The sequence below is a fragment of the Vulpes vulpes genome, chromosome 3, assembly GCF_048418805.1.
Source record: "Vulpes vulpes isolate BD-2025 chromosome 3, VulVul3, whole genome shotgun sequence".
Taxonomy (NCBI): domain Eukaryota; kingdom Metazoa; phylum Chordata; class Mammalia; order Carnivora; family Canidae; genus Vulpes; species Vulpes vulpes.
This window is the reverse complement of record NC_132782.1, coordinates 112,648,195-112,701,071: the sequence shown is the minus strand read 5'-3', so window position 1 is coordinate 112,701,071 and position 52,877 is coordinate 112,648,195. Positions and strand designations below refer to the sequence as shown.

The 52,877-nt window shown below is 48.5% G+C and overlaps 2 protein-coding genes across 6 annotated transcripts; one reads left to right on the top strand and one right to left on the bottom strand.

Moving 5' to 3' along the window:
- Nucleotides 1-12,850: 12,850 nt before the first annotated feature.
- ZNF597 (zinc finger protein 597) lies at nucleotides 12,851-18,623 on the bottom strand. 2 transcript variants are annotated; one of them, XM_026002989.2, is made up of 4 exons: nucleotides 18,391-18,623; nucleotides 18,207-18,293; nucleotides 16,428-16,554; nucleotides 12,851-14,542 (listed from the first exon to the last, which is right to left on the bottom strand). In XM_026002989.2, the coding sequence occupies exons 2-4, from the start codon at nucleotides 18,237-18,239 to the stop codon at nucleotides 13,437-13,439; spliced, it is 1,266 nt and encodes a 421-aa protein (XP_025858774.1). In that variant the 5' UTR covers nucleotides 18,240-18,293; nucleotides 18,391-18,623; the 3' UTR covers nucleotides 12,851-13,436. The 2 variants fall into 2 exon arrangements, with proteins under 2 accessions (XP_025858774.1, XP_025858775.1); XM_026002990.2 differs by having other exon boundaries at nucleotides 18,534-18,621.
- A 9,297-nt stretch (nucleotides 18,624-27,920) lies between these two features.
- NAA60 (N-alpha-acetyltransferase 60, NatF catalytic subunit) lies at nucleotides 27,921-52,522 on the top strand. 4 transcript variants are annotated; one of them, XM_072751447.1, is made up of 7 exons: nucleotides 27,921-28,114; nucleotides 43,391-43,506; nucleotides 45,776-45,905; nucleotides 47,220-47,316; nucleotides 48,771-49,005; nucleotides 49,994-50,343; nucleotides 51,111-52,522. In XM_072751447.1, the coding sequence occupies exons 2-6, from the start codon at nucleotides 43,397-43,399 to the stop codon at nucleotides 50,148-50,150; spliced, it is 729 nt and encodes a 242-aa protein (XP_072607548.1). In that variant the 5' UTR covers nucleotides 27,921-28,114; nucleotides 43,391-43,396; the 3' UTR covers nucleotides 50,151-50,343; nucleotides 51,111-52,522. The 4 variants fall into 4 exon arrangements, with proteins under 4 accessions (XP_072607548.1, XP_072607549.1, XP_072607550.1 ...); XM_072751448.1 differs by having other exon boundaries at nucleotides 43,288-43,506; XM_072751449.1 differs by lacking the exons at nucleotides 49,994-50,343; nucleotides 51,111-52,522 and adding an exon at nucleotides 49,826-49,972 and having other exon boundaries at nucleotides 43,288-43,506; nucleotides 48,771-49,025.
- Nucleotides 52,523-52,877: the final 355 nt, after the last annotated feature.

Sequence of the window (52,877 nt, the reverse complement as noted above, 5' to 3'; positions counted from 1 at the left end):
AAAATTTTTTTTAAAAGAAAAAAAAAGAAGAAGAAGAAATGACAAATACCCACCATTTGCTTCAACGTGGATGGAACTGGAGGGTATTATGCTGAGTGAAATAAGTCAATCAGAGAAGGACAAACATTATATGGTCTCATTCATTTGGGGAATATAAATAATAGTGAGAGGGAATAGAAGGGAAGGGAGAAGAAATGAGTAGGAAATATCAGAAAGGGAGACGGAACATAAAGACTCCTAACTCTGGGAAATGAACTAGGGGTGGTGGAAGGGGAGGGGGTGGGGGGTGGGGGTGAATGGGTGATGGGCGCTGAGGGGTGCACTTGATGGGATGAGCACTGGGTGTTATTCTGTATGTTGGCAAATTGAACACCAATAAAAAATAAATGTATTATTTAAAAAAAATCAAAGCCTGTTTCCACCACTGGAAATGGGAGAACCTGCCCTGCTTTCCTCACATGATCAGTGAAGTGAACTTGTGTATATGAAAGCATTTTGTCTCCTGGACAGCATCATATGAAAGGCAGGTAAATTATGCCTTAAGTTAAACACAGCTGCTTGCATTCTCCCCTTAGCCCTTCAGATCCTGGAATGAGCAAAGAGGTTGCAGGAATTCAAGGGAGGAGAGGTCCAATTTCCTGGATTTGGCATTTTTTTTTACACCACAGTCAGAAAAGATAATGTTCTGAGAGGGAGAAGAATTTCTCCAACAGGCTGCTTGTGAATAAAATCAGGTATCCTAGAGAGAGGGGCCCCGAAGCAGAGGGGTCTCCTTTCCAGCATGGCCCATCATGCTGCTCTTTACTTTTTCTATTGTAAAATAGACATAAAATTTACAATTTTAACCATTTATGATGGTACAGTTTAGTGGCAGTGAGCAGTCACACTGTTGTGCAGCCCCCACCACTGGCCTCTCCAGAACCACTTCTTTCCAAACTAACACTCTCCCCATTAAACACTCCTCATTCCCTTCCCACTGCACCCTCCGTTCCACCCTCTGTTTCTCTAGGGACCTAATATATGTGAAACCACACAGTAGTTGTCCTTTGTGACTAACTTCCTTCATTCAGCATGACATCTTCCAGGTTCCTCCATGCTGTAGCGGGCATCAGAATGCCCTTCCTTTTTATGACTGAATGATATTCCACTAGATGGAGGGACCACATTTCGTGTATCCATTCTTCCATGGGATTGGACATTGGGATTGTTTCCGTCTCTCTCTTGGCTATTGTGAATAGTGTGTTCCTTACTTTTTGCAAATACACAATTTTCACAAACCCAATGAAAAATTTGCCACAGGGCCACAGAGCCTTGTGAGAGCAGCACCCTGCATTCGTGTTCCATGAGTACCTGCAAGCAGGAACAGGGCTGAGGGCTAGGGATGGGCTGGCTTGAGAAGGTGGAGCAGAGGGTTAAGGGCAAGGACAGAGACCGGGGTGGCAGAGGGAGGGTGTCCCTTATAGGAGCAGCTTTTTAACCTGAAAACAAAGGTTAGGGGATCCCTGGGTCGCGCAGCGGCTTAGCGCCTGCCTTTGGCTCAGGGCGCGATCCTGGAGACCCGGGATCGAATCCCACATCAGGCTCCCGGTGCATGGAGCCTGCTTCTCCCTCTGCCTGTGTCTCTGCCTCTCTCTCTCTCTGTGACTATCATAAATAAATAAAAATTTTTAAAAAAAGCCCTTAAAAAAAAAAAGATCTACTCTCTTAGCAAGTTTAAAAAAAAAAAACAAAGGTTAAAAATTAGGGACTACTTGGGCCCCACACTGAGGTGTGAGGATATGTCTGGGGGAATAGGGGACAGGCCACCTATCCTTAGGGACTTGGCTTTGTCAGGAGAGGACAGGAGCTGTGTGCTTTCACCAGCCTGGGGGGATGGGGAGACCTGAGCTGATGGATCCTGAGACTGACAGTCTTGGAAAATGGCAAAGCCCAGGAGGTAACACTGCAGAGAAGTAGGTTCATGAGTAGCATGGGCGTTCAGGCCAAAGACAGTGTCCAGAGAAGGAGTCTAAGGCACTCGCTTTACTTTTTGGAAAACTTTAAGAAATGATGGGAGACAGTTCAGGGTAGCCACATGTTTCAGACTGTTGGGCTGCTGTAACTCAGTCCCAGACCCAGTGGCTTACAAACAGCGGGCATTCTCTCTCACAGTTCTGGAGGGTGCAAGTCTGAGATCCAGGCGCCAGCACCACCAGGTCATGCTCCTGTGAGAGCCCTCTTCCTGGTTCAGTGGGCCATCCTGTGACTTCACATGGTGGCAGGAGTGAGGAAGCTCTCTGGGGTCTCTTTTTTTTTGGGGGGGGTGTCTCTTTTATAAGAACAATAATACTGTTCATGAGGATCCACCCTCATGACCTAAGAACCTCCCAAAGGCCCCACTTCCTAATACCATTGTCTTGAGGGGTTCAGGTTTCAACATTACGAATTTTGGGGAAGCCTCAAACCTTCAGACCACAGCACCAAGTATGCATGAACTTTGGCTTTGGACGGAGCTAGTTCCAATCCTGACTCTAGATCCCCTTTCAAATATGTTTCTTCAGCTTTGTAAGGTTTCAATGAGAGGATCCAAGCTGGGTGCCTCAAGGCTGTCCTAGTTGTCTTAGGTTCTAAGATGTTGCTAGACGCTGAGCTATGCAGGCCTTTACCCCTTGAGGACTGGTGGCTTCTGTGAATACCCTGGAGAGGGGATGGGCAGGTACGGGGGACCAGGGATGAGGAGGATCATGCTCTAGCCTCTAGAAAGCCTCACACAAAGGCTTTGTAAATACCTGTCCATCTGAACTCTTCTGAATGCAGGGAAGGAGCCTGCTGGGATGTTTTCAGGGTGAAGATAAAGGAAAGCATTTGAGGACGCAGCTACCTCTGGAGAGCATACCCCTGTATGTGCACTTCTGGGGCATATATGGCACCAAGCAGAGGCTTCCCTGGGAAGGAGGTACTATTCCAGAAGAGGACAGGAAGAGTCCTGTCTGATCCAGGATTTGAAGGAATCAGAGGTCATAGATGACACCAGAATCAGAGGCCTGCCTCAGGATGAAATCAGAGCTAAGGAGGATGTTCTCTCTGATAGAGAAGTTTGCTCCTAGAGAGTAAGGGGCTTCCTGAGGCAGGCGGAGGGGATGGGGTGCCTACTTATATCCCAGAGGACTACCTACCCTTGCAGGGGCTGAGACCAAGTGGGAAGTGCCACTCCCAAGGACAACTCACACCTGATCTCTTTTCGTCTTGATTTTCTACTCAGGGCCAAGCTTTTCCTCCATGCTTCAGAGAAAACTGTTCCAGGCTGTTCTTTGAAATTATGTGACCTATTTTCCATTTGTAACAGGTAGATTCTGTGGAAGGAAACAGTGCCTAAACCAGGACACCCATCTTTTCTATTGTTTATTTACCTTACTGGGAACTGCATTCTTTTTTTTTTTTTAATTTTTTTTTAAGTTTTTATTTATTTATGATAGTCACAGAGAGACAGAGAGAGAGGCAGAGACACAGGCAGAGGGAGAAGCAGGCTCCATGCACCGGGAGCCCGACGTGGGATTCGATCCCGGGTCTCCAGGATGGTGCCCTGGGCCAAAGGCAAGCGCCAAACCACTGCACCACCCAGGGATCCCTTTTTTTTTTTTTTTTTTAATTTTTTTTTTAATTTTTTGGGGAACTGCATTCTTACATTAACATCCAGCTTATTTGATTTTTACTTTATAGTAGTGAACAAATTCTAATACATAGATTAGTTGCAAATGTTGAGTTTTTAACAGTCATCTTACAAGGGACTCTACTCTGCACAGAGACGACAAAAGCAACTTTATTATCAGGTCTGCACACAAATAAGCTGGTAGCAGTAATTATTTTCATGTCTTTGATATGTTACTTTGTATATTGCATTTCAATGTATCCCCGTTGTAACATATATTATCTCAACTTGTTTTACTTCAAAGTTAATTTTTTAAATTGAGATTCAAGTCAATACTCTACAATTCATCCTTTTAAAGTATATAGGTCAGTGGTTTTTATTATAGTCACAAGGTTATGACAAGATACATATCTTTTTGAGAAATAAGTTACTACTTCACAAGGAGCTAACTGATCACACAGCTAGCGTGCTGCTGCGCTACAGCTGACCAGGAGACAGCTTGGACCAGGGAAAAGGCGATGAGCCAGGAGCCTGAGGACCTGCTTCCATTTCTAGGTGCAGCTGGCCACTTACTAAGCTTTCAGTAAAATCAGGGACTTAGACAAAATGATCCCTAGTTTTCTTTTCAGAAACTCTGAGCTGCCCATCTATACCTAGAAACTTTGATTCTGTCACAGTAAACGTCACCTTCAGAACTCCATAGTGAGGATTCGTGCTGGACACCATGGAGATAGGGCCCCCAGGGGAAGAGGAAGCAGAGGGGTAGCATCTGTTCAGGGTACACCCCCCCCCCACCGGTGCCCCCAAGGAGAGGAGCTTATCATCCATCGCATGTTTACTTTCTAGGTCTCTTCTGGCCCTTCCCATCCAGCATCCTGGCTTCCTAGGCTCTCTCTGCAAATCCTCCATTAGGGTTACCACCTCTTATCAGCCTCTGGGCGCTCATGCTGAACCCAGTGTGGATCTCTCAGACAAGCACTCCAGCAGCTACAGGATCTGCTCGTTGAGGGGCATTTCTGGCCTTAGCCACTGATGGCACAATCCCTAAGAGTTCCCCTGGCCCAGCTACCTTCTCATAGCAGAGGGTCTGATGCACTGACAGCCATGTTTCAGGACCAGAATCATGAGTTTGCAGGTAGGATTCCCACCCCCATATGGCATCTTTTATCAGGCTTTCTAGTCCTAGGGGATGAGGAGGTCCATGGTACCCAAGTTTGCAGCCATCTTATGGCTCATACAAACTAGGACTGGACCAGGTCTCTGTAGGGTGTGGTCAGGCATCTGCATTCTCGTTTCTGGCTGTTTTTTTTCCCTGGAAAGAGAGTATGGATGAGCAGGAAAGGCTTGTTATGGGTGGGGCCCACTGACACATCAGAAGCCTAGGTAAGGTTCTCCATCAGAGGCAGCAGGCCCCGGCCCTGCGTCCTTTTCATAGGTCTCCAACCAGTGAACTTCCGTCCATATTCAGCTCTCAGAACAAAATGGGCTCCCTGAGCTTCCTGGAGAGGGGGAAATACCTCTCCTATCCTATAACACACCTCTCCCCCTCAGCACTGCGCACCACTGCAGTGTCTCTCGTGATTAACCCCCTCCCTACAAAATTTAGAAAAACCGTAGATTCATGAGAAGGCAGGACATGCTGTCTCCACAGACCTGCTGCTAGCCAGTCGCCTAACCCAGAAACTTCGAAGTTCTCGGACTCCCAGCGACCTCCCCTGCAAAGTCGTTCCTTTTCCCTTCTGCATCTGGCTTGAAGCCACCCCTCTAATTCATTCCCAGACCCCCACCTACTCCAGGCCCTCCTTTCACTCGCTCCACTGCAACCCTCTGACCCAGCCTGCACCACAAAGCAGGGCACCATGCCCGACCTTCCCGCCGCAGCACCGCGCCAGGGCGCCCCACACCCGCAGCGGCGCGCGGGGTTGGGGGATGCAGGAGGCGGCGCGGGGTTGGGGGATGCAGGAGGCGGCCCGGGGAGCCGGGAGCAGTGTCTCTTCCGCTGGCGACTGGGACTTGCTCGGAGGAAGGGGTGGTCCCCAGCTCCCCAGGGAGCGCGTGCACAGGGCCCTCCCGCGGAGCGAAGCCACCCAGAGCAGACCCATTGAGCCCTGGCAACCCCGGGAGAGGCGGGCGATGAGGGGCGGGGCTCCGGCAGGAAGTACCTTGTCCGTTCCCCTCTGATCCGGCCGCCCGGCACCCGGCCCTAGAAAGCCCCGCCTCCCATTGCCTGTCGCAGCTGTTACTGTAAAGAGGAGTCGGGCCCCCGTGGAGCCCTCTGGGAAAGGTAGTTCTGGCTAGCCCCGCCTCCAGGGTGGGTCGGGATCTGGTGGGATCCTGAGCCTCAAGCTGAAGGGCTGTCCAGGAGGCTCATTCATTAAGCTTCTTTGTTTCTGTTACATGCCAGACACCATCAGGTGCTGGGGGTACTTTGGTGAATCCAGGCCATGTGCATGCTTAGAAAGCCCCGTGTCAGAGGGGGAAACGTATAAATCAGAAAATTGCACAAATGTAAAACTGCAACCTTAACTGCTAAAGAAAGAAACTTAAACCGGAATCACGTGGTGGCAAATGACTGGGGAAGGCTCTGCTTGAGAGGAAGGTCAGTCTCCCAGGTTTCTCCTGTCAGGACAACCATTTGATGCCTGTAATGATTCCTCAGAGATGTGCCTCACAGCATCTCCCTTAACCCTCACATACTTGAAGGTAGACTTTGTGATTATTCTCTGGGTTTTCGAGGAGACTGAGACTCAACCATTTTCTGAAGGTAGCACAACTCACAGATATTGGGCTTTAACAGTACACCTACAACAATGAACCTGAGACTTCCACCCTGTCTCCTCCTTCAGAACACATCCTACAATCCAGCCCTGTTTTCTACATATGGGAAATGTGGATGATAACAATGGTGAACTCATCCAGGAAAAGTGCTCAGCACAGGAGGGCCAGGACACAAAACAATCCCTTGGTTAGTGTTGGCCATCACCATTACTACTCTAATCGACTGTCTGACTTACCTGTTACTTTTGACCCGAGCCCCCATCCTCTCTTCTTTCTGCAGTATCCTAAGTATCCTTTAAAGTCATCTCTTTTCTCCCACTCTGTACATGTAATTTTTGTGGGGCTGACCCCAGACACAGCTCCAGGAGAGTGCATGAGAATCAGGTCCGGCCAGTCTACTTCATCCTCCCAGCCACAGTGGTTATCTCAGAGATGGGCTCATGAACCACATCACTCAAATGAAACTTAACTTCTAGGAGGAATGTGGAACTGCTGGCTAAGTTCCCTTTCATTCCAGAATATTCAGAGTGACAACAGTTCCCTTTGTAATTTCCTGGGCAGCCTAGCCTGCAAGTGTAGGGCCATTCTGCCTACTTTGGGTGCTTACCCATCCCCCATGTAGGGGATCTTCTAGGGCGGGAACAGCACAGGCAATAATGTCAGGCTAGCTACTCTCCACCAGTGATGAGCTATTTTAATCACTAACGCTTTACTCACGGAAGGTTCAAGGCAGTAGAATGTAGAACAGATTCTTTAATGTCTCCTCTGTTGTATTAGCTCAGCATATTTCTATTTGAAATACAAACCACATTTGCCTCACTTAAAATGTGGCTTGTAGCAATTGTGCCTCTTTGCTAAATTAGTCCTTCCAAGCGATAGAAAATCATAACATTTTTATCCTGAGAACTTAGTCAAGGTTTTTGCTAAATTCCTTACAGCTTCTCTGGGCCACTGTTAAAGTCCTGTCTACTTGTAACAGACAGCACAAATTCTTATTCCGTTCCTCCTGTCAGTCTTGTATCTGTATCCAACAGTACAAAAGTGACAGAGCCATAGATATTTCATTCTTTTTTTTTTTATTTCATTCTTTAAATGCACAATTTTAAGCACTTGCCATGTGTCTGTCCCTGCCCCCAGAGACATTAAACCACTAGTCATATAATTACTATTCAGTTTTGTAATGATAGGTAGGGATGGAGGGGATGTCTCAGGTAAAAAGAAAAGTATGTTCACAATTCCTTTTTTTTTTTTTTTAAGATTTACTTAAGAGAGTGACTGACAGTGCAAGAGCAGGGAGAGGGAGAAGCTGACTCCCTGCTGAGCATGAAGCCTGACCTGGGCATTACGTGGGGCTCAATTCCAGGATGCTGGGATCAGGACCTGAGCAGAATGCAGACATTTAACCAACTGAGCCACCCAGGCGTCCCTATGTTCACAATTCTTGAGGAAGTAAAGAGCTTGGTACATTTGATAAACTGAAAGAAAGTGGAGCTGGAGAGAGAGAATAGAGAATAGCTGGAGTTGACAGGGAAGTAATAGGATGGTCATGCTGAATATTTTGGATGTTATTCTAAGGACAACAGAAAGCTAGTGGAAGATGTCAACTTGGTGACATGATCAGATGTGTTGGCAGTGAACTGGAGTGATTTAAGTCGACCCCTAGGAGTACTGTTAAGGGTGGTGACAATGGAGACACAGAGAATCAGTGGAGACACAGGCAACCAGTCAGGTCTGAAAGATATATTTGAGGCCGAACGCACAGGACTTGATGATAGAATGGATGAGTAGAGGGAGTGTGCTGGTAGCATGAGCAATTGTGTGTATGTGGCGCCACATACTGGAAGCAAACAGATCAAGGGCTAAAAGCTTGAGTTCTGTGTAGGGCTTCTGTTTTGATGCCTCAGGACATTCCAAGGAAGGGGTCTCGTAGACACGTGAATATGGGGATCTGGAATGCAGGGAGAGAAGAAATCTGGGCGAGACACAGTGAGGACTTTGTAGTCATGGAAGTGGTGAAGCTCGTTTGGGGGGACCCTGTACTCAGGTGAGCCCCGGGTACAGTACGGAACAGAAAGAAGCATGTTAGAATCCGGCCGCAAGGCACAGAAAGCCGCAGAGGAGACTGGCGCTGGGTCTAGACAGGAGACACACCACGCAGGGCACGTCGGAAGCACAGCGAGTCCCTTTCAACAAGCCAAAGGCACACAAGCTGGCCGAGCCGGCAGCTTCGCGTTGGCAAAGCGGGGTTCGTACCCGGGAGGGAGCGCGGTCAGTGCCTGGGGTCCAGGAACGGAGATTCGTCTGCCTCCCCAACGGTCACACAAGGTGCGGAGGACGAGACCTGAGGGACCTGTCGGCCCCACCGCCCAGTTTCTGTAGAGACCGCCCCGCAGTGGGTGGGGGGGTCGACTGAGCCCGTCGAACCCGCCGACAGGCGCCCACTAGCAGGCGCCCGCCACTCATCGTACCTTAGCCTACCAGACGGCACGCAGCCAAGCGGCCTGAAGAGAACGCCGGAAGTGGGCGCGCCATTTCCGGTTCCCAGCCCAGCGAGCGGCTCGCGCGCATCATCTCGCTGGTGTTCCCGCGGGCCTCCGCGGCGGGCTGGGGGGGCGCTCCGTGGCCGCGCAGAGCCTCCTGGGAGCGGTATGGCGCGTGAGCTCTCCCCACACTGTGCGGCCGCGGGTGTCGCGCTCCCAGTACCGCGGCGGCAGGGCCGCGGCTGCCTCAGTTTCCTCTGCGTTCCGGGAAGCTAACGATTTGCACCTCCATGAGGAAATGGTTCGAAGTCACGCATTCACATTCCAAACCCACAATCCCGCCCGTCTTCACAACTCGCTGCGGTCCAGAACCACTGGCGTGTAGAACAATGTCACGCCATCGACATCCTCAGAGAATAGCATTTATGCCAAATGCCAAATCGCACATCAGATCCTGGTGGAAGCGTGCATTCTAGAACTAAGAGTGTTCAGAATACACCGAAATTGGTAAAATCAGACAATACAAGTGCACGTGACAAACATACTTCCGAGTTATCCAAACGAACTAGAGCTTGCCGCATATTCTTAGTTATATAAATGTGCATTTATGTTATATTCCCAGCCTCTCCAGGCTGTTAATGCAAGGAGGGATGTCAAAAAATAAAAGATGAAAACCCTGTAGTAGTCAGATGGGCCGTGAAAAGATGGGTAATGATCATTCTGACATCGGATCGATAGCGTGCTCAATCTAAAACAGATGAATATACATGCTTCAAATGAGAATCACTTAGTTACATTTTTAACAGATGGTCAAAGCAAAAACACTTTATTACTGAAATCATATAAAGATAACATTCAAAATAGATTAATTAAATATAAGCTATTATCTGCCTTGTACAGATTACTTTGAGAAGAATCTGGTATCAGATTGTGAAACATTCTACAGACATCAGAACAATGACAATTATATGGAATCTCAGAAGTCAAAAACTCAAAACACGATTAACTGTGAAGTATCACTTATTTTTAATTCCCTCTATACTGGATTAGTCATTTTGTGTGTTAAATGGGGAGATGTGAATAGCCAATTATTTTGAGTCCAACTCCTTTGAGATTAACAACTAAATCCTACATCTTCCTTAGTTATTAAACTGTTGACATCCGAACTCTACTGAAATAATGCTGTTTGTTTCAATGATGGCTGTTAATACACTCTGATATTCAGGCGATCACATTAAGGACTTGTTTGATACACCTTTTCATCTATGCATCAACAGCAGAAACCACATTTGTTCAAGAGTCAATTTCTTCAGTACAAAGTTCTCACCCTGCACACTATGTCAACATCCATGCTGCAAAAAGTAGTGAACCAACGTTCATAACAATAAATTTCAGCATTTCTCATCCCATATTAACTTTGTTAATACTGACATACTAAGTTAATATCTCTGAGTTCATGACAAACTGTGAAATCGATCTCTATCAGTCGACACTATCAACAGAAAGGTGAAAAAGCCATCATCATAAAAACAGCATGGATCTCATTGGTGGACTGACCAACATTTTGGGCTCAGAGCAGCTTGAATTACACCCAGCAAATGTTTTTTTTTTTTCCCCCAGCAAATGTATTTAAGTGCAAGTGCACAATAAGGCAACACCTGAAAATATGCCTCTTTCACAGTAACTGACACTCAAAGTTGTTTTTTTTTTAATTTTTAAATTCTTTTGCATCCCAGTCATTAACAATGAGTATTACACCAAAAGGCATTTTAATTACACTCATGTGTATGTTAATATTTTTATAAAAGTACTATTTTTCTCATCTCTTGTGGAGGTTTGGCATAACCTTACAAAATCTGGAAAATAAAAATGTAAAACATGAATTTAATTGTGAAGGAAGCCTCATCTGGAAAGGTGACTTCCCATACTGAGGTACAAAACAGCATTTATGGCATAAATTCTCACCTTCCCCCATACTGTTATAGGAGCAAAGGAAAGCATGGCAGCTTCCGTCTTTTATGTCAGCCCTATTCTGTCCAAGTCCTTCTAAGATAGCCTTCCCTACTTTCTGCAGCAACTGCGCAAGTAGGGGCCTCTTTCCCAATTTCATCTCCTGCCCTGCAACCCTGTTCAGTCAGCTGAAACAAGAGAACTCCTAATAATGTGATGACACAGAAGCAGGAAAGCTGGTGGGTAGTGCTTTCTGGAATTTAGCACAGATTATTATATCCCAAAGTTGCCTAATAAGAAATTGAACTGAGGGACGCCTGGGTGGCTCAGTGGTTGGGCGTCTGCCTTCGGCTCAAGGCGTGATCCCGGGATCCGGGATCGAGTCCCACATGGGACTCTCTGCAAAGAGCCTGCTTCTCCCTCTGCCTATGTCTCTGCCAATCTCTCTCTGTCTCCCATGAAAAATAAATAAATAAATAAATAAATAAATAAATAAATAAATAAGAAATTAAACTGGAGACCATCTTTCTATATACAATTCTAAGCTCCCCAGAGACTTGCTGAAGAAGAACCTACAGATGACCTTACTTTTTAAGACCCTAAAGCCCCAACAGACTGGTGTCTCATATTGAATGGAGACATCAGAAACAGAGAGTTAAGTGTGACCTTGACATTCAGAGCACCTTGGAGATCTGCAAACAAGAAACAAGAAAAACAAAAAGGGGGATAGGAGTGGGTGAGCTGGGTTAGGGTCTCCATTTCCCTCACTCACCAGGAGTATTTTCTTACCTCTAAATGATGTTAAGAGCTTAGAGCAGTAGCCATTATCTTTTTGTATACTCAGTTCCCAATCTGCTGTTCTGTAGAAAGACCACATCTTCCAGGTACTACTCTCCTAAAGAGGTCTATTATTGATCACCAGGTTCCCCAGTGATAACTTCACTTTAGTCAATGGTGTGTACTTCTATACTATTTCAGTAGAATAAGATCATTCTCGCATCCTGATCAAAAGTTCATTAAAAAAACAGTTTTGCTGATGGAAACACAATTTTTAAAGAGACATTGTATGAATATATATTTGCAAGATTCTCTGGTTTTTTAACATTAGTGACCATTCCATTCAATATTTTGCTCCTATATTTATATGTAAAGCAGTATCTAAAGACCTATTGCCAATTAGTTTGGTTAAACTCTTAGTATCTAGTATCTAAAGACCTATTGCCAATTAGTTTGGTATTGCCAAATAGTTTGGTTAAACTCTGAGCCATTTCCCATATGTATTTTTCTTTGGAGATGAGGAGGGCATGTTTTTTAACCAAAATCCAACTAAAACCATAAAGACTGTTCTCTGTAGAGTTGCAATCTCTGATCTGATCATAGGGATAGGAGTTTGAACTGGAAGTCCTAGGGAATCTTTCTGTTGCTTTATTACCATACATGTTAAGTCAGGCTCAGGCTTGGAAAAAGCACAAAGGTAGTTAAAAGGTTCTAGGATGCATGTGCACAGGGTAGCCTCCACGATGACCATTCTTAACCACCCACCTCAACCTTCCTGGCTGCTGGCAGTCCTAACACAAATACCAACACATAACAGGGTTAAGAATGTCAATCTTCAGCACCAGAGAGACCCAAGGTTAAATGCCAGCTTCAGCACACAGCCATTTTTATCTAGGCAAGATACTGACTTTACCTCTGTGGGCTTCAGTTTCCTCATTTATGAAACAAGGATAGCCCTTCCTCTGTCAGATTTATCCTGAAGATCAAATTAGGTAATACATCTAAATCATCTAGCATGTTCATTAAATAGTTACTATTATTCACAGAAAGGCAGGTAGTGTGCTTTGGTAGAGACTTAGAGGTAAATCCTTTCAGAGAGGAGAAAGTATCTTTCCCTTGATCAAGTCCTAGCAAGAAAAGGCTACAGTCAGAGAGCCAAAATTCCTTGTAAATGAGTCACAAAGGCCAGTAGCATCAGATCTGAGAATGGAAACTTTACAGATACTAATAGCCATCATAGTAGCAACTTGTCCATGTATTTGGGAACTTTTCATCTCAGGTATAAAGGCTTCTAAACCACATCAGAAATTCACGCGTGATATGCCATCCCTTACAAATGTTACATTCCAATAATTACAGACCAAAAAGTGTAAGACAGATACCGGTGGATTACTTTCCCAGATAATAAATCTGCAGACCTGGCAAAAAAAAGAAAAAAAGAAAAAGAAAAAGAAAATTCTCTTTCTTCTAAAACTTACTTAGAAACCATGTAATAAAATTAAAGGAACTTCTAGCAAAACTTTCATTTTAATGAGAACTGATATAAAAAAATTCATTATCATTCTCTAGTTCATACAAATGGAATGTGAACAGTGAGTGAGTTACTGAGTTAGAATCCTGGCTTCATTCACTAGCTGTGTCGTTGATTATGTTTCCTCAGTTATAAAACAGAAATTATATAGTACCTAAAGCAAGGTTGTGCTGGAGACAAAGTGACATGTGACATAGAATGCATGTAAAGTCCCTAGCACATAAAGAGTAACTGGTCCCCAGTTTTCAGTATACATACTGAAAAGTACAGCATTAACAACAACTTAGTTTATTTACATGGTGGTTTTTTTATGTTTTTGCTGATGAACAATGAGATGCATATACAACTTGAAACTTTTCCCACACATGGTACATTTAAAAGGTTCCTCTCCTGTGTGGCTCTTCTGGTGGCATGCAAGCTCTGAATCCAAAATAAAACTTTTTGCACATGTTTTGCATTTGTGGGGTTTTTCCCCTCTATGAATGCTCTGATGGGAAATTAGCTCAGAGACACGAAGGAAGGTCATCGTACACTCAGGACATTTTAAGGGTTTGAATTTTGAGAACAAAAGCATATTTTCCCCACAGTCGCTGCAGTGTTCAGAGTCATCTTCATGTCCCTGCTCAGGAAGGATAAGGTTCGAGGGCTTCCCAAAGCACTTCACACACTGAGCGCAGTCGTACTGGGTGGCTAATGTGTGTGTTTTCTCATGCAGAGCAATATTTGTTTTCTGACCATATTTACTGCAGTCAGTACATTCACAGGCTTTTTTAGTAATGTGGATTTTCTGATGCTGTGACAATCCTAGGAGCCACAAAAAACCTCTCCCACAAATGCCACACGTGTAGGGTTTCTCCTTTACGTGGACATTCATGTGCCGAGACAAATGTGAGTGCTGGCGGAAGCTGCTGCCACACTCAGCACACTTATAAGGCTTCTCGCCAGTATGGATTCTCCTGTGTGTCCTCAGGTTGGCTCTATGATTGAAAATTTTCCCACAGTCACCACATTTATGTTTTTTCTCCCCTGAATGAGTTTGCTGATGCAAAACAAGGTATGAATTATCACTGAAGCTTTCATCACATTCAGGACACTTGTACAAATTTTTGGCTTCTTCCCCAGGAAATTCAAGAATTTCAGAAAGTGCTTTGGTTCCTAAACATTGAGATAGTTCTAGTAATGGGGTTTGGTTTTCAATGGTAACTAATAAGCTTCTAAACCTCTTCTTGCAAGCAGGAGCTCCACCTGATACTTTTCTTTCTGGGTCTCCAACTCCAGTTTCAGATTTTTCTGGGTAATAGACAAGGGGCACAGCGATGGAGTTTTCTGGGGAAAGTTCTTCAAATCCCGTAGACTCTAGATTTAACTGCTGTGGAATCTCAGTCTTGCCTTCCCCTCCTGTTGATAAAAACAAAACAAAGCAAAACATAGACAACACCCTCAAGAGTTGCTGGGGAAAGAACATGCTAGTTACACAGGGACCAAGAATCTGTAGATGGCTTATCCTAGAACCCAGGCACCAATTTTATACAAAATCAGGCCAGCAGGCTCTACTGACTTTCCAGAGGTGATCCTGTGAGGGAGGAAGTGGAAAAGAGTTGCAACTAAGTCAGGGTCCAGTGGGATAGGAACAAAGGCAATCTTGGTAGCCATTGTTTAGAGGAAGTTTCCAGTTAGTCTCCTGAGTCTCAAAAACCTTTCATCATTTAAGTAATCTGAAGTGACCACTGAGCAACCACAATTGGAATATGAGACTGGAAGTCATATTTAAGAGAGAAAGAGAGCAAGTGGCTATTTTCTACCTAGCAGATAAACACTCTGGTTATTAGAAATAGTGTTATTGTCACCCGGAGAGTTCTTCAAAATTTCTTTATCTGTCCTGGAGGAGAGATCAAGGTAGAGCTACCATGCATACAACAGCCAAATGGTAACTGGTCTCACTGCTAGGATGGCTGACAAAACTTGGGCCTGCCAAAAAGCATTCTTCTGTAGTATCTGTCCAAATATTCTTAATTTATAAGGCTACATATCAATATAAAAGGGGTCTCTCCTTACCAAGAAACAGCCCTAGGACTGCTCCAGTGCACTGCCTAGAAAGGATTTCTGGGCTGCAGTGTAGTGTGGATATCCAAATGATAGCCAGTAGTTTTGCTGATTTGAGGAGAGCAAATTCAGGGATTACGAGATAGCTAGAATTTGACAACAAAATACTGGGGATGAGGCAGGTGCCCAGGTGCCATCTAGGTAGGGCACCATTAAGACCTGGGCTGAGTATTAACCTGTAAGTGCACATGAGGAAACTATCCCAGACTGGGAAAAGAACCATCAAAAGGAACAGACAATTTTTAGAGTTCACATCATACATAGTTCAATAGTTATGTTCCTGCCAGCCAAGGTGGAACACACAAGGCATTAGGCAGTATCCTCAGAAAGACAATGGTTCAGCAGCAGGTTAAACTGGCCCTAGACTAAGGACTGCTCTGTATACACCCTAACAAAGCAAAAAGCAAGCCCTGAAAGGATCTTACTGATCCCAAGTAACTTAAATGCAAGGTCCAAAAATATTTTTAAAACAACAAAAGCCAACTATGCAACAACATAATACTCACAATGTCCAGCACCCAATCAAAAATGATCAGACATGTGAAGAAGCAGAAAAATATGACCCATAACTAGGAGCATAATCAATGAACAGAAACAGACTCAGAAATGACACAGGTGATAAAACTAGAAACAATGTTAAAATAGCTATACCTACACTTCTTATGTTCAAAAAGGTAGAGGGAAATGCACATGACGAAGAGAGAGGTGGAAAATATAAAACATAAGTTATGATGTCATTCCAAGAGCCAACCCTAGTCAGAGGCAAACTCTATGTGGGATCGTTTCTGCATATAGTTTCCCTTATGTGAAAATGGCATAGAACCCCCTTAAGAGTAAATCAATTTTGAATCTTTAGCAAATGATAGTAGCCTATCCTTATGAGGTTTTGAAAGTAAAATTGTTACAGTCACTATAACAAATACTATAACAAATACTTGGGAAGATTACCAGATACCATCAGGTCTCATGCAAAAACCAGTCACTGTACTCAATAGGATTTTTTTGTCTTAAGAGATCATTTCATCCTTTGAAAAACTCATTGTCCAGCAAGTTCTTGTCATATCCACATAGATCACCCAGAGATAGGTCCCATGCCCCCATACCAACATGTGAATGAGACATGAAATCCTGTCCTAAAACTGACCAAAGTTCCAAAATGCAGGAAAAACAACTGCCTTACCCATCAAGGCCATGTCCTTGAAACACTCCAGTGTAATGTCTCTGCTGAGGGACCTCTGGGCAGGGTACAGACTCACACACTCCTCTTGAGAAAAATATACAGCCAGGTCCTCAAACAGCAATGGCCCCTGAAACATGAGAGCCCATCTCAGGACAAGAGGCCCCAAGACCACCTCCTTATTCGGTTTGAGAAGACACCTGAGCTAGAAACATTAGAACCCAGGGAGAAAGGGCGTGGCACTAAAAGGTTCCTGAGTGCTGGAGATGGTGTATAATTTTTTTTTATGATAGGCACACAGTGAGAGAGGCAGAGACACAGGCAGAGGGAGAAGCAGGCTCCATGCACCGGGAGCCCGATGTGGGATTCGATCCCGGGTCTCCAGGATCGCGCCCTGGGCCAAAGGCAGGCGCCAAACTGCTGCGCCACCCAGGGATCCCTGGAGATGGTGTATAAATGGGTTCTAAGGGTGATGGTGGAAATTGGGAAGGAGTAAAAAAGGGACATAATTTTTGAGGCAGTGGTATAAGGGCCAAGAGGGTAAACTGTAAAAAGTTCTAGAAGAGATTTCTAGAAAAGATGAGGGACCTCTCGGGAAGGGAAACCATCACATATGACGCTCTAAGGGAAAGAAGACTGAGCAGCTCAGGAAGAAGCATGAAAAGGGACAGGGGTTCCAGTGTTCTCCCAACATCCCTCTGCTTGCTAGTCTCTCCTTGCACATGACACTCACTGCTAAGCTCTCTTTAGAATCACATCCAGGCCTAGTCCTGCTTCCCTATTTTAACAGTGTTACAAACCAATAGAACCTCGACGATTAAGAATCTCCTGGGAGGAAAAAAAAAAAAAAAAGAATCTCCTGGGAGGGATCCCTGGGTGGCGCAGCGGTTTAGCGCCTGCCTTTGGCCCAGGGCGTGATCCTGGAGACCCAGGACCGAATCCCACGTCAGGCTCCCGGTGCATGGAGTCTGCTTCTCCCTCTGCCCGTGTCTCTTCCTCTCTCTCTCTCTCTCTGACTATCATAAATAAATAAAAATTTTTAAAAAATTAAAAAAAAAAAAAAAAGAATCTCCTGGGATGGACAGCTCAGGTGGCTCAGCGGTTTAGCGCCGCCTTCGGCCCAGGGCCTGACACAGAAAACCCAGGATCGAGTCCCACGTCGGACTCTCTGCATGGAGTCGGCTTCTCCCTCTGCCTCTGTGTGTGTGTGTGTGTGTGTGTGTGTGTGTGTGTCACGAATGAATAAATAAATAAAAATCTTAAAAAAAAAAAAAAAAGAATCGCCTGGGGTTGGGGATCCCTGGGTGACTCAGCGGTTTAGCGCCTGCCTTCCGCCCAGGACGTGATTCTGGAGTCCCGGAATTGCGTCCCACATCGGGCTCCCTGCATGGAGCCTGCTTCTCCCTCTGCCTGTGTCTCTGCCTCTCTTTGTGTCTCTCGTGAATAAATAAATAAAATATCAAAAAAAAAAAAAAAAAAAAAGAATTGCCTGGGATTGTTTGTTTCCGTGTTTATTCAAAAGATATGGGATGACCCTAGAATTCTGCACGTTTGAGCAGGATTCCAGAAAATGACTTTGAGGTCCTCTGATAGCTTTCTCCAATGGGCCCTGCTCCCGGTTGGCGGTTCTGAAAGGAAACGGAGGGATACACCGTTTCTCCCACATGCCTGGTCTAGAAGAAAAGACAGCTTGGTCAAAGGGCTACTGGGACTGGGAGCCCTCTTCAAAGGAGGGCAGGCAGAGGCCGGACAGTAGCAGCAGGAACAGGGACCTGGTCTTACCTGGGCCCCGGTTGCTGGGAGCGCGGACGCCATCCCCGTGGGGTGGGAGTGCCTTCCTCAAGTGGCTACACTGACTTCAGGACAGATCTGGGAGGGGAGAGAATGATCCTCAGAGGGGCCAACGTGGCTGCAAAGCCCCTCATGCACTCCCAAGGCTTCCTCGCTTTCCCAACCCCTTTAAGACCTGAGCCGACTGCTCCTCTCCGCAGCCCAGCCTCGGAGGGCATGACTCCCAGGCGGGCCAGGTCCCACCTTCCGCTCCAAGACTGGTGATCTTAGAAAGCCTCCCGCCACCCCTGCCAGAAATAGCACATGGCTACGCCCAACCCGCACTCCTGACGGAAAACCGGGACCACTGCGAGGCTTCCACGCTCCTCGATGCTGGAGCTGCTGGGAAAACCGCCGGAAACGGCCCGCCCCCATGTTTTTACAAAACTCTACCCTGTGATTGGTTAGCGGTACTCCGAAGGGGGCAGTCTTTCTCGTGTGTTGACCAATCAAGTCCGTTAGCGGAGGACCGATGGCTCACGGGGCATGCTGGGAGATGTAGTTTTCCGCTCGTCTCTCGAAGTAAATATTTCCGGTTCCTGTGCCTGGGTCTCCCGCGTGAGCTCCTGCCGGCTTAACCTGCAGCTAGTAGGGAGGAGGTTAAGAGGTCGGGTGACCTCTAAGCGAGGTAATGTTGCAGGGAAGAAGAAAAGCAAGAAGATAGGGAGACTCCAGAACTCGAAAGACTATTGGCACCGAAATGTGGGTCCAGCCAGGGTGAGGTGAGTGGTCAGGAGTGCAAGTCCTAGCCTTGGCCTGAGCAGTCAAGTCTTCTGTGTCTTGGGCTGACTCTGAGGCTGTGTAGTGAAAAGGAGTGTGTTCTGCGTCGACAAAGTTCAGATCAGTTTCGGCCAGTTTGCTAGTCTCCGACCCAGTGCATTGTGGGGGCATTGTGCCCCGCGACTGCAGCCCAGCCGAGCCAGGTGAGGCTCAGAGCCACAGCCGACCTCAACCTGGAGTAGAGCCCTTGGCTTGCTTCTCAAGACTCCGTTTCCCTTCTGATACCTCACATTCGATCTGTACCGTGGCCGCATATTTTACACCTCGCTGTGCCGTGATGTAGGGATTTGGAATTTTAAATTGGGCTCCTTCCCAAGCTATGCCACTGATTGCTTGGGTCATCTTGGCCAATATACAACTTTGCTTTCCTCAATGCAAAGACTTCCAAATACTTCTCCTCAGAGAGTAATTTCAAATAAGTTGTCAGTTTACAAAGCTGAAAAAGCAAGGATGATAGGTACCTTAATAGAAAATTCTGGGTAAGTCTCTCTCTCTCTCTCTCTCTCTCTCTCTATATATATATATATATATATATATATATATATATATATATATTTAAAGATTTTTATTTTATTATTTATTCATGAGAGACAAAGAGAGAGAGAGAGTCCGAGTCACAGGCAGAGGGAGAAGCAGGCTCCATGCAGGGAGCCTGACGTGGGACTCCATCCGAGATCTCCAGGATCAGGCCCTGGGCTGAAGGCAGGCGCTAAACCGCTGAGCCACCCGGGCTGCCCCTATTTTCTTATTCTAGTGCCAAACATGTGCCAAGATCTAAAAGATTACTCAATAAATGATTGCATGATTATTGAAACAATATTATCAGAATTGACAAAATAAGGAGTGGGAAGAGGTGGACTATCAGGACAGTTTCATCTGCAAATAACAGAAAACCTAACAGAATTACGTTCAAAAGTAGGGCAGGTACAGGCTGGTTAATTCAGTGGCTCAATGACACCAGCAAGGTCCCAATATTTCCCTGTTTCTTCTCTGTCTCCATAGCATATTGGCGAAAGTGAAAATGAAATCCACATAATAAATGCAGACATGCATTGGGCCAGGTATCCATCCTAAACTAACTATTATCAAAAGTAAGAAGACTATACCTACCCTAATTGGTTTGGACCAACCATAGTTCATTCCCTGGAACTGGGGGAAGGACCCAGCCTCCCCTGGCCAACTACCTGCACAATATTAGGGCTCTGTTGGAAAAGAAAAAGAAGGAAGCAGAACAGATGTCAGATAGGTACTAAGAGTGTCTGCCACAAGTGACATTGACATAAAAGAGCTAGGCCTTCTGGGAGTGGGTCACAAAAAAGGTATCTGGGGGTCCCAGGGGGAAGGAAAAAGCTGGTGAAAGGACAGGTGGAAGAATGATAAGGAAAAACTTCCCTACAGGCATATAATTCAGTCTTACTCTTTCAGTCTTGGTCTCTCTTTACACTTAGCAAGATTAATCTTTCAAGCTCCTTTCTTGATCTACCTGTTTAGTTTTGGTAGTTAGAGGGCCTAGGGAAGATTTTGTTTCCTCTCCCATTTCAAAGATAACCCTCTCTCTCTGGTTATCCAATGAGTTAATACCACAAGCTTCACTTCTGATCATTGGAAACTGTGTTTATTTCTTTGTAATGAGGTCAAAGTTCAAAGGTAAGAGCCACGGGGCACCTGCATGGCTCAGTGGTTGAGCCTCTGCTTTTTGCTCAGATTGTGACCCCCCGGGGTCCTGGGATGGAGTCCCGCATGGGTTTCCCTGCAGGGAGCCTGCTTCTCCCTCAGTCTGTGTCTCTGACTCAATCTCTGTGTCTCTCATGAATAAATAAATAAAATATTAAAACAAAACAAAACAAAAGGTAAGAGCCACAAGAGCCTCTTGTTTTTGGTGAAAGGGCCAAAATCAAAATCAGGAGAATCTGAGCCCTAGATGAGATATCCCTGACATAAGAATAGCACTAAATAAAAGCACAAAGGGAGAGGGGGAAAGATGACTACTTGAACACTACCATGATTCTATGAAGAATATGCCTTCAGGTTAGACCATGTACCAGGCTGTTAGCTCTTCTTTAACGTTTATGCTTTGGATTGGTCTAGCCTTTAGGGAAGTGACCCAGGCAGATGTTCAACCACTGAGCCACCCAGGTGTCCCACAGCCTTTGTATTCTTTGTGAGATGTAAATACTACCTGGGAAATTGGCAGGGCCATATCAGGATGTACCAGAAGAATGTAAATAAGGAACATCAGCTTTTTCTCCCAACTTCAGCAAGAGGCTTTTCTCGCAGAAATCCAAAAGGCCTGACTGGGCAGTTAGAAACCTGGGCTTACTAGTATCCAGTTGCTAATGAAGGGAATGATGGATGCTGATCATGCCTGCAGGATTTACCGTCACCAAGAGCTAGAGGCTCGGGGCGCCTGGGTGGCTCAGATGGTTAAGCATCTGCCTTTAGCTCAGGTTCTGATCCCAGTGTCCTGGAATTGAGCCCACAAGGGGCTCCTTGCTCAGCCAGGGAGTCAGCTTCTTCTGCCCCTCCCCCTACATGTGCTCTCTTGCTCTCTATTGAATGAATGAATGAATGAATAAACTCTTTTTTAAAAAAAGGAAAAGCAAGAGACTTTCATGACTTTGGGGCTAGGATTATTTCCAGCTGGGCAGGAATTCCTTCATTAGAAAGAGGCTCAAAAAAGAAAAAGAAGAGCACCTGGGTGGCTCAGTCGGTTCACTGTCTGCCTTAGGCTCAGGTCATGATCTCATGGTCCTGGGACTGAACCTGCATCGGGCTCCCTGCTCAATGGGGAGCCTGCTATTCCCTTTGTCTCTCCCCCTGCTCATGCTCTCTCTCTCTCTTTCTCATTGTCAAATAAGTGAAATATTTTAAGAAAAAAGAGAAGGGAGGAAGGAGGAAAAAAGAGAAAGAAAGAGCAAGGAAGGAGAGAGGGGAAAAAGGAAGGAAGCAAGCTCTACGCTCTAAGTTGTGCTTCCAATATACTAATTCTATTACCAGAAAGTGGTTTTACTCTGTGTCGATTCTAACAGAATTCTTTCTGTCACTGAGGCTAGAAATGCTTCCAAAGGAAGATTCTGGACCTACAGATTCTTGCAAATAGAAGCTGTAAGTAGAGACTCTTGGAAGATAATGAGATCTATAGAGCATGCAGGTTAGGCATGCTCAGTGAGGACGGAGAAGGAACAATGGGTGGGGAATAGATGAGAAGACTCCATGCTTAGACAATTAATTTCCCCCCAAAGGACCCTTCAGATGGAGCGTTCTGAAATCATGGGTTTAATTGTCTGAGACACTTGGCTCAGGAGTGAACAAAGATGGCATGGCATGGCCAGTAGGGAAGTGATGGCCTTGCCTCTTTGTCCCCTGGAGCAGACAGAAAGGCTGTACGTGAGGAACAAGACAGAGAGCCAGCCAGAGTGGGAAGAGTTCCAGAGAGTGAGCTAAAGCCCACCGTGTCTTGCTGTGGATGGTGCACTCCAAGTCAGAGGAAACCTACTCAAATGAAACTCATTTTATTAGTCAATATTTCTAAAATTATCAATACTGAATGATAGAGGGGGCTAGTAAAACATATACTTTTGCTCTGCTTTTACATGCTCCTTAAAAGGAGCATATTATAAAGTAATTTGTCCCTAGTATGTGGATTATGAGGTTTAAAACTTTTCATACCAGGGACACCTGGGTGGCTCAGCAGTTGAGCGTTTGTTGAGCGTTTGTTGATCCCATCCCGGGGTACCAGGATTGGGTCCCCGCATCGGGCTTCCTGCATGGAGCCTGCTTCTCCCTCTGCCTATGTCTCTGCCTCTGTGTGTGTGTGTGTGTGTGTGTGTGTGTGTCTCTCATGAATAAATAAAATCTAAAAAAAAGACAAAATAAAAAACTTCATACCATTCGACCTTGTAAATCTAATTGTAAATTTCTATCTGTATTAATTGGGCATCTGATTTCATTAACTATACACAGACACCCAGAGTAACGTTGGCTTAAAGAAATGGAAATATATTTTCCTCTCTAATTCAAGCCAGTATGACAGCTGTGCCCTGGAAAGCTTCTAGGGGCCCAGACTCCCTCTGCTTTGTGCTTCGCTTCCCGTAGGGTATTTTCTGTCATGACTTTCAGACTCCCAGTCCAGTTTGGCTCACCAGCACGTCTCAGTTGCAGTCAGCAGGAAGAGGAAAAGCAGGGCATGTCCCTTTCTTTACGGGGCAGAACTGGAAGGTTGTACCTGCCACTTTGGTTCAGATCCCATTAGCTAGAACTTAGTTACATGGTCAGAGAAACACGCCTCAGTCAACAGAGGCTAGGAAACATAATATTTATGCTGGATAGCCCATGCCCAGCTAAAAAGCACAAGTTAAATCAAGATGAGAAAGAAGCACAAAGTAGACATTAGGGGCAACTGGCAAAAAGTGCCATGTTCTCCTAAGGAAATGTGTTGAAAATGGAAAATCACAAAGGTGTTTACTGCAGAATTATGTAGAGTGGAGAAAAATTGGAAATGACCTAACGTGTAAGTAGTAGTTTTCCTCTTAGGAGGAAATACTGCAGCAAATTAACGTGTTACTTATAAGGAATTTTAAGTAATATGGAGAAATTCTAACATTAATTATTTTAAAAGGAACGCATAACTAGATGTAAAATACTATCATTATTAAAAATGTACTGAAGAACAGCAATAAGGAGACATGCAAATGCTGAATGATCATCTCAGGTTGGTTTCCATAGCTGCAAAATAGGAACATGAGTGTAACTATTTCTTGTGTTTTTGCAGTGATTAAATGAGATACTATGTGACACAACACTCTAGCATAAGAGAAGTGCTCAACGGTGTGCACTTTTTATTATTTATTCACTCTAGCATAAGAGAAGTGCTCAACAGTGTGCACTTTTTATTATTTATTATTTTATTTTTTTATTATTTATTATTTTATTTTTTTATTATTGAAAAGATTTTTAGGGGCGCCTGGGTGGCTCAGTTGTTTGGGCATCCAACCCTTGATGTCAGCTCAGCTCTTGATCCAAAGGTCAGTGAATTCAAGCCCTGTGTTGGGCTCCATGCTGGACATGCAGCCTACTTTTTAAAAAAGATTTTAAATAAAGTTGTGATATATTGGTCCTTTAGCAATCAGACACATCAACATAGTCCACATGGAGCTTCCTGTAATGACATGTTTCCCAGGAACTTGGAAGAAGGAGAATAAGGCTGAACTCTGAGAATTAAGCTGAGAAAACCAAGATGAAGTCAACTTTTGTAGAAATAAGAAATAACTTTAAGCAAAGCCTGAGAAGTTAATGAGGTTGTGATGTGTGGGTCTAAAAAGGAATGTGTTTACAAAAGGGCCTCATCTCAATGGGACCCTGGCATCCTCCTGACGCTGCTCAAGGCAACATTGAACATATGGGACAAGTGTTCCTGACACTAGAGAAGGGTCTGCTGTGTTGGACCATGGCCTGAGTAAAAAATCTCCCTTAAGACTGTTTCCCTGGGGAACCTGGGTGGCTTAGTGTTTGGGTGTCTGCCTTCGGCTCAGGGCATGATCCTGGGATCAAGTACCGCATTGGGCTCCCTGCGTAGAGCCTGCTCCTCCCTCTGCCTGTGTCTCTGCCTCTCTCTCTCTCTGTGTCTCTCATGAATAAATAAACAAAATCTTAAAAAAAAAAAAAAGACTCTCTGTTTCCCTTTCTCGTATACCCTACTCACCAAGAACTTCCTGATTAGCAATCTAGCTTCCCAGGAACCCTAATAGAAGAAGAGGCACCTGGAGCAGGAATAGGGGTATTCCAGTGACCCTTTACCTTAAAAAGGTAACCCAGCATTTGGCTTAAGCCTCAGTCTTTTGCGAGTCTGAGCAGTAAACCCAGTCTCAGGGTGCATTGACAACCGAACTGGAGAACCAGACCCTCCCAATATGCTGGCCTGACCCTTCAAGACCGGGCTAAGTGTCCAGATGGTTGTCCTCTGCTACTTCTGTCTTGGTTCCATTCTAGCAAGCAGGATCATCCTTGGTGATCTACTTGCAGCATTTTACGCCAAAAGGGAATTTCTTTGGAAGCAAGATATTTGGTTCTTGGTTGTAGTGGCTTCGAGTTGGGCTCGACCCCAGGACTTCAGGATCATGACCTGAACCAAAAGCAGATGCTTAACTGACTGAGCCACTCAGCGCCCGGGCGTGCATACTTCTAAAAAAAAAAAAAAAGCTTTTGTCAAGGGAGCCTGGGTGGCTTACTTGGTGAAGCCTCTGACTCTTGATCTTGGCTCAGGTCTTGATCTCTGGGTCGTGAGTTCAAGCCTCACATTGGGCTCCACACTGGTTATGGGGCCTGATGTGGGAAACAAAGGCGAAAGGAAAACTTAGATTTCCTTGCTGCTTACAGCCCACTGACAAGTCCTTGAAACAGGCAGAGTGACCATCTTCTAGAAACTCAACTGCCTCGATGTTGACACCTTGGTAAAGGCAAAAAACAATCTTAGCCTGGCCTCCCTCCTCCAGGATCCTGTAAGTCTACTTTAGAAATTCCTTTGGAAATTTCTTTTATTTCTACCCTCCAAGATTTATGTTAGCAATCATCCCCCAAGCATATGACCCACTGATAAACATCTGAGGGGTCTCATGACTCAGGTTTTATTAGATAGTAATAAATGACTTTTACCTAAAAATAGCAAGCTCCCTTAGGATCCTGGAAGCCTTGTTTCCAAAATTCTTTGGAGGCTTGTGCTGTCCTTAACCCCCTCCCAACTTGAAACCAACTTGTGATCCCAGTGTCCCTCTTCCTGCCCACAGGTCCTATGCCCCTGCTTTAATAAAACCACCTTTTTGCCCCAGAGGCCAATTCTTGGCCATTGGCTCTGAATCCCACCACTTCAAACCATATCAAAACCTACTTTAAGATTTTATTTATTCATGAGAGAGAGAGGCAGAGACACAGGCAGAGGGAGAAGCAGGCTCCATGAAGGGAGCCTGACGTGGAACTCGATCCCGGGACTCCAGGATCATGCCCTGGGCGGAAGGCAGGCACCAAACTGCTGAGCCACCCAGGGATCCCCTAAATAAAATCTTTAAAAGAAAATTTTCAACCCTGAATATTTGAAAGAATAATGCAACAAACATTTATGTACCTGCCAACTTAGCTTCACCAGTTGGTGACATTTATGAAATTTGCTTTTCAGGACACAACACAGAAGTTGCCTGCGTCACATTCACTCTTGTCCATCGGCACTAAGTTTGGCCTTCAGCCTTTCCTTGCTGCAAGGGAGCCTGGGAAATACTCTGACAGCTATTTGCTTGCTGTAGGGGTTGGGGTTCTGTTACTACAAGAAAATGTGATAAAGCAGTTATTGGAGGAGAAGAAGAATACAGTAGAGATTAGATGACAGCCACCTCTGACACATTGAGTCCTCACATCTTGTAGCCAGTAGTTCTTTCAGAAGTGGGTTCTGGAAAGATCCAGGCTAAATTGCAGCCCATCTCTAGAAAGTATATAGGACTTCAAAATGCATCGTACACACCCGGCTCATTCTTGATGGCTGTCCTGCCCTCATTTTTCTTGATGTACTGCGTGGACCTTTCTAATCAATCTTACAACTTTTTTAATTTTTTCACAACAAATTTAGTTTCTAAATAATTAATGACACACTAAATATAATTGTGTGGAGTGCTCAAAATGTTCTGAACGGGACTAAACAGAGTTCACCACAGCATCTTTGTTTCCAATAGCATGTTTGCAGTGCTTAAGCCTGTAACTGTGGGGAGCTGTAGAGTATGATATTCATTTTCATTTTGTCCAACTGTTATTTTAGCTTTCTTTAAAAACCCGGGAACTGACAGAAACTGCTACAAAAGGGAAATATAAGTACAGGTTGCTTTATATAAATCTAGATTCCATCAGCCACTACACAATAAATTATTCCTTGGGTTTTTTTGTTTGTTTTTTTGATAGAGAGAGAGAGAGAGAGGCAGGGACACAGGCAGAGAGAGAAGCAGGCTCCATGCAGGGAGCCCAACGTGGGATTCAATCCCAGGTCTCCAGGATCGCACCCTGGGCCAAAGGCAGGCGCCAAACCAGTGCACCACCCAGGGATCCCTCCTTGTTGTTTTATATTGCCTGTTACACTGCTCTTGGTCTATTTATACCAGTTACCTTTAAAACTTTTCATCTCATTAGATACTTTTTCCTTTTCAGAATGTAAAAAAGAATATGTCTTTAGCTTGTCTAAAATAGTGTTAATTAAAAAAAATAAAATAAAAAAAATAAAAAATAAAATAAAATAAAAGTGTTTATTTATACTTTTGATGTGTGATAACGTTTATTTTCTTGGATGTGAATTAAATCCTTTTAAGGTGGATCACTGTAGCCTTTGGCTGTAAGCAAGGCTTTTTATTCCATGCTTTGGCTGTGTGGTCCACTTTTATTCGAAGGCAAAGAATAAACTCCTGCTTTAAAGTTACTATCAGATGTTGCTCAACACGAGTTCCTAGTAACAGAGCTGGAGTTCGATCCTGTACCTTGAGCGCAACCGACCCCAGCCCACTGGCACGGCAACAGCCCTCAACAGTCCGTGCGCGGAGATGGCCTGGCCGGGGGCCGCGTCGCCGGACGCCAGGGGAGGTGCTGCCTGCCAACCGGGTCCAGGCCACCACGCCTCCCCGGCTGGACGGCGGGGCGCAATCCCCTCCTCGGGCGCCCCCGGGGCTCCTCCACAAGGCCCGACCCGGCCGGCTTCCACCGGGGCGGCGACACCCGCGTCCTCGCCCGCCCGCTCGCAGGGTCGCCCGCCTAGTCCGCGCCGCGGTCGCCGCCGCCGGCCGCCTGCCCTCGCCGAACGCCTGCCAGCTCCTAAGATGGCAGCGGCGGCGTCGGCGTCCCACGTGGGGGCCGGCGGCCAATGGGCTTCCGGCCTGCGCCGCCGGCCCGGCGCGGGAGGCGGAAGTGCCGCGGGCCGCCGCCTCCGTCCCGGCTGCGGCCCCTGCCGGTTACATAACTCGTTTAGGGCTCCGCGCAGCCCCGCGTCTCGACTGCCTGCGACCCCAGGATGCGCTGAGCCCCACGACGGCGTCCGCTGCCGCCGGCTCCCGCCCGAGGTGAGGTTCCCCCGGCTCGGGCCTGCGGTGGGACAGGGGTCGTGAGGGAGGCGAGAAGCCGCCGGGACCCGGGCGGCGGGGGGCCGAGTCGGCCGCGGCGGGGCGCTGGATGGCCTGGGCGAGCGGCCCGCCCCTTGGAGTGCCCAGACGAGTCCGTGGGGGGCCGAGCGGTCGCGAACTCGCTCCGGCCGCGGCTGAGGAGGCCCGCGGGGTGCGCAGGGCGGCCGCGGGGCGAGGACCGACGCGCTTCCCGCGGCCCCCCTCGCCCGGGCGCCCCCTGGCCATGCCCCAAGACGAGTGGGGGGCGGACTTTTGGGGCCAGAGGTCGGACGGGCCCCCGTTTCCCGCCAGGTCCCCCTCCTGCCGAAGGGCCTGGCCTTCTCACAGGTCAGCAGTTCGCCTGGCCCGACCTTTGCTTTGGTACTTGTTGCGCCGATTGTACTTCTTGCCGACTCGTTTGCCCCGCTGTGGATTCGTGACAGCCTGGGGCTCCATCTTCGCCGCCGACCCTCTCCTCAGCTGTACCTTCTGGTCTTAAGACACGTCGATTCCTTACGTGTCTGGTAGTTTACAGCCGGCGGTGCAGACCCTACGGCAGCCCTGACCTCTCCTCCACCAGATCGGGCACCTGTCAGGGAAGACCGGGAGCCCGAAACGCCTGTGTGCATCCCCGTGGAAAATCGGGAGGGAGGCTGTGGGCCTCCTCGGGACCACCGACTGCACAGGACCCGGGCTTGCTCCACAATGAACGTGGGCATTGGCAGCTTCGTTGATCTGTTTCACTCTGCCAAGTCCGGAGCGCTAAAATCTTGTTACGCAGTTCTTCTGAGGCGAGATTGCCGCCCCACACGATGGCTCCCTGCGGTGCCCGGGCAGTGGTTAATCCGAGTGTCAGAACTGGAGAGGACATTGCTAAGTTGCAGAAGTTTCTCAAGAGCACTGAAGGCAGAAAACCTCTGGTTAATGAGTAACCCAGGAAAGGTAGGTGACTCCAGGTCATCTACAGAAATACCACAATTGTGGTGACCTCTTATGATGTAGATATAGGTGTGAAAAGTTATTTGTTTGGCTGGAGAGGGAGAAAGAAGAGGAGTCTCGAGCATCATTGAATTAAAAGGACTGGAGCAAAACAAATTCTCTCTCACACAAATCTCTGAATTGACTTAAGTTTGGAGAAGAAGGGATTAAACGCGAGGAGAGACTCGGGTGGCTGAAATATAAGTCCCGGCCATCTCTCCAAATGGACAGATCATCAGTCATGGCAGTGCACATAGGTCTGCAGTTAACCCTGTTTCAGGATTTTGTGTAGATCACAACCGTTGTGCACTTAGGCCCTGAGAATGCAGTGTGCCTGAGCTCCTTCTCCCTTGGGCCACCGATTGCTGCAATTCCATATCACTGAGCTTGCAGACAGGCTGGGATTCTATTAAGACAGTTAAAACCTGTATAAAACAAAGTCAAGGCACGGTGTGGTGTTGACAGGCCAGAATAAAAAGTACAGGCATGTTTTTTAAAAGGTCTGTGCCTCTCTGATTGTAACTTACAGCGGCTTTGTCACCTGTTTATTTTAACCTCACCCACACACAGACTTCAGATGTGACTTGAAGTTGCTTAGCAACAACATGCCTCAGCCTGAGATGGAAGAAAATTCCTGGATGTTAAAAGATATGAGAGATAAAAGATACTTACACCTGAATTGGGGTGATGCTGTCATTGCTGACTGGGTACTTGGCCCCAGAACAGTCTGAACCTCAATGTAGTATTAGCAGCATTTTGATTTCTAGCAACCTGAGGTGCATTTAGACCAGATGGACACAGCATCCTCACACTGCGGCAGCCACAGGTAACACAGGGTAGAGAAGAATCCTGAGAGCTCTGAATTTAGGGTGGCATGTGTCTTTGTACTGCTGAAATGACCCAGAGGTCTCAGCTGTTGGTGACAGCTCTCCTACCTGAATAGAGAGCTGGCTACCTATCAGGCAATGTCTTCTCTTAAATGGTGGCTGCTCATCATCTAAGTTTTATCTCCATTATCTTCCCTCAACATCTTTCTGGAAGAAATCCACAAAAGCCCTCATGATTTTTCCATCTCCATTCGTTGTTTGCAGAAAGCAAGCTTGGGGTTTAGACTCTGTGTCAGAGCTGGTCTTGCTCATGTCCATGTGCACTGCTTTCAAGTGAATGCTGATCTGCAAAATAATGCTGGACCTGGGGATCCCTGGGTGGCGCAGGGGATCCCTGGGTGGTGCAGCGGTTTGGCGCCTGCCTTTGGCCCAGGGCGCGATCCTGGAGACCCGGGATCGAATCCCATATCAGGCTCCTGGTGCATGGAGCCTGCTTCTCCCACCGCCTGTGTCTCTGCCTCTCTCTGTCTCTGTGACTATCATAAATAAGTAAAAATTAAAAAAAAATAAAAAAAAATAATGCTGGACCTCATGGGTCTCTTTCTGGCTAAGTTCAAATGCTGATTTTTTTTTTTTTTTCCAGCAAATATCTCTAAGTGTCTTTGATAACTTCAAGATCAGGCTTCCTTCCCTAAATATCATTCTTTTTAGCATGGCCTCTGATAGGAGCTAGCTGGTAGGCCAGCTCTGGGTTAGGTGAAGTCTTTACACCACTGACTAAAGAGAGACCCATGCATTAGAAAACCCAATGAGCAAATAGCCGGTTAGTATTCTGGTGTGAGCCTTAAGGCAGTTGCTAGAATGATAGGAAGGGGGTCAAAACAGGGAGCCAGCGCTTTCTGCAGGAAGTAGCTTGGGGCCCAGGTCAGCAGTTGAACTTCCTGGAGCCTGAGTGCCCCACTGCAGAGAGGCCGGCATGCATGTGACAGTCAGCCAAGGTGGCCAGGTCCCTGAGCCGAGGTAGATGGTCAGGGAGAGAAGGAGTGACGGTGAGTGAGCGCTGGTCCCTTGTTTGTCCTGTCAGCATCTCAAACTGCCCATCTCTTCACCTGAGACTGACTTCCCTCACAGGGAGGGCCCATGTGGCAGGCAGCAGGGGGCGAAATGACCTGTGAATGTGACAATGTAGAGATTTTTTTTTTTTTTTTTTTTTTTTTAATTTACGATAGTCACACACACAGAGAGAGAGAGAGGCAGAGACACAGGCAGAGGGAGAAGCAGGCTCCATGCACTGGGAGCCCGACGTGGGACTCGATCCCGGGTCTCCAGGATCGCGCCCTGGGCCAAAGGCAGGCGCCAAACCGCTGCGCCACCCAGGGATCCCCAATGTAGAGATTTTTAAATGTCTCTTCAAATTGTAAGAATGGTTACCCCTTGTGCCTCAAAATGGACTCTTAGTGCCAACTTTTAACCCCACGGCCTTGGGACAGCATGTCATTTTGTGTCCTGGTGCAGGAAGTAAACTTTCTGAAGACAGAGTGATGGTTGTAACAAGCAGAGAGGAGGTACTTGTGGAAGGGGATGCAGAACGACAGCTGAGAAAGTCTTTGTTCCCTGTGCTTCCACAGGCATGCCAGAGAAAAGTATTGTCGTCTTTTACAGACCACGTTAAAAAAAAAAATCTTGCAGTTCTATTTCTTGCTAAATACTGTTGTTCAAAATCAAATTGCGTTCCTCTTTTTTGCTTCCTGAATTCCTGAAATAAGACCTGTTTGGGCAGTGAAGTATTGGAAATTTGAGCCCATCTTGAAAATGACTGAGAAGAAAGAAGAAAGCAGTTTCATTATATAATAGAGCCTGTGGGGGTAATTGTCCCTTAGGTACTGAAAAGAATTCTTACCTGGGAAATGTTGATGGATAATATTTACACCTTTTTTTATAGTATTTATGGGAGTGCTGGTGGGTGCTTACTTCAATTTTGTTTTTTTCCAACCATCCTTCTCTCTTTAAACTCTTCAGAAGGGCTTGTTGGTCAGACTGTTGCTGCTTTCTAGTCTTGGTTTCAGGTTACTTTGTTTCTCCTCTGGCCTCTCTTTTTTTTTTTTTTTGGCCTCTCTTTTTTTTTTTTTTTTAATTTTTTTTTTTTTTTTTTTTTTTTTATGATAGTCACAGAGAGAGAGAGAGAGAGAGGCAGAGACACAGGCGGAGGGAGAAGCAGGCTCCATGCACCGGGAGCCCGACGTGGGATTCGATCCCGGGTCTCCAGGATCGCGCCCTGGGCCAAAGGCAGGCGCCAAACCGCTGCGCCACCCAGGGATCCCCATGGCCTCTCTTTTTTTAACACCATTTCACCGTGCCTACAGGGCCACCTGGGTAACTCCGTGGTTGAGCGTCTGCCTTTGGCTCAGGGCATGATCCCCGGGTCAGGGATGGAGTCCCACATTGGGCTCCTTGTGGGGAGCCTGCTTCTCCCTGTCTGTGTCTCTGTGCCTCTCTCTCTCTCTCTGTCTCTCTGTCTCTCATGAATGGATAAATAAAATCTTAAAAAAAAAAAAAAAAAGTGTACCTATAGGAAAGTACACTACAAATGGTCCTGGCATGAGTATACCTGTATATCCACCACCCCAAACAGCCCCTCAGCCCCTTACCAGCCAAGCCCTCTCCTATTTAAAAAAAAAAAAAAAAAAGCAAAAGATCATTTTTCAAAGAGTTTATTTATTTATTTGAGAAAGAAAGAGCATAAACCAAGGTGGGGGACAGAGGAAGATAGAAGAATGTGAGGCTCCATCCCAGGACCTTGGGATTGTGACCTGAGCCAAAGGCAAATGCTTAACCAACTGAGCCACCCAGTTGCCCCCAAAAAATCATTTTCTTGTAGGAAACACCAGAAACATTAACAGTCATTTTATTGGTGATGGGGTGAATAGGGGAGTCCTAGTTTTGCTTTATATTGCATATGAATTATTTTACTCTGTGTTCAGAGTAAAATAAAAAGGTTTACAAGAGCATTTGCCTCCTTCAAGAAAAGGGAAATGTTATTGTCTTATTTTAATTTCACTTTAAGTAATCTCTGTACCCAAGGTGGAGCTCAAACCCACAACCCTGAGATTGGGAGTCACAGGCTCTTTGGACTGAGCTAGCCAGGTGCCCCAGGACTGTTTTTTAAAACCTTTTAAAAAGTGGTCATCTAAAACTTGTAAATATTTTAAATTGGATTTTTTTTAAGATTTTTTTTTTTAAATTTATATATTCATGATAGGGGGGCGGGGGGAGAGGCAGAGACACAGGCAGAGGTAGAAGCAGGCTCCATGCCAGGAGCCCGACCCGGGACTCGATCCTGGGACTCCAGGACCATGCCCAGGCCCAAAGGCAAGCGCTAAACCGCTGAGCCACCCAGGGATCCCCTATATTGGATTTTATGAAACCATGAAAATTGTTTAAGAATTACATAGGAACCCTTTATGTTTACAAGTGCGGTTAGCGTCCTTATCTACAACTGCCTCCTTTTTGCTTCATTACAACTTTGAATCTGTATTTAGAACATTTATTTCTGGTATCAGTGCACAAAATGCCACACTATTCCAGGGGTCCAAGACCTAAAAGTTGGCACTAGGAGAGACTTCGGGGCAAAATGGGTAATCATTCTACTTAGAATTTGCAGAGACACTATAAAACTTCCAAGTTGTTGCTAATTAAAAACAGCCCATGAGATAATTTTAATAAAAATATATTCATGATTTTCTCATATCACCTGAAAGTCTTTTTTTTCTGAAAACAAAAACAACTCAAGCTGTTGAAGAAGAAAAAAAAAAGCTCAAATAATACAGAAATGAGTGATGAAGAACATAGACATCTGCTGTAATTCCAGAGGCAAATGCTGGCAGGAGGTAAAATTACTTTTTTAAAATAATATGTTAACCTCATGATCAGGTGTTAATTTATACCAAATTTGGCCCACTTTCATAATGAACATCTCTTTGATTATGAAGGATCTTAAATGCAAAGGTAGAGAGGCAGAGTAAAAACCTATCCAATGATAAAACCCAGCAGAGATGGAAACACGGAGGCGGGCAGCCTGGCCTGCTGGGGGGCGGGGGGCAGGCAGGCGGGGTCTCCGAAACCCGAGTCCCCTATTGCTGTGCTTTCTCCTTTCAAAGGGACTAGCTGACTGCTTCCCCCCCCCCCACACACACACACAAACACACACACACGTACACTCTCGCAGTGCTGAGGGCTGCTGGCAGCCTCTGGAGTTCCCTGTGGGAGAACACGTACTCCTGGCTGAATTTGAGACAGGGCCTAGTCGTGGCTATTGGTCAGGAATGCAGATTATTACATATATTTTTATTCCCAGACCCTAAAACTCCAGTTATTTACAGGTGGCTTGTTACACGGGACCTGAACTGGGAACGCTATTCTGGGGTCCTAGTGCCCTGTCGGGCAGCCCGCTGCCAGGATCTCAGAAAGCAGAGGGGCTGAAGCACTTCTTCACCCGGGGTCCTAGGCCCGTCTGGCCCACACACCTGCGGTCCCCACACCCTTGTGCTCTCGCTGTTTCCCTGTGAGTGTGTGAGCTGGCAGCAGAGGCTCGTCTGCGCCCTCATGTTCTATTCCGGGAACATGAGACACATCTGGAACTTTCTGACAAGGGGACCATGGGGGCTGCTCATGGCTCCACATCTCTGGCCCCCGGCTCCGGTGTCCTCCTTTGTTCCAGCTCATATTCTTTTTTTTTTTTTTTAATATTTATTTATTTATTCGTGATAGACATAGAGAGAGAGACAGAGGCAGAGACACAGAAGGAGGGAGAAGCAGGTTCCATGCCAGGAGCCTGATGTGGGACTCGATCCCGGGACTCCAGGATCGCACCCTGGGGCAAAGGCAGGTGCTAAACCGCTGGGCCACCCAGGGATCCCCTCCAGGTCATATTCTTTCTCATCTTCCTCTTCATCCTTGTCTCACCTCAGACCTGGGCTTTCCTTCCCCAGTTTTGACACTGGCCTAGTAAGGCCACAAAAGGCAAAGAGCCATTCGGCCACCTGCCTACAGTCCAGTCCTCCGTCTGGAAATTCACTGGCGCCGAGGCCGTGACGCAGGTCCTTAGAACAAGCAGAGGATTCTGTTCGACTGTCATGACCAGCCTTAATCCCAATGCCTTTCCGAGGAGCGTCAGGGGCTTGCAGGTGGCAGACATGCACAGTGCTCTCAACGTATGCCCTCTGCATCTGGTGATTTGGCCTTGGACAGGAGGTAAAACAAAATGGAAAAATAATTTTTTTTTAAGATTTTATTTATTCATGAGAGACACATACACAGAGAGGCAGAGGCACAGGCAGAGGGAGAAGCAGGCTCCATGCAGGGAGCCAGACATGGGACTTGATCCTGAGTCACCGGGATCACGCCCTGAGCCAAAGGCAGACTCCCAGCCACTGAGCCACCCAGGTGTCCTGGAAAAATAAATTTAAACAAAATAAGACCTATGTCATCTTGAGACACAGTGTGACGGTTAAGAGCAGAGCTCCAAAATCCCAGATGTCCTCCCCTGAACTGCACAGAGGCCTTTGTCTTTGCATTCTCACCCTCGAGAATCTGAAGGAGGACCCAGCCATCGAGTGCAGGCACCCCGAGTTCGCTGGCCCCTGGCAGAGAGCTTGGCCCCTGACTAGTGTTTGCCCTGTGGCCAGCAGCTCAGATCCGAACATCACCATCATCCCAGCAGGTTGCCTTCTGCCCCTTCTTGGTGTCCACTGCCACATCTGCTTTCTGATTTCTGTCACCATCGTTTTCTTTAGCCAGGAAACCCAGGTAGAAATTCTCATTGAAGCCTGAACCTTTGCAGCTTTGTGTTTTAACTTCCAAGCCCAAAAGAACTTTGGGTTCCCTGTACAACATGCCCCTGCCTTTGTATCGATGCGCCTGTGTCTTTGTAGGGAAGTGTATGGAAATGTCCCAAAAGGTGGCCTGCATGTCTGAGGCTTTGGTGCTACATCCCACCAGCACCTGAAGGCTCAGAACTGAGACCTGACTTGGTGGGCCTGTGCTCTGGCTTCACCCACTGGCCCCTGTTGTCTGGTGAATCATTCACCCACTGGCCCCTGTTGTCTGGTGAATCCCTGTATGGGAGCCTTGTCCCATAAGCCCTAAGAGTAGCCCATAGCAATAGGAGACTGCTACATGGCAGACGGTTCTGGATGGGTAAGTGGTGAGTTCCTACAGGTGTCAGAGGTGGATTGCCTGGACTGCTCCCTGTCTAAACCAGCCGCTTGCCACACCAGCATCTCATGTGCTCCGCCACCCTCTCTGTAAACTTGACCTCTGATGCCAGTGCTTCCTGGGACCAGCACACCAGGCTCCCCTTGGGGTCCCCCTTTCCCTGCTTTCCTGAACTTTCTCCGCCTGCTGGAGCTGGGCTGGGACAGCTTGGGCACTATAAATGCTGCATTTTTCCCTTAGTTAAAAGTTTCTTTTTTCTATTTTTAAGTCAAGGCTTTTGAAAACATGGAAGTACTTTTTATTTATTTATTTATTTTTATTTTTTTTTTTAAATTTTATTTATTTATGATAGGCACACAGTGAGAGAGAGAGAAGCAGAGACATAGGCAGAGGGAGAAGCAGGCTCCATGCACCAGGAGCCCGACGTGGGATTCGATCCCGGGTCTCCAGGATCGCGCCCCGGGCCAAAGGCAGGCGCCAAACCGCTGCGCCACCCAGGGATCCCGGAAGTACTTTTTAATAGGGGTGTGAGAGTCCACGAATAGCTGTGCATCTTGGAGCCCAGTTTTTTTTTCTTAAAAGTCAAACAGAGAGCAAATCCTGTCCTTTTAGTCAAGAGCCTTGTCCCAAGGATACTAGGGAAAAATTTATAAGTCCGAGGACATGAGATGCTCATTTATTATGGATCTCTCCCTTTGCTATCAGACTTCAACATAGAGGGTTTTTTTTTTCATAGAGGGTTTTTTAAAAATCTTTTTAAATCAACTTTATAGAAGTTTAGTATACATAGGGCAAGATGCACCAAGTGAGTTTTAACACGTGCGTATATGTGTGTGTCTGTGTAACCACCACCACCATCTGCGTACAGAACTTCCAGTCCCCTCAGAAAGCGTCCCACCCCCATCCTCTTGCTCCCCTGTCACAGGCAGCCTTACAGGTCAAGGCCTCACTTCCTAGCACTTACTTTGCTGCTGCAGCTCTTGTTCCTCAGATGCCCCGGGTCTGTCTGACCACCCAGACCCTGACTGCTGGCTGATGTTGCCGGGTGCCTGTACTCATTCCGTCCCCTGTGCTGGAGGGTCTAGTGGGAGCATGCTGTTGGTGTCCTGTCGTGCTCTTCCTTTCCATGGGAGCTCAAGAGCGCAGTAGGGCACAACCAGTGAGGCACCTGGAGTTCTGCCAAGAACAGCGAGGGCAGGCAGTCATGGCACCCCACTTCTCGGGCTGGCTCGAGCCAGGCTCTCACCAGATGAACAGTCTAAAGAGCTGTTCCTGGAAAGAGGAGGACCTGGAGATTCCTGGCACAGACCAAACATTGGAGCCAAAAGTTGATTTCAGATTCATCTGGTGATTTGTGGTTTGTGTTGCTTTCTCAGCTGGAGCTGGGGGGGTATCTGAGTGTGATCTTTTCTTTCTCAAAAGCATTTAAGTTGCTACCCTGTGAAAACTCCTAGCACGGACATTCTTGTCTGACACTCGATAACTTCCTCTGATCACTTCTTACACAGTGACAGATTTTTTCCTTTGAGTATGAAATAATTAAAATTGGCCCAGATCTGGAGTAAGCTACCAGGTGGACCTTGGTGAGCTGGCGATTCTTCCTCGGCTCTGAATCCATGTCTCCTGCCAGGCTCCCTAGCCCTGTTGGGGCTGGCACAGATGTGTGTGTGTGCATGCACGTGAGTGTGCACATAACCCCACACCTCAGGTGGCAGGTCCAGGCCAGCCCCCCATGGGCACCTGCACGAGTCCCTGCAGTTTGACTTGCAGGCTAGAAAGCTTCTGATTCTTTCTGGAATCTACTGTGACTGTCTTCAGAAAGAATTTTTGCATCCGTTTGTTCACCAAAGAAACATTCACTCTCAGGATTACTTTTGTTTTTAACAGCTTTGTTGAGATACAGTCCACATGCTATAAATTGACCCACACAGGGTGTACCATTCATCATTTTTAGTGTATTCACAGAGTTGTGCATCCATCACATTTGGTTTCAGGATATTTTTACTGCTCCCAAAAGAAACCCCACAGCCATCGTCATCCCCACCCCCACCCCAATCCTGCTGGCCTCCAGCAACCATTCACCTACTGTCTGGATTTGCTTGTTCCTGACATTTCACATGACCAGAATCATAAATGTGGCCTTTAGTGTCTGGTTTCTTTCACTCAGCACGTTTTCAGCATTCATCCACGTTGTAGCAGGTGTCAGGTTAAATGTCCACTGCATTTTGTCGATGTAGTCATCCACTGACAGTCCATAGTGGACTCCACTCCCACTCCCTCCTTGCTTGATTTAGAGGAGAGATTGTGGCCTTGCAGGGGTGTTGAGAAGGATTTTGATAGACCATCCTGTTTGGCTACATGGATTGGCAGATGGCAATGTGTTGGAGTTTGTCCACCAGGATTTTCCCTGAAGATTGTTGGAATAGGGAGAAGAGGACCCCCTTGTCCCTGGAGCCTTCTCTGGAAAGACTGCACTGAGGGACAGGCCTTGGCCTCAGCCTCGGCCTCAGCCTTGGATGATGTGGGGTTGTTGACTTTGACCCAGAGGCTCCAGGTTTAGGCAGGGACTCCTGTACTTACTTTTCTTGGCCCTGAGGGGAAGGGGAAGGACATTACCCTAAACTGGCCCTGTGGTTGGGTTGCCTGTGTGGCTCAGTGGTTGAGTGTCTGCCTTTGGCTCAGGGTGTGATCTCAGGGTCCGAGATTGAGTCCCACGTGAGGCTCCTTGCAGGAGGTCTGGTTCTCCCTCTGCCTATGTCTCTGACTCTCTCTCTCTCAAGAATAAATAAATTAAAAATCTTAACAAGAAATAAATAAACTGGCCCTGTTTGATACTGAGCATCTTGGACAGCTTCAGGCTACTTCCTAAAACTTCCCTGTGTGCTGTCGATCCTTAAAACATCAGTGGAGTTTGAGATTTGGTTAACTTGGGTCCTGACCAGTGTTCCCTGAGCCCGTTAACCCTCTGAACTAGGCATGTAACCCAGCTGGGATCCAGAGTGCACGTCAGTGAACGAGCCATGGTTTGCTGAGAACTCCCTCTTCTAGTGATGAGGTGCACAGAGACTGTGGTGGTTGCTGCAGCATGTGGTGCTGCTTTCCCGAGTTTGGGGTGCAGGGTGCCAGAGGCATTTAAATGGGTCACCTGGCAAACCTCCCATCTATATCCAAAACTCAGCCTCTATGGAAAAGTTTCGTTGGTTGGTTGCTTTATTAATTGGGACATTTTCAAACATCCACTTGACATGCCTGCCATTCATCCAGGTCAACAGTTATTAACATTTAGCCACCTTTGCTCCAACTAAATTAAATTACAGGACATCCTGTCATTTTGTCTCTATGTATCCATTGTACATCTCTTTAAAGAGCATGAGCATTTTCTACACAACCACAATGCTGTTCTCTTACCTTACAAGATTAATGAAACCTTTGATTGTTGCATTTAGTAATTTTTTGTACATGTGTTCAGCCAGAGAACTGTTTTTTAACATGTCAGAGGTACTGTGTGTGGATCCAGAATTCAGCTAAAGGGGTTGGGGGGCAAAGGCTCTTTCCAGTGGAGGTGAGTCTGAACTGAACTCCCAACACTGAACCAGCAGCTAACAACCACCCAAGTTAGGAATCGGAGCAAAACTACTTACGACATCAGTGTTAAAATTCAAGACCGTGCGGTCACCAGCTGGCAGGCACCAGCAGCCCACGTTGATGGGCATTTCTTCTTTGGTTCCCAGCCCTTTGCCATCAGCAGCTCATTGCAGCCTCAGTGCTGTCCTGAGGGACCTAACCCTGGCTATTCTAGAGGGGACTCCGAGAGACTGGCTGGCTAAGGGCAAGACAGAGACAAGGCCAGGCTCAGTGTTTGATTCCACCCCTTTTGTGGAAGAAGGGAGGGTTACCCTCACTTTGGGGGTTGTGCAGAAACCTCCTCAGGAGCAGCACTTTGTACCCGAATGTGAAGTGCCAGAGTCCATCCTGCTCTTGGTGGGCAGACCCCTCTAACCCGTGCACTCATGTTCTATGGGACAAAACAGCCCTTGGCTTGGGATGACTGGGGAACCACATCCTATCCAGTGACCGCTAGGATGTATCTTGGACAGGGGTGATTCATAAAACTCAGGAATTGCCATTTTTGGTTGACCAGTCCCATTTCCCAAGAGGTGGCTGGCCACTGGAGAGGCGTGAGATCCTTGAGGTCACACCAGAATGTTTTGGGCCACAAGCCATGTCCTGGATACCAACAGGGATGTGGGCTGGAGTGAGCAGCTGTAGATGCGGGTGCTGAGCCCTGCAGCGGCCCACTGTTCAGGAACCAAGTTAATGAAGCTGTTGTTTACCTAGAGATCAGGCTGGTTTGGGTCTTGATTTTGAAGGTGCATCTCAAGAAAGAAGAAACACCAAGTGACACGGGAAGGTCAGATGTGCCTAGTCTGAGGATAGTCTTTGTTGTTTGGTTGGTGTTCCGGTTTTGTTTTGTGTTTAGAACTAAGAACTCAAATACAGCCCAGCAGCTGGGGCTTGCCGTATCCCAGCAGCCTCTCACTTTAACTTTTGTGAGGGCTTGTGTCCCCCCCCCCCTTTTTTTTAAGATTTTATTTATTTATTCATGAGAGATACAGAGAGAGAGAGAGGCAGAGACATAGGCAAGAGGGAGAAGCAGGCTCCGTGCAGGGAGCCCGACGTGGGACTCGATCCCAGATCTCCAGGATCACACCCTGGGCTGAAGGCGGTGCTAAACCGCTGGGCCACCAGGGCTGCCCGTGTCCCTTGTTTTGTCAACACTGCAGACTGTCTCTGTCCTGCCCAGAAAGAGGCTTTTGTCTGGGTCAGCTTAGCTTTCAGGGGTTCCATCAAGATCTTGAATCCAAGACAGCTCTGTCCTCTTCTAAGTGACAGGTCTTCTAGCAGGGCTCCTGCCAGGGATGCCACTTCTTCCTTAGGTGGAGGCGGTACCTCCGCTGCTGCCTGACCCCTGGACCTGTTGGGCTCCACCAGGCTTTGAGCAGGAACAGACCCATGTCTCTATGAACATCCCATTCTGTCCCACTCAGAGCCCTGGGTGAAGGCACCTTGTGTTGCCAGGAGGGCCACGGGAGGGGTCCCCCCCTTGCAGACCCCACATAGGCAGTGTGCAGGCACTGGCTGAAAACACGGAGGGAGCAGGAGAAAGCAGGTCCCCTCTCATTTCAGCTGTTGAGCCAGTGCTGTGCAGAAGGATGTGTCAAGGTGGCATGGTCCCCACCTCTGGGATTTTGGTATGCGCTACAAAGACAGAACCCAGTGTGGCCACAGAGCCACAGAGCTCCTGTAGTACTTCCCCTTTCTCCTGCCCTCAGCCAGCCCTCGGTGACCCTTGGCCTGACTGCTCAGCAGCACATGGTCCTAGGGGGACGCCAGCCCCCGACTGGCCCTCAGAGGAGCCCTTCCTGCTGAGTGGAGCATGCTGGAGTTGTGTCCAGGGCTTAGAGGGTGAGCAGCTGCACCACCATCTCAGTGGTCAAGCCTCGGGGTCACTTTCAGCCCCTGGCAGCTGGCGCATTAGGACAGGTCCTCCCTGGAGACCCGGGAATACCTGAAATCTCATGGGAACCAGGCACCAAGGACGTCAGGGCAGCCAGAGCAGGTGACCTTGAAGGATTGTCGCAGGCACTTACTTGGGCTGGCTGAGTGCTGAGGGCTGAGGTCCGGGTCCCTGGGACCTTTGGGCTCCCTGGCACTGTCTTGGTGCACACTCACAGAACCAGTTTCTAGAGCAAGCTCAGGTGGTTGGTGATGACTGTCCTCTCAGGGTCCTGCCACTACCACCATTTGTTATGAAAAAGTTTGGGCGTGTAGAAAAATTGAACATGTGGGCAGTAAGTTCCTGTATTGTCTTATCTAACACCTGGATCCAGTGGTTCATAGTGTTGTGTCGTGTTTGCTTCCTCAGTAGTTAGAATCTCTTGAAACACTAAAAGTTAGTTTCCAATCTCACAGTGCCTCACTCCCAAGACTTCCTGTGTTATCACACCCTTCATTTTCCAAGACTGTCAGTAACAGCTTCAGAGCATCAGCTGCTGTCCCGCCTGTGTTTACATTTCCCCAGAGAGTTATTTTCACTTGTTCTTTTTCCCAGTAGGGATTTACACATTATATTTGGTGGTAGGTCTCCTCGCCTCTTTTGGTTTACTTTTTTTTTTTTTTTTAATAACCTTCATCTTTTGAAGATACCAGGCCAGTTGTCTGGAATGCCCCTCATTCTGTGTTTCTTGGACATCTTGGCACCCTCGACCTACAATTAGGCCTGGGCGCTCGATTGGGTCCGGGCCCAGCATTTTAGGTGGAACCCTGAGGTGGTTAGTGTATTTCATATCGAGGGTAGAGGCTGGGGGTCTGTCCTTGGGGGACCAGGGGCTGCTGGACCTGGGTTGGCAGGGTTGCCTTTCTCTGCACACTCAGTCAATCCTGGGGGTCCAGGTGCTGTGTCGCAGCCTGGACTGAATATACTCTCCTGACTTAGAAGAGTTGTTAGGAGGGCACACACCTGGCTTGCAAGCTCAGGTCACAAATTCAAGCTGCACGTTTTGTGTGGAGGTTGTTGAAAGACAAGAATGTGGGATCCTTTGTTATGTATTCATAAATTATTAAATATAAGTAAATAGGTAAATAAGTAAATATATATATATAATTTTATTTATTTGTTTATTTTAAATAAAAGAGTTGTTGGCAACTCTTGACTCCTACTTTGACCTCTGGCATGTCTCCCAGTCTCTCTTCCTGCCCAAGAGTCCATCTGCCTGGTCAGTGAGGAGAAGCGGCCCATCCAGCAGGTGCCACTTCCACCAAAGTGCAGGCCATCTATGGCCTCCAGCAGGCCGGCCACCCCAGACGGGACCCAGGTGGGGAGAAGTCAGGGTGTAGGGCTGGAGGCTCTCTGTGGCAGCAGAAACAGCAACAGAATGTTGACGTGAGACCAGCCAGGGAGGAGCCGGGATGGGCCGGGGCAGCCAGTTTCCTCCTCTACAGTGGGGGCAACTGTGCCACCTGTGCTTGGGGCTGAGAGCACACTCCATGCAGCTGCTGAAGACACGTCCATCCACGGGGGACAATACTAGCTTCCCTGTCTTGCTTGCTTCACAGGTTAGCATGAGGAGGAGGAGGAAGTAGCATGCGGTGACAGTGCCTGGTTGGTGGGCCGTGAGGGGGCGTGGCCGCCCTCCTGACGCCACTTCCCTCCCTGCAGGTGTGAATGACAGAGGTGGTGCCGTCCAGCGCCCTCAGCGAGGTCAGCCTGCGCCTCCTCTGCCACGATGACATAGACACCGTGAAGCATCTGTGCGGCGACTGGTTCCCCATTGAGTAAGTTGAATGGCGCCCACTGTCCCCGGCTGCAGCTGGGAGGGGTGGGGGAGGAGAACCAGAGCTGGGAGACTTGCTGTGATGGCCAGCATGACCTGGAGTTGCCATGGTGGCCCAGGATCACCTTGCCTGTCTTGGACCCCAGGCCTGGCTCCCTGACTGCCCTCAGCCTCTTTCCACCTCACTGTGTCCCTCCTGCAGAGAGTCCCCAGAAGGCCTTTCCTGAGATTCTTTAGTTAAAAAGATGTCAGTGCAGTGCTATTGACAATTCAGAAAAATGAGAATCAGTTTAAATACCATAATGGTGAGGACTGGGTTACACACGTTGGGGTTTGTTCCTGCAAGTGCTTGTTACTCAGCCAGGGGAAGTCTGCTGAAGAGGTATATTTGTTGATAAGAATTTTTTTAATGAGATAATAAATGAAAAAGGAAACTAGAAAACAGTGTGTATCCCAATCCTGCATTTATTTAAAAACATGTACAAGATAAAAAAGCTTATGAGGCTATAAACCGTGTAGCAGGGTATTTTCAGTAGTTTGTGGTGGGCAGAGTATCGGCAGCTGCAGTTCTGTCTGTTGCTAATGTGCACGCACAGCGCTCACAGTGGGAAAACTAGGTGCAGGCTTTTTATTTCACAAACTAGCAGCTAGAAGATCAAGCCCTAGGAGTGTAAGGCACAGCATGCTGATGTGGTGAATGCTGCTGTATATACGTATGTGTAGAAGCTGCGCAGATGGTAAGGCTTGAGCCTTACCATCATCACAAGAATTTATTATTCTCAAAAAAAATAAAAAACCAAAACCACACCCTGTTAAAAGTGAACTAGATTCTGCCAAGGATCGTGTTTCCACACGTCCTCACCGCAGACTGGTGGATTAGCCTGCTGCAGGTGGGGGCAACCAGCGAACCTCCTGTCTTTGCTGGGATGTGAGTCGCCTCAGCCCCTGGGACGTGGGCCAGCAGCGGCTTGACGGGCCACGGAGGGTGCTCTGCTTCTGCCAGCAGTGCTGCCGCCGCCTCGCAGCCCAGAACTTGCTTGGATTCAAGCCCACTGAGCGTGCTGGGCTGTAGCCTCCACCTCCAGGGGCGCCCGACCTGCCTGCCTCTTCTCACAGCCTACACCCAGGCTTCAGGTTCCAAGGACAGTGGGGTGAACTGCAGCGCCATGGGCTGCGTGCTGGCAGCTCCGAGTCCTGGCTGCTGTGCTGGCCGGACACTCTGGGGGCAGAAGGATGAGTGTGAGGAGGATCAGGGAGGGAGTACAAGTGATGCTCAGGCCCCATAGAACCTTCCAGTGGGTGGTCAGTGGCCTCTGTGGAGCAGAGCCGAGTAGAGGACCTGTCTGCTCTGTCACCTCGAGGGTATGGCGTCCTTCCCCAGCTCTTGGTCTCAAGAAAGGGCATCTCAGGCCAACCTGATACGTCTACACCAAGTTAAAAATCAAACCCACACACCCCTAGGCCTTGAGGGCCCCTGCCTTCCTGACCGTGTCTCCTCGCTGTGGCTGAGTCTGCCTTTTCGTTACTGTCCAGGGGCTTTGTGCTAAATGTTTCCCTCCCTGCTCCCTTGGGTAGGGGTCTGGGTGAGTAGCCCCTAACAACCCTGGCCACACCCTGCCCGGAGGGCTTGTCCCCATCCCTGCCCAGGGAGGCTCCGGGAACTCAGATGCCGCTCAGCTGCGACTTGGCCTTCCCCACACCCCCAGTCTTCAAAAGGACTCAACAGAATTCGTGGGAATCTCCTAGGTGTCTGTGGGCCAGCAAGGGCCATCAGTCCTAACCCATTCAGCAGCCCCTGCACATCCTGCTCTCATGGAGAGATTGTCATCGGAGGATTTTTTTTTTTCCCTCTCATCTCTCATGTAATGATAGTAGAATCATTTTTCCCATCAGAAATTCCCAGTCCCGCCTCAGCGCAGTTAAGTGTCTGACTCTTGGTTTTGGCTCAGGTCGTCATCTCAGTCATGAAATTGAGCCCTGTGTTGGGCTCTGGGCTCAGCCTGACGTCCACTTGAGTTTCTCCCATTCCCTCTGCCCACCAGCCCCCCATAAGCCTTTAAAAAAATTTTTTAAAGAAATTCCCAGTTGCGTCTAGACAGATTACTGCTTTAAGAAGACCCTTTGGTATAGGCTGAACGGAGGACATGCTCCTTATCAGCCGTGGAGCAGTGGGCAGAGCAGCCCAGGGTCCCCTGTGGCTCCACTGTGTGAAGCCCCACATTAGTTGAGCTTGAACTTTGCAAACAACCTGCGTTTGTTCTCCTCCTCAGGTACCCAGACTCATGGTATCGTGATATCACCTCCAACAAGAAGTTCTTTTCCCTCGCCGCGACCTACAGGGGCGCCATCGTGGGAATGATAGTAGCTGAAATAAAAAGTAGGACCAAGATACATAAGGAAGTGAGTATGTGTGGCGAGGAGTTGGTGGTCTTGTCACTGCGCAGGCTTGTGACCGAATCACTGCCTGCTCTGTGGCCCTTTCTCCTCGGAGCCCACACTGAGTAGGAGACTCCCGCCTATTTGGTTCTTCCTGTGCGTATGTGATACACATGTTCGGCGAGAGACCTAGCCGCAGGCCTCATAACCACTGCCGTTTCATAGTAGGGAAGGGTGAAAAAAAATCCCAGAAAACAAAATAGAGAGGAGTGTAAATGATACTCTGAGAACCCCCAAAGTTGTCAGGGGCTCTGGGAAGATCGGTGGTTTGTAGAAACAGCTAATTGTGCTGTGATTGGCTGAAGGACATGCTAGTTCTGGTTAGAAGCTCGTGAGGATAGAGGAATATGTCATTTCTTCTTCGGCTTCACAGAGCTCTCCAAGGTCTCTGTAAGGACTCCTGAGGTCTGCGGGGCCCCCATCAGCAAGCTCTGCCCTGAGTGTAGAGCTCGAGGTCACAGCCACAAACATGTTGCATGTGGTCGTCCTGGGCCAAGATGCTGCCTAATTATTTTGGTCTTCGAGACTGAGCAGCGTCGACCATGTGGGTGTTTACTCCAAGGACAGGAAAAAATGCACGACAGCTGGTTCTGTCTTTTGAGCTTCAGATTATTTCTTTAAAAGTACAAGGACGTCTGCCTTTGAAAGACCCGACCTGCTCACGTATACCCCATTTTGCTCATGACTGGATTCGGGCAAAGGTAGTTCTTTTAAGTCCCAGCTTCCTCCTGAGCTTTTTTCTTCTCCTTCGTCTCGCACGGTGGTCAGATTCGCCATCAGGCCAGAATTCCGTCTCCGGAACCAGGATGCAGTGGTGGTGGTGGTGTGCTGGGGTGCTGCTCTGCCCACTGTGGGCAGCACAGGGCATGGAGGGGCCGCTCGAGCCCCCACTCCCTTTACTCAGAGACCATGTAGGGGGGCAGCGTAGGGTCCTGGAGGCAAACCTTTTTTTTTCAAACTTTGTCTTGTCCTGAGTGCCCAGGACGTGCCCATGTGGCACAGTCACCTCCCCATTACCGCTGTACTCTTGCCCCTTGTCAGGTCCACAACACATCCTCAGGAGGAGGGACGGTGTGTGTGTCCTTAGTTTAACCATGTGCTGCAAGGACCTGCACCCTCTCGTTTCTGCATGTGCGTGTGTGTGTGTAGTGGGGGGATGACTCTTAAACTCTGCCCCTCCAGTCCCCGCACCCCCTCCCCAGAGGTCAAGGCCGGGGAATTGGCGTGTGAGATGTGCCTCAGCCATTAACCGGTCTTTATATCTGACTTTTCCCTCAGGACGGGGATATTCTAGCCTCCACCTTCTCTGTTGACACACAGGTTGCATACATTCTAAGTCTGGGAGTAGTGAAGGAGTTCAGGAAGCACGGCATAGGTAAGGGGCACAAGCTCGCGGTGTGTGGCACGTGTGCTCCAGCCACCATGTCCGGTCCTTTCCCACGTGCTGGTGACTTGCCCATAATGTCCTTCATCCCCCTGCCCTAGGCGGACATTCCTCGCCTGCCCCTGCCCGCAGGTCCGCCTGCCCCACCTCCGCTCCGCTGGCCTTCAGCCTGTGCTCTTTGTACCTATCGCCAGGTCTCTGGGCAATGGCCTCGTTCTCAGATATGATTCGATCAGATGTGTAATGCGCCCAGATGTCCTCATCAGGGAACGGGCACCTCTTACCACACCGGCCACCACACACGTGGCTTATGTCTGGTCACAAGGTGTTCTTTTTTTTTTTTTTTTTTTTTTAATTTTTATTTATTTATGATAGTCATACAGAGAGAGAGAGAGAGAGAGGCAGAGACACAGGCAGAGGGAGAAGCAGGCTCCATGCACCGGGAGCCTGATGTGGGATTCGATCCCGGGTCTCCAGGATCGCGCCCTGGGCCAAAGGCAGGCGCCAAACCACTGCAGGGATCCCCTGGGACTGCTTTTTAATTATGTTTTCTACTCTTAATTAAGAACACCTTGTGAGGGATCCCTGGGTGGCGCAGCGGTTTGGCGCCTGCCTTTGGCCCAGGGCGCAATCCTGGAGACCCGGGATCGAATCCCACATCAGGCTCCCGGTGCATGGAGCCTGCTTCTCCCTCTGCTCTCTCTCTCTCTCTCTCTCTCTCTCTCTCTCTCTCTGTAACTATCATAAATAAATAAAAATTAAAAAAAAAAAATTAAAAAAAAATTGTTAAAAAAAAAAAAAAAAGCAGTCCCAGCTGCCATTTATTGGATGCCCTCATGCACAGGGAATGTGCCCCAGGCCTGTCTCCAAACTACCCCCTCTGCCTCACAGCCAGCGGGCAGCAGCCTTCCTGTGTGACCCAGGCCTGTCTGCCCTACCTTCTCCTGGGCTCCTATTTGCACTTTCTGTTGTCTGAAAGGTTAGTGAATCTCCACCACAGGCCTAGCCCCTGTGAGGGAGCTACCTGGCCCCCATCTATGGTTCCAGACACCCGGTGGTCTGTAGCTGATGACCTCCATCTGGCCGCGGGATTTTAGGGGCTTTGACAGGGTGGTTATAGGAGTTCCATCTTTGGGATCCCTGGGTGGCGCAGCGGTTTAGCGCCTGCCTTTGGCCCAGGGCGCGATCCTGGAGACCCGGGATCGAATCCCACATCGGGCTCCCGGTGCATGGAGCCTGCTTCTCCCTCTGCCTGTGTCTCTGCCCCTCTCTCTCTCTCTCTCTGTGACTATCATAAATAAATTAAAAAAAAAAAAAAAAAGTTCCATCTTTGATACAATGGCAGGGAGATCTGTGGAGATGTTGGCAAGGTTACCTCCTTGTCTGCTTCACGTTCCTTGCCTGCCTGCCCGCCCTGTTGTGTGACTGTCACCCCTTCTCTGCAGGTTCCCTTTTACTTGAGAGTTTAAAGGATCACATATCAACCACCGCCCAGGACCACTGCAAAGCCATCTACCTGCATGTCCTCACCACCAACAACACAGCAATAAACTTCTATGAAAACAGAGACTTTAAGCAACATCATTATCTCCCCTATTACTACTCCATCCGAGGGGTCCTCAAAGATGGCTTCACCTATGTCCTCTACATCAACGGCGGCCACCCTCCCTGGACAATCCTATATCCTTTACTTCTCAAGGGTGAGGGATGTGGCTTCCCAGCCACAAGGGTGGCTCGTGGGGACAGGGCCCATGTGCCAGAGTCACATTGCCTTCACGTGATTCACAAGGCCAAGCTCACGGGCCCGTTTTTCCTGAGCAGATGGTGTTGTGGGTAGATCTGGTTGTACTCAGTGTTCCTCAGACTTCACCCGGCACAAGATAGAGGTTTTAACCATCTTGGCCAGTGATCCACCCATCCAACAAATACTGATCGAGAGCCTCCCATTCCCGGTGCCCAGAACAGATAACTGTGAACTGGTCAGACGGGAGGCCCCTGCCATCCAAGGGCCTCATGCTGGCTGCGCAGAAGACACACAAGGAGGGCGAAAACAGTCGCTGGCTATTGGCAGCGCCTGGGTCCAGACCTCCCTTTCCTAAGGCGTGTGACCCAGAGCTGCATCCCTCCCCTGCTCCCTCATCTTTAACCCTGTCTGGTCCAAGAGCGGAAGGAGGGAGGCCAGGAGACAGGAGACATCCTGATAGAGGCTGTGGCCCCAGATACCCTGAGGGCAACCGAGCAAGGAGTGAACTAAGTGAGGATAGAATTTACCCATGTATCCAAGGTTGGCCCCGTGGATCCTCCTCCTTGTCACAGGGATGAGGCCCAGCTGTCTAATGACTGAGGATGGGAGTGGACTGAGAACGCTTGCTCTTCCACCAGGCCTGGTGCCTGCCACCCAGTCCCTGTCCAGCAGCTTTGGTCTGGGTGTGCATGTGCCTGCGGCCTCTCCCAGCAGATCCTCTTGTATTCGGATGCCACTCTTTGTTATTTTGCACAGTGGAGGCCCCTCTGGCTGACAAGGCTTTCCAGCACCCCACAGAGGCTTAGCAGGTTCTGGGTCTCCATCTGCATGCAGTCCTGCAGATCACCACATGGGCCCCTGCTGACGGCCACCCAGAGTGTGGGGCAGGTGAGGCAGTTGGAATCTTCCTTAACAGAGCCCCACGGACTACATTCAGCACCTGGGCTCCGCACTAGCAAACCTGAGCCCTTGCTCCATCCCGCATAGGATCTACCGCCAGGCCCACAGCCTGCTCTGCAGCTTCCTGCCGTGGTCCAGCATCTCCACCAAGGGTGGCATCGAGTACAGCCGGACCATGTGATGCCCGCTGGGCAGCCTCCATCAGGCCCCACCCTTCGGCACCCTGCAGAACCCACCTTCCTGGCCATCTGGCTTCTGTCCTCTGCAAAGGAGCTGGTGGCCCCTTGCCGGGCCCATCGGCCTGCCCCAGCTGCAGGCCCGGTGCTACGCGGGCTCGGAGCAGAGCGTCGCGGGGCACACCTGGTCTCTGCCAGGTACACTGGAGCAGGTGGTGGGGAAGAGGGGAGCAGAGCCCAGTGGGATGATGGTACCAGGAAATTAAGCCCATGACACACCCAGCAATAAAAACAGAAGGGCGGCCTGCATGGGGGCTTGCTGCACAGGGATGTCGGGAAGTAGTACCAGGAGCTGAGTAGCCTGACTGACATCCAGAAACTGCCGGAAGGAAAGCAGAGTCTTTGAGCCCTTGGCCAACACTTCTGTCTTTTTACTTCCTGAACTACATTTTTAAAAAGAATGCATCCACATGGTTCAAAAATTGAGAAGGAACCAGAAGATGAAGCCACTCCTACCGCCACACCCAACCACTCAGCCCCCCTCCTGAGGGGTGTCTGATGCTTCTGTGTCATGGCCATGTTCCCAGGTCCCCTCTTACAGCAGCGGCTTGCAGCGGGTGCCCAGTAGACCAGAGCTCCGCTCAGATGCAGCCACTTCTGAGGGCCACAAATGCCAGCAGGGAGCTGGCCTCAGACCTTAGGGCCAGAAGGGGTCATGGGGACTGCAAGGCCGTCCCCTTGTGCACGGACACAGCCCAGAGCAGTTTGATGGTTGGGGCTGACTCACGCAGAGTGCTCCACGACCCCCTGGGCTAGAAGCCCCATCTGCGCCTTGATTTGTGTGGGAACTGGGAGGGACTCAGGCCACAGAGGGCTTGTGCTTCGGGGCAGCCAGGGCCCCTTATGGGCTAGCGCAGGACATCTCCCTGGGGCCTTCACCCCTGCTCCCCTCTTCTTTCCCACAGGCTCTTCCAGCCCTCCTTCCTTTACTGGTAACCTTGGGAAACCGCCTCTGCCTGCACCCTGGTCCCGCCTCCACGAGCGTGCACCAGCCCCACTGGCCGGCTGTGGCGGCCTTCACTGTGGTCTGTTTCTTCCCATCCCCTTCCCCTCCACTGCCATTCCTTCCAGCTCCTTCCTTCAAAGCCAGAGTGAACTTCTGGAAGGAAGGAACCCAACTGTTATGGACAGACCTGAGCCTAAAGACAAAGGAGCCTTGGAACAACGAGGGAGTGAAATCAAGGGAATGCCAGATCTTTGTCCAAAACCAGCCCACAGAAGCCTCGGATGTGGAGAACAGCCCCTGCCTCTCCATGAGGGGCTGGCTCCTGGCGGGCAGAACCAGAAGGCTTTTCACCCAAGCACAGGGCCCTGGGGCTTAGACTCTGATGCGAGAGGTCAGATCATGGAACAGTTCTCCACCCCGCGGTGGCCTCCTGCCCAGGGCTTCACATGGTCCCGGCAAGCACGGAACTGTCCATCACATGGTGGATGTTGGCTTGGGTGGGCTGCCCCCGGGAGCTGGGCTGAGGATAGGTGCCAGTGAGGTTCCCCCGGGGCCCCTCCCCACCCCCCCAAATCCATGAGCTGAAGCTCTAAGATGCGGACAGGAGAAAGCTGAGAGTGGTGTCGATAGTGGGGCCTGGCCTTCGGGGCTGGGGGCTGTTACGTGCCTTGTGGCCCCTCAGTCCCTGGGGACCGAGACAAAAGAGGCTGTCGGTGCCAGGAAGTGTGCGTGTGAACATCACTTGCTTCTGGCATCACCCTCACCTCCATCCCCCAAAGCTGCTTGCTGCCCGCCCTGTCCTCCAGAGTAGAGGGGGTGGCAGAGTCATGCCCAGTGTTGCTGCAGTTTCCTGGAGCCATGGCCACCAGGCGCCAGCCTGAGAGCAGGAGGAGAAGGGAGAGCAACAGGCAGGGGCCCTGGGTGACTCATGCTCCCCTCCCTCAGAACTGCACAGCCTGGGGCCGCCTCCACCCTCAAAGTGGGAGAACAGTGTTCTCTAGATGAGGACGAGGGCGAGCCCTGGGCAAGAGAAGCACTCTTCCTCCTTCGACCTCCTGACTGGCGGTGCCTCTTGGGGAGAGGTCCATGTTGCGGTGACCTGTCCCCACCTCTGCGCTGACCTTGGCATCATGCTGAGGCTCAGCTTGGTGTTCTAATCTGAATCAGTGGTGATTGTGTGATTTTTATTTCTGCCCCGAGGGGTAAGGAAGAGTCTTCTGGAAGGTTTTGCCTTGGACATTATTCATAATCGAGCTCAGAGGCCTCGCCCTGCCCCTCCATCCCTGCCCCGAATCACTGCAGTGTCCAGCCCATTGTTGAATAGATTGTAGTGCTTTGTCTCATTACAAATAAACAGCCTTTAATTGGTCACATCTTGTCTTTCCAATGCTTGCCCACTGCCCTCTGGGCCCCACCCCTGTAGACGCAGCCCCCATGGCTGAGGACAGCTCAGGAACTGTTTGTCCACTGCCAAGTTCCAAGGATGGCTTCTAGCTGAAAGGGCTGATTGTTTTGTTTTGTTTTGCCAAAGAATGCAGCCGTGGGGAAGAGATTCTAGAGCCGACCAGCACAACCAGGTTCTGAGATCAGCAGGTCCTTAGCAGCCGCCTGATGTTTGGGGGGGCCCTGGCAGCTCTTGGCTTTAGCTAGGGCCTGGTCCAGTCAGGAGGCTCTGTCCTGGCTCAGAGAAGGTTCCACAGGTGACTCAACACAGTTGTCCGATGGG

What these genes read in the sequence shown, in the direction of transcription:
- ZNF597 (XM_026002989.2), bottom strand. Translation starts at nt 18,239, where the DNA reads ATGGCGTCCGCGCTCCCAGCAACCGGGGCCCAG. An exon ending in TCCCAGCAACCGGGGCCCAG is followed by an intron (nt 16,555 to 18,206) that starts GTAAGACCAGGT and finishes CTCATGTTTCAG; the next exon opens with GGGCCATTGCTGTTTGAGGA. An exon ending in CAAGGACATGGCCTTGATGG is followed by an intron (nt 14,543 to 16,427) that starts GTAAGGCAGTTG and finishes TTTTATCAACAG; the next exon opens with GAGGGGAAGGCAAGACTGAG.
- NAA60 (XM_072751447.1), top strand. Translation starts at nt 43,397, where the DNA reads ATGACAGAGGTGGTGCCGTCCAGCGCCCTCAGCGAGGTCAGCCTGCGC. An exon ending in GGCGACTGGTTCCCCATTGA is followed by an intron (nt 43,507 to 45,775) that starts GTAAGTTGAATG and finishes TCTCCTCCTCAG; the next exon opens with GTACCCAGACTCATGGTATC. An exon ending in GGACCAAGATACATAAGGAA is followed by an intron (nt 45,906 to 47,219) that starts GTGAGTATGTGT and finishes CTTTTCCCTCAG; the next exon opens with GACGGGGATATTCTAGCCTC.